This window comes from Schistocerca americana, chromosome 1, assembly GCF_021461395.2.
Source record: "Schistocerca americana isolate TAMUIC-IGC-003095 chromosome 1, iqSchAmer2.1, whole genome shotgun sequence".
NCBI lineage: Eukaryota > Metazoa > Arthropoda > Insecta > Orthoptera > Acrididae > Schistocerca > Schistocerca americana.
Window position 1 is genome coordinate 325,090,456 of NC_060119.1, and position 72,089 is coordinate 325,162,544.

Consider the following 72,089-nt stretch of genomic DNA (forward strand, 5'->3'; position numbering starts at 1 on the left):
TATAGGCACGCGTATTTAAATACAGAGATATGTAAACAGGCAGAATACGGCGCGGCGATCTGCAAAGCCTATATAAGACAACAAGTGTCTGTCGCAGTTTTTAGATCGGTTACTGCTGCTACAATGGCAGGTTATCTAGTTTTAAGTGAGTTTGAATGTGCTGTTATAGTCGACGCACGAGCGATAGGACACAGCGTCTCCGAGGTAGTGATGAAGTGGGTATTTCAAGAGTATACCGTGAATATCATGAATCCGGTAAAACATCAAATCTCCGAAATCGCTGAGGCCAGAGAAATATCCTGCAAAAACGGGACCAGCGATGATTGGAGAGAATCGTTCAAGGTAACAGAAGTGCAACCCTTCCGCAAATTATTGCAGATTTCAGTGCTGGGCCATCAACAGGTGTTAGTGGGAGGACCATTCAACGAAACATCATCAATGTGGGCTTTCGGAGCCGAAGGTCAACTCGTGTGCCCTTGATGACTGCACGACACAAAGCTTTCAGCCTCGCCTGAGCTCGTCAACACCTACATTGGACTGTTGGTGACAAAACATGTTGCGTGGTCGTAAGAGTGTCGTTTAAAACTGTATTGAGGGGATGGACGTGTACCGGTATCGAGACAATTTCATTAATCCATGTCAGCAGGGGACTGCTCAAGCTGTTAGAGGCTCTGTACTTGTGTGGGGCGTGTGCAGTTGGAGAGATATGGGACCCCTGTTACGTGTAGATACGACTCTGATAGTTGACACGTACGCAAGCACTCTTCTGAGTTTAAACACTTCCGCTGGCCACCAAAATCTACAGACATTAATATTATTGAACATATCAGACAACCCTGCAGGATTCATGGTGTCAGTTCCTTCCAGCACAACTTCAGACATTGGTCGAGTTCATGCCACGTCGTGTTGGACACTTCCACATGCTCGCGGGGGCCCTACACGATATTAGGCAGCTGTGGCAGTTGTTTTGGCTCTTCAGTTTATAATAGGCTGGCGCTTAAGAGAACAAATCAGGGAAAATACTATTTCTCGAAAATTGGTTTGCGACATGAAGTCCACCATAATCAACTCTAAAGGATGTATATGAGAATATCACTGCAAAAATGGTTCAAATGGCTCTGAGCACTATGGGACTTAACATCTGCGGTCATCAGTCCCCTAGAACTTAGAACTACTTAAACCTAACTAACCTAAGGACATCACACACATCCATGCCCGAGGCAGGATTCGAACCTGCGACCGTAGTAGTCGCGCGGTTCCGGACTGAGCGCCTGAACCGCTAGACCATCGCGGCCGGCAATATCACTGCAACTGACCTTTTTCTATACGAAAGAAGCTGCTTCAATTTTGGCAAGTTAGGGAGATAGGAGAGAAGTCTACGTTCAACTCTTTCAGCCTGCACAAAAATTACATCCAAACGAGTTGCATTACCTACTTCATAACAGTTTTAAATGCCAGGAGGATTAAAGAGATTATGCGGTATATTGTGACGCATTACATTTCCCTTTGGTACTAACATATACAGCGCGGGTGTTAGGAAATGAATATTCATATTCAAATGAAGGAAAGTAGAGTCCCAAAATCGTTTTCTTTTCTCATTTTAGTATTAGTGCGGAAGGTAGTTCTGCAAGGACGCATCCATTTTCTCTCCCAGTCCTGTATAGCCTACCTCATTCACCCTCTATAACGGTATGCATGTAGACAGTGCGTTCATCTGGTACCAAGGCCTCCCAGAAAATGTGCTCTGGATTTGTTATCACTGAAATGTCAATTGTGGATACGTGTCTTACTTACGTGGAAATGTTTTTGAAATATATGATAAATGCTCTTGACTTTATCACAGAAAATTTCCGCCCTTTCCGTCATCATTCGAAGCAGAATCCCTGAACTAACTATCACTTTCGACTTCTTTCTAGTACTGATCCACACGATATATTACAGGAATTGTGCGTATGTGTAAGTGCACTAAATTCTGTACAATAAATGATGAAGAAGTCTCTGAGACGTTTCCGGAAGGAGGAGAAGGCAAGCTGAACCATTTTTGTTGTATAAATTATGAAGACGACTCTGGAAAGTTTTAAGGAGCTGAAACCAAATTCACTGATTGGGGGTTAACTTTAAAAATTGGGTAAAACTTTTATTCTCCATTGGAGACTAAAAAATCAACGAACAAATCAGATTAAAAATATGCTTTATTGCTTTCATGAGCTAATCGTGAATATATACTGATCATAATTTAAGCAGGTCTTAAGTACCTTACTGTGTCTCCAAACCTTTAAACAAATGCATTGCCACAGGAGGCCCAATAAACTGTATTGCCATTCTCCCGGCCTCTTTGATCATAAGTAACACATTACAGGTTACTACACTAATATAGATATATGCATTTATATATAAATGAGTACACCACTGGGTTACTTGAAGCCATACTTTGGTTTTACAACATGTTTGTAACATAATTATGTACACTTTTTGCTATTACATCACGTCATCAGATATCTCTCAACATTGCTCTGGAGCCGTCAAATTAACAATCTCTGAAGTAGTTAATATATACAATTAATAATTGGAATTCATAGATGATAATGTCGTTATTTATATAATAAGAATAATTTGTATGAAATTGTTTCTGACGATATTACAATTTTTATTTAACTTTATTTTATTGCTATTGTTCGAGCTATACCAGCTGGCAGCTCGTATATGGTTCGTTTTATGTCAAAAATATTACAGACGCTAATATAAATCTCTTAAGTAAAAGGAATCTCCTACATACGATTCTTCCTATAGGTGCGGAATGGATGTTTGCACATAAACTGAAGATCTTTATACATCAATCGCTTTTGTGAGGAGAAACTCACGTGGTTAATGGTATTGCTTAAACAATACTTGGAATAATGTTTTAGGTACTACGTGAATAAATTTATGGTGAAATGTTTCGTGGAACTCTTTAATTATCATCCTTAATAAATTCTGTCAGAAATTAGTTTTGCATGTCTCATTTTAATAACAACGAATCAAACTTCCCATAGTTAAAGTATCAAAACATCATTCACACATACAATTCATCACAAGGCAACAGAACAGACAGAAAATTTTATCACGAGAAGGAATTCACGTATCAAATTTTATTTATAAATATTGGTGTATTTATAAGGCTGACTTATAGTAAGTGAAATTTCTTCCCTTTTGAGTCATTACAATTTACAACTTGTGTCTGCTTAATAGAATTCATATTTAGGTTTTAATCAAATACTTTATTTCTCTTCTTGCCACAAAAACAATTCCTTTCACCAACAGTCGCAGCTTGTTACTTACATCAGTCAGTGCTGGTAGAAAGCTGGTTCTAGAAACCATTTGCTCCAACTGACTGCAGATACTACTGATATGCATACTGATGAGGCCACTGACGATGTCAGCATGCGTGTTCTTCTTATTTGCTCTTAGGCTAAGCGTATTTCTTCAACGTGTCGTACTGACGAATACCAAAAAGGAACGCAGCCCTTTCTGCTGGAGTCAGCTCTAATTTCACAAAGTGAATATTACAGTAAGGGAGCCAGAAGTTAAAAATAATTTATTCTGCTAAATGAGTTGGGTAGTGGTTTTAACGAACGCCTGTTAGAATACTTCATCTAGTTTGTGTATTGGGGAGATTTTCGGTACCGTTTGTAATTTAACCACTTTTTACGAGATGTGGAATTATTTTGAAGCAACACCGTGCGGCAGAAGATAAGGAAGGTTATTCATAATTCGATTGAAACTAAACCAGCGTCACTTCTTCAGGTGTTCACCTGAAGGAAACAAGTTACGCATGTTCCGGCCTCAATTAATGCCTACGTCTACCATTAACAGTGAAGGACCAGGGAAAACAAAAAAAATATTCCTTTAAATTCTCTTGGTTTTCATACCAGGTTACGCTTACGTGCTTCGGACTTTCTCCATTATTGTCATCAGGAAATGACAGTCGTACCTGATTCTGTGGCAGCAAGAAAGCCAAGATACTTTTAGTCGCTGGGGAAATGTTAACGTTACTAAGTCCATAAAAATGTCATACTAAATACTGAAATGAAGAGCACGAAAGCGATTGAAGCGATTGTGGAATGAGTTCCGGCTTTATGATGCCTACAGATTTATGAGTACTTTTAAGGAAAATTTCACAAGGTGAAAATATGCGAAATGTAACGGAGTTTTATACATATTTTTTGTCAGTTTCTTCATTAATAACTGAATATATGCGTACGACAGAATTAAAACAACAGCAAACTAACCTCAGTACAGATCAGAGTGACATTAATTTATTTGTTAATCTGAAAAGCATGTTGGTTTTATTACTTAGTGTGAACCATTTGCTTTGTCTAAAAATTCTTGTTCATTAAGATGCAGTTCGTTAGGGTTGTTACTCTGTTAGTACCCAGACATAAATTAATCGTTGCTTTCTAAAAAGAATAGTTGAATCTAATACGGTAACTGAAGCAAATGGAGAATATTTTACCTTGCACAACTGCCTATATTCTTGTCAAAATAGCCACAAATAACGACAAACACTCGTTTATACTGTCATCAGTTATTACACAGTGAAAATGTGGTCATTATTCATCCATCGACTGTGTTTGAAATTAGATACATCTGCAAGATTAGTATTGACGTTTCAAATACCATGGATAAGTAATTTTCGCCACGTGCCACCGTGTGATGATACAAAAGACAAAGACGTGTAAGACGAATAATTTCATTCTTGTTTTTATACCCAGCTCTGCAATTTCAAAGTATTCTATACAAAAAGGTCTGAATTGCTTAAAGTAATGAAATGAATGAGTGTAAAATTGGACATCGTATTTAGTAAGTTGCTTGAAAGTAGTGCAAATTATGATGGAAATAATATTCCCCGTATCTTCCATCAGATGGCTTATTGTACGCTATCCCCACAAGTACGCAAAAATCTGAAAGAATGACAATGAACCAATATTTCTGAGGTAACATAGGGGGTAGGAATGAAACATCATATTAAAATAGTGATTTAATCATCGAACTACACGAAACTAAGTTGCACGCTGCTGACCCACAAAATTTCTCTAACTTCTTTAAGTTCCTATTGATCAGTTCTTCCATTATGTCTTGATTCTCAGGATATTTAGACGAAACGTCAAACTTGAGAAATTAGTAAGTGTTAATGTAAAACCATTTAAGTAACTGGACCTGTATAAAGTTTAAAAGTTGACGAAATGGTAATGTTTACGTAATGCTCAATGTCATCGTAGGAACAGGTAAAAAGTTTCTGCAAAAAGGCACAAGACTACCTCGTCCGTGTTTCGCGTTAAATGATATATGTACATCAGGAGTCTATGCTCCCTAAAATGCTTTTTGATCAAAGACTGGAAAAAAAAGCATTTTACAGTATTGGATCACTGTTTGTACACGCGAGTATGTCGCAGTTGGTGAGACTCCCTAAAATGTCAAAGAATTTTACGGGAAATGAAATTTCTGTTATCGTTTCAAGTAATTTTCGGAAGAGTGGCTATGCTGACATAGACATTCCATTAAATTTTAAACAAGGAAATGTAATTCTGTTCATCATCGATATTATGCTGTAACGTAACCACAAATACATAACTACTTTCGAGTAGCCATTTTCTTAGGTGGTATCTTTGCATAATAAAAAGTGAGGGTACGAGTACCTGAGTTGGTAATTGTTTTTAATAATGCTACATAACGTACTTCTCATTTTGTTAGTAGTATTGATTCATGACCATGAGTGCACCTCTTAACTTGCATCTCGATGGAGTGAACGTTGAATTACATGTCACCATCATCGATCACAAAGAAATTTCATACATTGATCATAGACACTGTCAGAAGGATATCACACCTTTTCTGGGATCACACCTAGTATTGATGAAAGGCCAGTTATATGGAAAGACAATAACCAAATGTATCGCTCTCCTACTATTACAAAAGCTGTATATACGAATCCTAGGAATTATCGTAGGGGCGCGACGGTATATGGGGTACAACTAGCATAAAGTGAGCATGAACACTTCGAACACATAAAGGTAAAGGTCATTATAAATTGATAGGCGTCCCCGATATCATACATCGCTTCAATTTACTTATCTTTTACAACTTTAAGTGAGTAGAGACCCGACAATGCCATTGTATCTGATAATGTGTTATTTTTCCGTCGTAAATTCCAGCTGTTGAAGGCGCAGAACCGTTACAGTGTGAGTACTTCTCAATAATGCCGGCAGAAGGCCGAGGAATCGAAAGGTATGGTAACAGCACACAGACTTTCTTTAATTATGTCTTCGAGCACTTCCTCATCACTTGTTTTGTTAAAATTAAATACATTTCATCTTAGAGCTGCCTATTACGCAGGACTGTCTATGAACATAATCGATCTTCTTGTTTGAACACTATGAATGTCTGCATGTGCCTACAAGTAAACACCTGAAAAATGTAGCAACCTAGGGTCGAACTGCTTAACTAATTTTTAAATAAATTTGAACAGAAAGAAATATGAAGACAATGATACCTTCAGTCAAAGATATTAAGGAGCTTTTATCTGTCAGCATTTCTCAAATAGCAACCGTCATTAAAATGAGTGTACGATTAAACATTTCTTTATCATTGATCGAAATTTTTGGTTTGTTATTACCGTGAATAATACAGTAATGTAGCAGGTTTCGATTCCCGATACCTCCTCAGATTTTGTCTGAAGTAGAGAGGTGTAGTGCGGAGTCCACTCAGCACTTGAGAGGCAAGACGAGGGCTGCTTGAATAAAGAAGCAGCGGTATCATCAGGATTCATCCGGTAGCAGTAACTGCACGATCATAGACAACACTCGGAAAATCGGAACAGGCGTAAGGTCTAATCCGTGAATGGTGTTACGTTAACAATAGGTCAAAACTGAACCGTTATGGAGTTACAAGAGTAAAACGACAACCAACCTGCGGCGAGGACATTGACGTACGTCGTGCAAACGCACGCGTCTCGTTGTGTCCAGTGGTTGCGGTACATTAAACATCCCAACAACCACCACCACTACATTTCATTGAAAATGTCAACTTTGTAGCAATGCTGGGAGGAGGAATATGCTGTAAAAGGTGTGATTTGAAAGAAAAAGGGTATTTTAAATAAGTTGCTCTTTCCTTTTCCGCCTTTGGCTTAGTTCACACTTACCGATCTACTCTACTTGAGCCAACAGAAGTTCATTCGTGCGCTCTATACATCCGCAAAAATTAAAATATGGAGCCTCACAATGCCACAGGTCGACCGTGACAGCGCTCAGTGATTTTGCACTAAGACTTATGGTCTTAACAAATTAAAGGCGTTGCGGTACTTGTAACATTCTTTATTTAGTAGTCTAGCTTTAACCAGTGAACGCCACAGAAAATGCGAGCCTAACGTAATAAGCCATGGATAGGATTTAAAGTTTGTCAGCTTAGACTGTTCATGTGAGGACATTATCATCGGCAAAATTAATAATAACTGCGCTCTTTAGCAGGAAAGGGGAGTTAGTTTAACTGCTCATACTTGAGCGCGCTCATAGCTTATTGGCTGTCGTTTTATGGCCGCAGCTCCACGACGGTGCAAATCCGACAGGATTACCTGGGGAATTTTACTCGTTTCCATGTCTCTCAGCCTTCTCTGATCTTATTATCAAATTGCTTCTCTCTAGCCTGTATACTGCAGCTATTCAGAAATTTGGTGAACAGACGTTCCATTGTTTCTCAGGTGTATATTTCTAGATTAACGACTGTAACAGAACGCGGCCGAACCGGCACCAAATACTGTGCGAAATCTGCGCGGGTCTAAAGCAGGGTGACACGCGTGTGCATCAGAACAGCTAGCCATTTGTGTTGCTGGTGGGACAGAGCGCTCAGCCGCGAATCAGTGGCAGGCAGTGTCATGGCATGCCGGAGCAGGCTGATGTATCACCACGCGCCTTGCCCAATCCATTATCATCCGCACAGCAGGACAACAAGCTGACACGCGTAGCGCAGTGTAACAACAGCAGCTCCGGCCACCACTACCTCTGGAAACAACGAACGCGGCTGCGCCCACGTCATTCGGGTAGGTTACAACAGGCGTTCGTGTTTGGAGTACGAACACTAGCGCCATTTGATGTTTATCGGCACTACGTGGAGCTGATAAATAATTTCTACGAACGGTGCTGCCACCTCGGTAGTTACAAGCTTAACTGCATTATAAGTCACTCTCATTCGATAAAGAAAGCGGAAGCAACAGCATTTTGTACTAGCTCATGTACACGGGTATTGAGTAATTTTGTTCGAGTTGGGGAAAATTTAACTCAAGAAAAGGGCAGTCGTTAAGCACAAAACGACCACTGCGATTATTTAAGTTGTCGTTTTGGTATCTCAGGCACAGCAAACGGCAATGTGCATCACACAACTGTCATTCTTATTTGCGTTGAGTGAGCATTTAAAGTGGTAAGACACATTCTCCTAAAGGAATAACACTATGTAGGACATTACAGATTTCTCTTCATCAATGATTTTTTACACCTGCGTTGTGAATTTCAATCAAAGTACTTCAACGTGGCTATAAGACACTCACAGAGTATGAAGATAAGAAATAAATATCGTCGGATGAATATTTTATCGGATGTAGTTAAATTGATGTACAACATACACTTGCGGAACATTATTTTTCAGTGTGAAGTACTTTCATTTCTTCAGCATGCATTGCACTTTAACTTCTCTATTTACACGTACTGCTAGTCACCAAGCGAATAAGAAGTGATAGGTCTTCTCTCAGAAGGGAATACCAAAAGGAGAAGAGATAGACTAAACACTGTTAGGTGCATAAAATACAATAGCCAGTTCTCGTAAGGACTTAATGTACAAGATACTTATGCCCAATACGACTTATCAAAAGTTGGAACCACCAACACATGGTCCAATAGATATTTGTGGAGTAATAGGTTTGGCTCTCGTTTCCTCACTGTTTCCACTATATTTTACAGACAGCAAGAGAAACCTGTTAAACTGAAGCAGTCTGCGATTACGCAGTCGTCTCAGAAGTCTGAACCAAGAGATTTCATTCAGCCAAACAGTAACGCACTATACGTGAGGAGAAACGTTGCATCACGTATTCCTAAGGTACTTTATGTTTCATGTATCCCCAAGAAGATGTAACTAATGTACATAGCGCGATCAGTGCAAAGTAATAACGTACACAATTATGTTTATTGGTGCGCCAGCAGTGAGTTATTAAGTAAGGAAGAAAATGACTGGAAGAGTATCTTATTATTACTCCAACTGAAATATGCGCGTCACACATCACTCTTATCACGAATAAGTTACACAACATAGGTTGACACCGCTAACGAGCAGTTGCTGAAACCCCAACACGCGCTGCAGACAGCGAGAAAGTAAAGCCTAGAATACGAAAGTCTTGCATCATCTTTCTAAAGCAAAGATCAAAAACAAACCATAAATCCAAATAATTTTGGCGCTGTTTGTCGGTATAAAATTCTACGCGGAAGAATTGATGAATGTATTCAGGGGAGATTCAGTAAGACTCGGGACACATTAAAACTCTCTTCCGACTACTTTGGGGATAACATGCAGTAGAATAATAAAAAGGCATAAATCGAAGTCTGATTGTCCAAATTCGGTTTCAGAATTAACATAGTTTCAGGTGAACAACCAAAAGGAAATTTAAAAGAAAGCACACCTTATAGCTATTAGGTATAAAATAGAAGAAAAAGTGAACTTGGCGCCATATTTTATGCGGAATTCGATAGAAACCCACCCTAGATGAGACATAGATGTCGAAACATGTTTTAATTTGCCACGAATTTTTCATGATCTTCCTGCTGAAACTAACTTGTGTCGGTTAAACGAATAATCTACGAATGAGAGGAGAATAACGTGAATGATGAAGAGAAATACCTCAAGCAAGTAAAAAAAAATCTTATTTTTATGTGTTTACAATAAGCGAAAAAAGAACCGAATGACGTGGAAAGCGAAATGTAACATGGTAATTATCAATACACGAGCATCAAATTTCTGAATGTGTGCCGATATGACAGTGAAGAAAAAGGGACACTACGAAGAGAAAATGGTTATGCAAAGCATTACGGGCGGAAATGTCACAGTTAATAAAATACTGAGGGCCACTATGCCGTGATCAGAGGGATTTCTCTTTAAAACCAAACGTGTCGTCCACATCTGTGGAGGAGATTTTCAGGGTCATCGTAGCTTCTTATAGTGTCCGATTCACACTCTAGCTTGCTACTGACTGCAGCAAAATTATAACGAGAATTTTGCAAGACTGATGAAGAACGGCTAGAAGAGCTCGAGAGCAACTTTAGAAGAGGAGAGGTTAACAGATCACCTTTTGCGGAATACGCATTGGAATCAGGAGACATTGACATTCGCACCTGTAGAACTCAAGTACTAGCAACTCTCAAACGATTTTAGTAGCAATGGGAGGACGTGAAATTGTATGACATCTAAATCCTGGCGCTGGAGAAAATACGTAACGGTTTTCCACCACAGGGTGACAGCAACAATGGACGACGGCGACCGACAACGGCCAACTGCGCTCGGATATTCAAAGCATGTGACGTCAGTCACTGCACGGGAGCACGCATAAACGGGTTTTTGATGCACTTACTTGCGAGCCAGGATATGAACCGCACACTCAAATAAGCTACAATCAACCATGAAAATTTCCTCCGTAGATGGGGACCGAACTTACGGTTTTTCTGTGGAGAACCACCCGGCCACGGCCAAATAGAGCGGAATATTTTATTAATTATAATTATCATTACACCCTCTAGGAATCATTAGTCGTTATTCAAGAGGAAATTTTATGAAAAACTCTTTCCCAATTTAATTTCGTCTCTTGCTCCAAATATTCGCTACAGCTAAGTTATAAGATCACTTCTCTTTTATATAACGTTAGTTGCTGCGGAGAAACAACGATAATTATGCAATAAGACATAAAATTCTGTCGCGAAAGCAGAGCAAACAATAACCGAAACCCTAAAATAGTAAATAATTCTCTCACATTACCAGTTACCGGTGAAAAAGACAGTAATCGCTTTGTTTTCAATGCATTTACACGTACTTCCATCCATAGTCCGTGTTGAAAAGACTATAATAGCTGTAATATATTATAATTTTATGGCACTCTGAAGCCAATTGCCTGCTACGGTTGTGGTTCGATGCATCGATGTTTAGGGTGATTAGGTGTACGAACTAATTGGATTAAATTTTCTTGCAGGTTAATTAAACGCATTAGCAATATTTAACGATTAACGGTCAATAGTGGAAATTTTAAATTTGGTCGCAAATAAATGTACTCTACGTGTATTCACTTCGAGTTAATGGTCGTAGTACTTTTAGATTCTGGTACGTAAACATTAAGTACTACGTGCAACTTCGGCACATATGAACAGATAAACTTCACCTACTTGATCAGCATGCGCCGGGGCAGCACAAGGCGATTTCCTCCTGTATCACGGAAGAAGGTAAATTATCTATCAATGTTAGTTGATACGGCCTCAAAATTGGTTGACAATCTTACCAAATATTTTATACTTTGTAGTTTTCACGAACAGCATACCACTCAGATATGACATCACACTGTTGTGTTAAAACTATAGCAAGCCACCGATTTTTAACTCAATAAAGGATACACCAAGACAGAATGTTTCATAATAATTTGTTTCAGAAAAATTATCTCAGATACCTAAGAACGTCAGTCTACGATGTAAATTGTCGAAGAGATTCATACTTCATATTTTTCAGATTCCTAATATGCTTAATGATGGATGTCAGAACGTCATTTCGTGATATTGCGTCATAATTTATTGATGTCATTTTCATAAAATATATTTTTTCCATTAAAAGTTTCATTAATTTTCATAAATCGAGACATTACAGCAGTGAGTCTGTTTACTGTGGGACAAAACTCCATGTAACGAAAGAAGTACGCTCCGAAAAAGCATTGAAATAATCTCACTATTTCAGCATAAAAATAGCTTCGGGTTGTCTTATATTAATGCAATTTTTGTCTTTTTCTTCCAATAATATAATTATCTCGGAATTGCAGTATTTTTTGTATTGTACCCTGCGCAAGTTAGAAGATACAGTAATCACTTGCACGTGTTCATTGCCCAGTGAAGTTAATTGTTGTAACTATTGTAAATGAAACAGTAATACAAAAGAAATAATAATAAAATTCAATCCGAAAGAAATGAGGATAAATGCCACATGCATTTTTTCGAGAGAACATTGCAGTTTGGCTGGAAAGCCTGCGTAAAAGTTTAAACGGTAAATAACAGTCGACTTCGTCAACAAATTCTTAATCCCTACGATAAATCAAACACCGACGCACGTTTTATCTGCAACACCATAAACAGGAAATGAGTAGCCATGTTTTGATATAGCTGAAGATGTTACCAAGGAGACAGAGATCGATAAGAAGTTGTAGTGTAAAATTATCTCAAAACAAATAATTAAATTTATTACATTTCAGATGTTTGCGATTGTCTGCTGTAGCATATTATGATTACGTCAGTGTCATTATTACTTTTTCGGTCTCTCCCCTCACTGTTTTCAATTTTATCAACATATACTGAATGAAGGCGCTAAGTAGAAGGCGTTAAGTAGAAGGCAAAGTCACCATTCGTATAATGTATTATGATTGGCTGGTACGTGTATGTAAAGGCATCCTGTTGGATGACTTCGATGCAGCGGGATAAGTTTCGTACTCCAATCTTCCCTTTCCGTAACATTTGGTGGCGTAATTGCTTGAAGGTCGCTTGGCGATTCACGGAGAGGAAGCAGATGAATGGCAGCGAACTCTTTGTAATTTATAGATGGCCCTCTTGCGGCCCATTCGCTCTTACTCTCGAAGGCGCCGGCGATTCTGCCGGTCCTCCTCCTCCTCTCTGTCCTGGCCCTAGTTCCACTCTTTCCATCTTTTTGGTTTCTTTTCTTTTTACTCGCGCGCGGCGTTACTGCAGGCAACTTTATGGCAGCGCCAGCAGCGCAGTGGCACCGCGCCAGCTGGCGCCCCTGCGTGCCAGGCAACCCGCGGGGCTGGCGGCCCACCCTTCCGTTTCCTAACGGCGGATAGCTGCTCAAGGCGTCTCCGTATTTCCCACTGATTTCCACCACAATATTAGGTACGGGCACTTACTTATGACGGGTTCTTCAGATGTGAGAGGTCGTAAACAATTTTATTTGACCGCGTTCACGGTTCGTACCTCATGTAACTGACTCGTTGAATATATTGAATGGAGGATGTAGTGTTGACATTTCATGATATCTATCTCATGGTACTGTCTACTGCAGATAGTTGACCTTTCTACGTACAGAATTGTCTGTGTTGTTCTTGCATCTGGATAAAGATTGGAATGCAAGAAGGTCAAGTTAAATATTAAATAAGCAAAGACGATATCGATGTAAAGCATAATCAGTCTGAGCATATGCCTTATAAGCCAAAGCCAACAGTGCGTGATACTTCCGCTTCATGCTTCATGGAGAATGTAGTGTTATTGTGTTATCTGCTAAGTATAAACTAACTCAAAGATTATCATGTAGTTTGCCTAAGATCATTGATGAGATTAATAACTGAATCTATTAGAGTGTCAGTTTTGTAGACAAATTCCTAATTCAATTACAGTTTAAGGTGCTTGGTCACTAGCGAACTGCGTAATTCATAGCAAAAGACTAACAAAATTTGTATAGGCGATTAGAAAAAATAGTAAATCAAGTGACGTAGCAGCTAAAATGGGAGTATTTGAAGTATCTGTTATGTTGTAGCATGGTGATTCGGAAAGACAATGTTCTGTACATGAACTCCTTATCTTTATTCGGAATACCGTATGGAGTTACACTGGAGAAAATTAATAAAACATAGCGAAGTAAAGTAGACGGATGCAAATCAAATTCGGAACAATTTAACTGCAAATGATTAGACAGTTGGGATAAGCCATGAATAATGTTGCTGCTCTCAGTTGACAGGAACAATGTATAGCATATGTCCTGTGTTTTTAAAGAAGAATCTCATTTCGTATCAGTCTTTAATTGAAATCAAGAAGAACCTACTTTTTCTATAAAGAAATCTTGATGTAGAAGACGCGTATTTCAGTAAAAGGGCAAAAGAAAAAAAAAATAATAAAATATACAGAAAAATTGAATGCAGTGAAGAGACAGGTCTGACGAAATGTAATTCGAGAGACGTTAGTAGCACGCTCTTAATAAAAAGTGCTGTGGAAGTCATGTATAACATTATAATATAACGTTGGTTGATAGGGAGTAACTGAAAAATTGATACACGGAGAGCCAAAACTGAAGAATAAATATCAGTACAACTGCATACGGAGAAAATGTGCCAGAGTTCACCCAAAACAGCTAGGCTTCGATAAATGTATCTTTATGATACGTTCTGAAATTAAAGAACTACTAGTGAGTAGGAATCATATTTTTTACATCACAATTACTCAGCTACCCAGAAACATAAAATATTAATTTTGACACTGATTACTAAACAATATTCTTGAAAGCATATTAGGACTATTAAAAATCATTTCTCTGGAAATTTTGATACCCACCAAGGAAATATTAATAATGTACCTTCACTAAAAAAAGTGAATAAACGATATGCAAACCTATTACGGCACTGCGAAGTCTCCAGGTGTTCTGATCAGGGGAGCTAGAAACAATTCTCTGACGGAAATGTCTTCCTTAGCAACGATTATATAGGTATAAAACTTATTTTCTAAATTCTAACAAAGTATTAAGTTGACTTGTATGATACAGTAACAAACAGCGGTGAATACATCTCCCCAACCACTCATTTTAACAGTTTGCGGACCATCGGCAGCGTGCAGTCTGTCTCCCTTGAGAGTTAACGATTTTACATTTATCCACATTCCGTACTTCTCGCTCAGTATCTAGGAGCTTAAAAGAAGTGACAAGCACAATAACAACATTTCCGCCATTACATAAGTACTCTTTTATTTAACTCATGTCTATTCAACGGTGGAGAACAGTAGTCTGCAGAGACGTAATTAAATATTCAGTTACTATCCATGTTCCTTCAGTATTCAGCCTTCTACCAGCACCCCACATCATGTCCAGCAAATAATGTGACCAACTACTCGTACACTGCAGTAAAGATACAATTTCTTTAAGTACACAACATAAATAACACAGAAATATTTAAAAAACCACATTCATGTTAACGATAGTAGGTGACTAGATACTACACAAAAATTACCACGACATAAATTATCACAGCACAAACAATAATAACATTAATGTTTAGCACAATGACTAGAGGAGGATCTACGAGTATTATGGCAATAATAATATCAGATAATACCAGATCTTAGCTAACAAAGCACATCACATAAAATAATATCCTAAAAGCTAAGTTCCATAATATTGGAGACGAATTACCAGCAAACATATAACATTTTCATATATGGTACACAGACATGCAGACATACTATTAAGTGATATTGATACACTCTTTTTTTCAACGTACACCAAAAATAGTTTCATTTCACCATCATATTTCCACTTTATATCCACAAATTGACTCTCCCGTTTTTGTCTATCTCTTTGTTGCTCTGTTTATCTGATTATTATTGCTAGTGTTAGGGCAGATGTGATATTTTACGGGTCTTCATTAACAATACCCGATATTTGGTATAACTAATAAAGCATCTCATTGAAATACTGCAGAATAAATGAAATAGGCCTAATGTTTCCAAACATGCTCCCTATCATCACAATAAAGAAAGAACTACCCTGAGACTTTTCAAATTTCAGATTAACTCGTTATTCAATTTCTTAAACTGGCATCAGTGAAAGCAACGTTTTACGTCATACAAAATTCTAATTTCAGCGTCATAATTCTCTTCATATGTAGATTTAAATGTTAAAAAACTATGATAATATATTTTTAAAAAAGTTATATACCTTAGTGCAATACTATGTAGGTACAGTGAATTATTTCAAAGCTTCAGTTTCACATGAAACAATCTCAAACATATGCTGCTAGTTTGCAGCAAAATTTGACCAAATAATCTGGTCACAAACTAATTAAATATGACTAAGAAATAGTTCGTTGCTCATTAATTGTTTTGGTAATGATAAATTATACATGCTAATAAGATAGCGTCCCTGTAACTACAATATACTCAATATCTTTGGGAATGGTGGCGGTACAGTGTAGGCCGATTCTACGCTACTTCCAGTCGTGGAACAATTACCGTTTGCACGTATTCAAAGATGTCGTTGCCAGTAAATCATATTTTCAACTTATGTTGTTGTAGTAAGCCAAATAAAACTTTTCGAAATAAAGCTATAGCACATCTTAGTGACAGTCTCTTAGAAAACTGCATTTGCACTCCAACTGCGTACTCTGTGGTCTGATATTAGAGAAGTGTGCTGTAAACAACAGTTCTGCCATTTGTAATTAATCTTCAGCGACAGCTTGTATGTTGGCATACTGCTTGTGGTCATGGAGTTACAGTGTGTGGCCCGACTTAAGACGCTTATTCCTCTTGTTCCACAACTGGCCCACGCTCTCCCTTACTATCCTCCTTCTACGCCTATTCTCATCAGTTTGCCCATAGGTGCAGCCGTTGTCGTGTGTTCATGTGCGAGTGCCGAGGAGTCAAACGGTACCAGAAAAATCTGTACTTCGTTTGTTGCTTCTTGCTCTTAAAAGCGGAAGTATTTTCTAAACTCCAACAATTACAATTACGCCGCCAAAGTAAATATGAAATCAGTCTTTCGTTACATATGCGAATAGTACATTGAACTTACATCTTACGTAGGCCTAAGATAACTGGTCTTCTGCTGGAATGAGCCCATTAGACAGAAAAATCGTTGTGTCACGTGTTAGCGTCGGTGGGTTGAAGGTATGGAGACACGTCACAGATGCACAAGTATTTGTTAGTTTCCCTGTAAGATACGTGATTCAATCTCAGTTAAATCTCTTAAACATTAACGTGGAAGATCGATGCTTCAAATAATTTCTGTAAATAACAAATATACGTGCTGAATAACATTTCAGAATTAAAAATTACACTATTACTGGGACAGTAATAAAGTTTTAATTACCACTTCGAGTAAACGAAAGTACTATATATTAAAGTACGTAATTATTTTTTTATCGTTTACAGGTACGTGTCTGCAGTCCAGTACACTGGTACACATTGAACTCCGTGTGCCATAGTACCTTGTGTTCCGGAAGAGAAGACAAAACGAAGTGGAAAAGCCCGTTGATAAACTGTAGGATCGTGTGGTAGTTTGTTTTCGGCAGCAGTGGAAATATTGTAGCTACATGAGGCCAAACCAAATCGTTAAAGAAATCACCTAGGTTTGCGTGACGTAGATACAATATTTCCGCTCCTATCAAAACCGAATTACCGCACGATACCCCAATTCGTCGGCGGTATGAGCCATTCTGTTTCGGCTCCTCTAGTGACATTCTAGGGTCCCGTAGCGTTGGAATTTCATTCTGTATCAGAATTGCGGACATGCACCTGCAAACGAATAAAAGGAAATAGTTACGTAACTTCATTTTTTAGGTGACAGTTACATCTTTATCACTAGCCCTCGTATGAAGGAGAAGATTGTGAAGAAATTCAACCTAAATTTGTGCCTAATTTCATCAAAGCCGCAAGTGTGTTTCCTTGTAATCATAACACACAGAAGGGGTAAATACTAGAGCTTTCTTCTCATAACGAAACGTAATCTTCTCATCTGAAGGAACAGTTACGCGCATTCTCATTTGCGATACTGAAACTGTGTAACGAATCAACGTCCTGAAGTGCTGACAGTAAAGAAGACAATGAGTTCCCATTTCAGGCAACGGCTGCACCTTAAGCGCAACTTTGCATCATTAATACTGCCCTCATATGAGCTATTCTATACAAGCTGACTACCAGTCTTATACCGGTAACTTCCTATTTGCAAAAAAGGAAAATAGTGAAGAAATTATTCAGTACCCTATTTTGACAAAAATATTTCTGTGGTACAAAATTTCGCCTTCGCTGCTTACTTTATGAACTACAAATTCATTAGTTTCTACACTAGAATAATCGTTCTTGAAAACTCATATCTTTGGTTTAAAATATCGGTAGCGCTTAGTGTATCGTGCTTAGCTCAAGCAACAAAGAGAGAGATAGGCCTAGATATAGAGAAAAAGGATTTTCCAACATGTTTCCAATGCTCAGCCAAGTTTCTATCATTCTCTTGTACCACGACAGGTAACTAAATGAAAAAGTGAACAGCGAATAACGCAACTTGAGACACGTCTCGACAGTTGCGCTGTAGAAATTTCTCTTTAAAAATAATGCTGATGAGAAGATATGCTTATTGAGAACTTTTCTTTATAAATATAAGCTTCCCATGCAGCATTCTGTAAATAGTAATATACGAAACAATATTATTAAGAATAATTTCATTATATACCATTAAACAATTGTATGGTAGATTAACAGGGATACAGTAACTGACTTCATTGCCAGGCAGAATGAATATTAGGGGAACACGCTACCAACAGCCGTGCAACCGGAAACAATAATAGTGGACGCCTTGCTATTGGCAAAAACCAATTAGAGTCAACCGCGATTACCAAGCTTTCTCCGTCTCTCCGCACGGCAAATATTTTTGTTTGACTCTCAGAAACGCAGAAGTCAAATTTCATTTCCCTGTTAATTACTTTATTGCTACATTTATACCAATATTAACATGGTAGTCACTTCCATACACAACTCAGTCCACATTAAAGACGACATAGACACGACACAGCTGCTTACCTTGAAAGATCATGTTTCGAAATTGAAAGTGCATTGTGTTGTTCTTTGTCTACTCCCTAACATCGAACCTTGGTGGATGGGTAGTTTACTCTTACGCACTATTGCACATTCTGCTGGTGCTGTGATCTCTGTCCTTAGTTCTGATTGGTCCCTGGCTCCTGCCTGTGAGAGGCCGCACAGGGACTTCGTTGTACCGTATTAGTAGCCGAGGTCATTAGCTCGTGGGGAGGGTGCGGATCAGGGGAAAGGAATGAAACGAAGACTCGCAGAGAGCACTTCGCGAACCGGCTCTGCTCTCTTATATATTGCCACTGAAGTCGTGGGATGAATGCAGTCCTTTCCTAAAACTGCACATATTGTGTCGGTGTTCTGTAACAAGATTTTTGCGCGGCGCAGCTTTTTTTCTATTAGACAAAAAGAAAACTTCTATGGAGTGAGATTAAATTCCACAATTATCGAAGTTCACACTAATAAGAAGCCGGAAACCTTAAACCTTGAGAATGGTGATGATGGAGTATCACGAAAAAAGTCGTCTGAATATAGCTATCAGCAATGAAACAGGGCACAGACTTGACAGTGTATCAAAGAACATTACATTAGATAATGAAACGGCGCAGTGAGTAAACGGATGTTATTGTCCAACGCTCCAAGTATGGAAAGGTAAGAAGTAAATTTTACCGACTACGCTGAAGTTGGGAGGATCGTATTCAAGACTATTCGAAACTCGGTACAGCAAATACTCATGCATCATAAGCAGGGGGCTAACAATGTACCAACCGTTGGGAATCAAAACGGAGGCAACTTTCACGAGGTGCTATCCGCCAGCCTTCAGGGAGTTGGGATCTGGTGGGTATCATGAGGTGCGTCCTCTACTATTAGACGAGCTCTATCTCGACCTCGACCTCGACATCGTTCCCGTCCTGCAAGTGAGTGGACGTGAGAACCGTCGTCGTGTTGGAGGAGGCAGTCGGCATCGGCGGCGGTTGGTTCTCGTCGTCCTTGAAGCAAGCCGACTCGAGGTGCTTGTTGAGGTAGGACTTGAGCGCGAACGTCTTGTGGCAGCGCGAGCAGGCGAAGTTCTTGTCCTGCGAGTGCGTCTGCATGTGGGCGCGCAGGTTGGAGCGGTCGGCGAACGCCTTGCCGCAGTGCGCGCAGCCGAAGGGCTTCTCTCCGGTGTGCGAGCGCAGGTGCCCCTGCAGCAGCCACGGCCGCGAGAAGAGCTTCCCGCAGACGCCGCACGCGTGCGACAGCTTGTGCGTGAGCAGGTGCATGGCGAGCGCCGGCATGCTCACGTACGCCTTGCCGCACGTCACGCACTTGCGCGCCGCCTGCGAGTCGAGCGAGCGGTGCGTCTGCTTGTGCCGCGACAGGTTGGACGACGTGGCGTACTGCTTGCCGCACTCGCTGCAGACGTACTTGCCGCCGCCCGCCTTGCCGCCGGCGCCAGCGGGGGCGGTGCCTGCGGCGCCGTCTTGCGGCTGCCCCTGGGTGCCCTCCGCCAGCACGACGACGGCGCCGCCGCCGATGCCCGGCGGCGCCGCCTCCTGTTCGCCGGGAGACGCGACCGCCGCAGCCTCGCACGACGCCGCCGCCGCTGCCGCCGCCGCCGCCTGTACGGCTGCCGTGCTCACGATCACAGGAGTCGCCGCCGACGTCACCGTCTGTGTCTGCGTCTGCGGCTGCGTCTGCGTCGTGGTCGTCGCGGTGTGCGCGGGCACCGTTTCCGTCACAGCCACCACCGCCGCCGTCACCACCGGTTTGCTGACCTTTCTGTTCTTCGTGCGCCCGTCGGCCGCCATCAAAGCGTCGTAGGTATATATCACAGATGTCTTCTGCGCCGGTGGAGGAATCACAGTCGCCACCTGCAAAAAAATTGTATATGGAGTCCAGGTGCCATCTTTCCTTAAATAACAACAGACATCTACTTTCTTATTCATGGTCACCTTGATCGTATGGGATGGATTAAATGTTTTGCAGCAGCATCATAATCAGTATCTACACTACTGGCCATTAAAATTGTTACACCAAGAAGAAATGCAGATGATAATCGGGTATTCATTGGACAAATATATTATAATGGAACTGACATGTGATTACATTTTCACGCAATTTGGGTGCTTAGATCCGTAAAAATCAGTTCCCAGAACAACCACCTCTGGCCGTAATACGCCTGGGCATTGAGTCAAACAGAGCTTGGATGGCGTGTGCAGGTACAGCTGCCCATGCATCTTCAAGACGATACCACAGTTCATCAAGAGTAGTGACTGGCGTATTGTGACGAGCCAGTAGCTGGGCCACCATTGACCAGACGTTTTCAATTGGTCAGAGATCTGGAGAATGTGCTGGCCAGGGCAGCAGTCGAACATTTTCTGTATCCAGAAAGGCCCGTACAGGACCTGCAACATGCGGTCGTGCATTATCCTGCAGAAATGTAGGATTTCGCGGGGATCGAATGAAGGGTAGAGCCGCGGGTCGTAACACATCTGAAATGTAACGTCCACCGTTCAAAGTGCCGTCAATGCGAACAAGAGTCGACCGAGACGTGTAACCGATGGCACCCCATACCATCACGCCGGCTGATAAGCCAGTATGGCGATGACGAATACACATTTCCAGTGTGCGTTCACCGCGATGTCGCCAAACACTGATGCGACCATCATGACAGTGTAAACAGAACCTGGAATCATCCGAAAAACTGACGTTTTACCATTCGTGCACCCAGGTTCGTCGTTGAGTACACCATCGCAGGCGTCAAGGGTAACCGCAGCCATGGTCTCCGAGCTGATAGTCCATGCTGCTGCAAACGTCGGCAAACTGTTCGTGCAGATGGTTGTTGTCTTGCAAACGTCCCCAACTGTTGACTCAGGGATCGAGACGTGGCTGCACGATCCGTTACAGCCATGCGGATAAGATGCCTGTCATCTCGACTGCTAATGATAGGAGGCCATTGGGATCCAGCAAGGCGTTCCGTATTACCCTCCTGAACCCACCGATTCCATATTCTGCTAACAGTCGTTGGATCTCGACCAACGCGAGCAGCAATGTCGCGATACGATAAACCACAATCGCGATAGTCTACAATCCGACCCTTATCAAAGTCGGAAACGTGATGCTACGCATTTCTCCTCCTTACACAAGGCATCACAACAATGTTTCACGAGGCAACGCCGGTCAACTGCTGTTTGTTAATGAGAAATCGGTTGCAAACATTCCTCATATAAGCACGTTGCAGGTGTCGCCACCGGCGCTAACCTTGTGTGAATGCTCTGAAAAGCTAATCTTCTGCATATCACAGCTTCTTCTTCCTGTCGGTTAAATTTCGAGTCTGTAGCACGTCATCTTCGTGGTGTTGCGATTTTAATGGCCAGTAGTGCAGATATACAAAAAAGTCACACCACGAAAAATTATCCTTATCGGTAGAAGCGATATACATATACAGATTAACAAATGATTACATTTTCTGGAAAGTTGGATGATTTGTTCAAGAAAAGATATTCAAAAATTGAGCTAGTTCTATAAGGGTGCCGTTTTGGGAGTGAGATACAGAAACCTACAAGTGTGACAAAGCTACAGAATAACAGTATAATATAACGTTCATCTGAAACGTTCGGCGAATTTATCACTTACCAGACATATTAACAATTTGCTCATTCACGTACTCATGGAGCGACACAAACAATAGCTGGCATTTATTTGTAGCAGTGCTAAGCGTAGAGCTTCGGGTTAAAGTGTAGTGAAGCGAAGCTTTAACACTAATTGTAGAATGTGGACACTAAGAAGTATATTTCGTTTTTAAGAGTATAAATAACAGAACCCACTAACCGAGCGAGGTGGCGCAGTGGTTAGCACACTGGACTCGCATTCGGGAGGACGACGGTTCAATCCCGTCTCCGGCCATCCTGATTTAGGTTTTCCGTGATTTCCCTAAATCGTTTCAGGCAAATGCCGGGATGGTTCCTTTGAAAGGGCACGGCCGATTTCCTTCCCAATCCTTCCCTAACCCGAGCTTGCGCTCCGTCTCTAATGACCTCGTTGTCGACGGGACGTTAAACACTAACCACCACCAACAGAACCCACTAACAGAAAATGAGTTTAAGAATGGCTAAAATTCTTTTAGGTAGGAAAGAAATCTGATGGAACTTGAGAATCATTGTCAACAAGCATAACCAAAAACTGGTAATGCAACAGGTGATGGCAAGTTTCTGCAAAAGGTTGAGCATTAATGACGACTAATAGCGGCACAGTTAGTAACTCTCTATTCTGCATGACATCACAGCTTGCCTTTTAGTTCGATTTAAGGCTTCGCTGATTTTATACAATATTTATTTTTTAATCTTTCACTGAAACGCTGTTAAAATTTTCCTTCTTAATTACGTTATGAGGCCGTCGAGGAAAGTTTTACTTTCATTTTAGCTTCACCGATCTTTGTTGAAACACTTGTGGAAGCTTGATTGACTTGTGGTACAAATCGTTACTACAACTGGTAGGAACAGCTGCCACGAGTTTGACTTTCACTCTAATTTGAAATAAACATGGGTACGTAGCGTAGCTGTTTGAGTCACATTTCGAAAGCCGTCCAAATTGACGTGGCGTCATACTTCGATCGAGTTTAGGAGATACTTTCAATGCCGATTTCGGGCAACTTCATAAATAGCTACTCTATCCTGAGCAAGCTTCTTCGTCTCCCAGTACTTACTGCAACCTACATCCTTCTGAATCTGCTTAGTGTGTTCATCTCTTGGTCTCCCCCTACGATTTCTACCCTCCACGCTGCCCTCCAACACTAAATTTGTGATCCCTTGATGCCTCAGAACATGTCCTACCAACCGGTCCCTTCTTCTTGTCAAGTTGTGCCACAAACATCTCTTCTCCCAAATTCTATTCAATACCTCCTCATTAGTTATGTGATCTACCCATGTAATCTTCAGCATTCTTCTGTAGCACCACATTTCGAAATCTTCTATTCTCATCTTGTCCAAACTATTTATCGTCCATGTCTCACTTCCATACATGGCTACACTTCATACAAATACTTTCAGAAATGACTTCCTGACACTTAAATCTATACTCGATGTTAACAAATTTTTCTTCTTCAGAAACGCTTCCCATGCCATTGCCAGTCTACATTTTATATCTTCTCTACTTCGACCATCTGATAAATGTTACTAAAACTCTATTGTGAGCAGTGAAGTTTAAGTTGTGTACATGCACATTTCAACAAATTTTTTAACAACAGTTGAAGAAACGAAATGGTAGTGACGACTGTCAGCCCAGGGATAAAGATCAAGCGGGTTCAGCTAAAGCGGAGCAGAGGAGAGGGGTGTGGCGCTCACCTGCTGGTGGTGGTGCTCGTGGTGGTGCTGGTGATGGGTGGGCGGCGGCTGCTGCGGCTGCGGGGGCGGCGGCTCGGTGTGCACCACCTGGACAGGGCCGGGGGACGGCACCTGCGGGGGCGGGTTGTTCTCGGCGTCGGACGAGTACTCGGACGTGGGCGGCGTGAGCGAGGGCGGCGGCGGCGGTGGCGGCTGCGGCACCGGCTCGTAGTAGCAGTCCGGCGGAGGCGCGCCCTCCTCCACGTGCTCCACGTGCACGACCTCGTGGACCACCTCGTGCACCTGCATCTGCATCTGCATCTGCATCTGCATCTGCAGCGGCACCGGCACCGGCTGTGGCTCGTGGATCAGCAGCTCGTGCGGATGCTGCTGCTCGTCCGTCACCTGGTACAGAATCTGTCGGCAACCGCGAAAACTGCGTTATCACAATCATCGATTTAACGCAAAATGATGACAGTTTATGCTAAGAGCTCTTAATTGTTTTCTTCCCATTGTTGTGAACGTTAGCTCACCGGAACTTTCGCGGGTCAATGGTTCAAATGGCTCTGAGCACTATGGGACTTAACTTCTCAGGTCATCAGTCTCCTAGAACTTCGAACTCCTTAAACCTAACTAACCGAAGGACAGCACACACATCCATGCCCGAGGCAGGATTCGAACCTGCGACCGTAGCGGTTGCGCGGTTCCAGACTGTGGTGCCTAGAACCGCTCGGCCACTCCGGTCGGCTTTCGCGGGTCAACCGAAATGTTTGATCCCGTATAAATTGTCACTAGACTTGGGTTAATTTTCTTATTTAAACTTTATATTCCGTATCTGTAAATATTTCTGAACGTAACTGACTACCAAGAAACTGTTTTTACGTTAATATGTCTTTATTATTCATATCGATCCATTTCGTAATACCGATCTTGAACATGAAAATTAGTAAGCACAGCCGACCGGATGACCGAGCAGTTCTAGGCGCTACAGTCTGGAACCGCGCGACCGCTACGGTCGCAGGTTCGAATCCTGCCTCGGGCATGGATGTGTGTCATGTCCTTAGGTTAGTTAGGTTTATTTAGTTCTAAGTTAAAGGCGACTGATGACCTGAGAAGTTAAGTCGCATAGTGCTCAGAGCCATTTGAACCATTTAAATCGTCAAAAAACAAATTTACAGTAAATTTAATATTCTTATGTTTCAGTTTTCATGTGGACTAAATTTCTGTCTCCACTTGTAATTCTTCTAATTCTATTATCTATATTGAAATCCATTTCATCAAATAATAGGAAGCGTTTATTTTTCATTTTGTCAAAATCTGCAACCTTTGTTATTAACAATTAGGCTTATAAATATTTATGTAATTATTTATTTCCCAAAAACACATTATAAAGTAATCTTGAAGTAGTTTCAACTAAGACAGTCAGATTGTTACTAACTTGGACTACACCATGTTGTACAAGACACTCGAAGCTGGACTCGTAATATATAATGTATTTTTGGCGCCAAGTTGGTGAGAGTTGCGTCGGACAGCGTAGGATAGCGTTAAGATGCTGTCAGAAGGTTCTTCGTAGCCATTGAGTTTGATACATGAGGTTCTCTGCTCAACTATCTTCTTTGTGTAACCCAATAAAGTTGCATAACGAGTATGTGAAAAGTTTAGCTTTAAAACGAGTCATAAGTATATAAATAAATGAACAAAGTAGTTAAAACCAATTTGATGTTCCAGCGCTTTGTCATTTCAACAAGGACAAAATCTTTCAATAGGTTATATGGGAATAAAGGTGCCAGTTAAGATGCTGAGACCGAATTTGCAATAGAAGTACCATCTAGCTGCAAATACTATGATTCTGCTCTTACTAAATTATTTAAATGTTGCTTATACTTTTAAATAGCAAGTACAACGCAGTAATTTTTTCTTCGTTATATATGGACAATAAATAAGGAAACTCTTTGTACTACACGCCCATAAATGTCATTTTCTTCATGACTGCAGAAGACTGATAAGTGGAAGGAACATACGGATGGTTTACGTAAAGTACATATATTTGAAGACAATGTTATGCATAGAAAGGCCGTAATGGATAACTATGAGATGGGAGATGTAAGACTCAATCACTCAATCAACAAGCCGTTGGAAGTCCCGTCCAGTAATACTGAGCAACGCTACCTCTATATCCGTCCATAATCACGAACGTGTTGCCGGTGCAAACTTTTGGACTCGAAGAGAACTCTCGATTTGATAAATGTTCGATGAGATTCGTGTAGGGCAATTTGGATAGAAAAATCATTCGCCCAAATTGTCCACAATGCTCTTCAAGCTAATCGCGAACAATTGTGGCCTGGTGACATGGCACATTGTCATCCATAAAAATTCCAACGTTGTTTGGGAACAAATGGTCTCAAAGGAGCCGAATATAACCATTACCAGTCAATGATCGGTCGAATCTGACCATAGGACCCAGTCCATTCCGAGTAAACACCGCCCACACGATTATGGAGCCACCTCCACTTCACAAAGTGCCTTGTTGAGAGCTTGTGTCCATGGCTTCGTGTGTCTACGCCACACTGGAACCCTATCATAAGGTCTTACCTACTGTAAATGGCCGTTTAATGTCCAACCGATGTCGTCACGAGTCCAGGAGATGTGCTGCAGGTGATGTCGTGCTCTTGCCAAAGGCACTCGCATCGGTCATCTGCTGCCATAGCTCATCAACACCAAATTTTGCCGCACTGCTCTAACGGATAAGTTCGCGTCCGTCTGACATTGATTTCTGCGGTTTCTTCACTCCGTGTTGCTTGTCTGTTAGCACCGTCAATTCTACGCAAACGCCCCTGCTCTCTGTCGTTAAGTGAGGCCATATTCTACAGCACAGGCCATAATGAGAGGTAATGCCTGAAACGTGGTGTTACCGGCACACTCTTGACTAGGCTGTTCCAGCTCGTCGGCTCCGTTGTGAGCCGCAGAGCGCTCCCTGCTCCAAGGAGCCGTGTCGCTCGCTGTGACCATTCAAGTGGACCGGCACGTGGCACGGCTGGCTGAGGCAGGCGGCAAGGCAAGCCTTTTGATGTGTCAGCTGCGTCTTACAAGATCGACAACTTCATGCTCATAGCTGCTAAGACGTAGTGACATGCTACACCAGGAAATACGATGTTCAGGAAATAAATAAGCAACAACTCTTTTACAAGAAATTGCCTACTAAATTTATTGGGCCTCTGTAGCTTGACGTTTTCTTTTCATTACAAGATCGGAAACATCAGGCGTCAAAGTGTTCGCAGGGTTAATGCGGAGAATGGCCTTCATTGTTGCATCCTGAAGAAACGATCGTTCCTTACTTTTTACTTACTGATCAGGACAATACGTAGAACCAAACATGCACATGATCTGAGCGGCATTGTTGTGAAGCTTGGGAAATGTTTTTTGCTGTAATGAACGATGCCGTCGTGACAAATCCCACGTGTTGTAGTACCTCTCTTTCAACAAAGTTGAAATTTGCAAATCAATAATCTCCAATGAAGTGACGGTGACAAGTCATCGGGGGAAACTGCAAAAGGAGTGCCGAAAACCTTAAGTTCCTTTTCCAAACTAATGAGGTCTCGGAATCGTGTTTCAAACGACATGATGAGCTGTTTTAAGTTTGCTTGGTAATCGCTAAAAGTAGTTCAAATGGCTCTGAGCACTATGGGACTCAACTTCTGAGGTCATTAGTCCCCTAGAACTTAGAACTAGTTAAACCTAACTAACCTAAGGACACCACACACATCCATGCCCGAGGCAGGATTCGAACCTGTGACCGTAGCGGTCTCGCAGTTCCAGACTGCAGCGTCTAGAACCGCACGGCCACTTCGGCCGGCGCCAAAAGTAGTACCTTCAGGTAGTTTTAAAGACGCAAGGCGACTGAAGAACGTTAAACGTCCATTATCGACTCAGCCAACGAACTGTACTGCGGTAAGGTACATCCCCATACTCCGCTTCCATATATTTCAGGAATCCTTTGAATTGGCCATGATTCATACCGTGACGCCACGCAAAATTCACACACTTCACGACATCTTTCATTACGCCACCTAGCTCTACTGTTTCAGCACACAGTGCCTCTTGGTGAATAAAACAATGAAGAGTAAAAATGTCTTTCACGAATTCATCCCTGAGTTTATTTTTCAAACGAGAAGCAAAACCTTGGTGACACCCGATCATTTGTGGTGCACCGTCAGTCGCTACAGAATGGAGCTTATCCCACGGCAAATTCGTGTTTTCCACTGATTCACAAACACCTTCAAAAATGTCACGTCCTGTTGCGGTGTAATCGCGTGGTACCACATCCAAGAGTTCTTCAGTTACTTGCAGCTCTACGTCGACACCACGCACAAAGACTGCAAGCTGAGCACAGCCCGATATGTCGGTGGTTTCGTCAAGAGCTAGCGAAAATGCTACAAAGCTCTCCGCCTTTTTGCTAGCTGTGTCTCTAAATCCGCTGCCATGTCCAGGATTCGACGAGACATTGTTTGCTTCGACAGGCAAACCCCTTCAATTGCCTGCACCTCCCTTGGAAACAAACATTCTGCAACTGCTACCGCGCACGATTTTAGGAGTGGTCCCACCGAAAACTGCTTGCCACTCGTCGCAATGATGTGAGCGAACCTGTAGCTTGCTCGAATTGCAGGTTCAGTAATATTTTCTCCTCTCTCATTCACCTGAAAATTATAAACGCATTACTGAACACGAACTATGTTGCGTGTTTTGATACCCTCCGTATTACGAAACCGTTTTTAACCTTACGTCTCCTGGTATGTCGTTCTTAAGCCCGGCTACCAGTTCTCTGCGTGCAACGCCTTCTACCTGATCGTAGTGTGCTGCGTGAAGAGGTGTATAAAGTCGTTGTATATTGTACCTCTTCACAGAATTAAATACTTTATGACATACAAGACACTGCGGACGACCATCCCTCTCAATGAATAGAAAGGTATCCTCCAATAGAGGTACAGGGCTCCCGCGGCTAGTCATAGCTGTCACTGAACACGGATTATTGCGTCATTTGCGGCTGTATGCGGCCAGGGGGCAGTGAGTTCGCTTTCCCCCTCCACGCGGGCTCCGACCTGCCGCAGTGAGCGTTTCGGAGCGCTCCGGCTGCCTGGAGCTCGGTTGGAACAGCCTGCTGTTGACAGTGTGCACCTCAGAATATTAAATTCCCAAACGATCTGCGAAATGAAATGTCCCATGGGTCTAGCTCCAATTACCATTCCAAGTTCAGTGACCGTTAATTCACGATGTGCGTCCATAATCACATACGAAACGATTCCACATGAATCACCTGAGCGAAAATGACATCTCCACCAATTCACCGCCCTTTTATACTTCATGCAAACATTACTGCCGCCATTTTTATACGTGCATATCGCTATCACACGATATTTGTCGCCTCAGTGTGTAGTTTTAAGAGGGGTAGGAAGTCAAACTGGCCGACTTGGAGCAGGAGAGGCATCACAGGAGATTTTAATTTCCAGTGTCTATACTTTTACAAACAAATTCATCAAACTTTGTCAGCATCATCAGGAAGGATTCAGGATTCACAGCAATTGCAGTGGAAGTTCGAAAACATAACAAAATAATAATTTTTTTTTTACGTTCGAAATTTAATCATTTTTTTCACTTACTAATCGCTGCATTTGTTGCTATAGATACACTTTTCTTCATAAGTTAGAGAGATTCTTCGAAGAATTTTTCACAGCATGCATACCATACACACAGATCTATGAAACTCTAGAATTTATTTAATTTATGGAAAACCGAATGAACTGTTGTATTTTAAACTTCATATTTAGAAAAACCACAAATTTTATATTTAATTACCTCAATTTTTACCACAGTTTTTAGTTGATTTGGAAAATTCTAGAGTTCCATTCACCATTAAGTATGATTTGCAGGCTGTGCAAAATTCATCGAACAATCTCTCTTACTTATGAAGAAAAGTGTACCTACAGCAACAAATGCTGCCATTAGTAAGTGAAAAAAATGAATAAATTTCAAATGTAAAAAAAGTTTTTTTGTATGTTTTCGAACTTCCACTGCTAAGAGTGTGAATTCTGAATCCTTCCTGGTCATGCTAATAAAATTTTATGAATTTATTTGTAAAAGTATAGACAGTGGAAATGAAAATGTTCTGTGGTGCCTCACCTGCTCCAAGTCGGCCCGTTTGACGTCCTACCCCCTTAATACAAGGTAAGTTATGGCTGTATTTAAATTAGAAATGCTTGGGAACAGTGTGAGGGCGAAGGGGGCAGGGGCTCCACTGCGCCTTTCCAAGGCAGTAAAGGGGCGCCGAGTTAAAAACTGTCGCGGCTCGACAGACATGCGACCAGGGCGCGCGCCGTGGTCACCTGTGTGGGCGGCGAGTCCGGGCGGTACCAGACGGTGGTGTAGGCGGCGGGCGAGGGCTCGGGCGTGGGCTGGTCGACGATGTAGCAGGTGGTGGCGCCGGGCGCTGGCAGCGGCGGCAGCGAGCGCGACAGCTCCAGCAGGTCGTGCGCCGCCGCCGTCTCCTCGGCGCTGCGCATCCTGAAGATGGGGATCCCCCCATCGTGCGTCAGCACCTCCTGGTGGCGGAGCGGCGGCCCGGACTCGCAGCCGCCCGCGTTCTCCTCGGGGCTGCCCGGCATGAACTCGTGCAGGTAGCCTGCGCAAACCGCACACGGCCATTAGTAAACGCTACTGTCCTGCAAGCGTCCGCTTACCTTACAAGAGAACCAAAATGTCGACATTAGTCATTTTAAATATTAAAATTATTAAAGTATTTCACGATATTATATTTTCAGTAATACTAACCATTTCTAAGAGATAATTTTCATTTTCCAATTACGACATCTGAAGAAATAAAATTAGCAGTGATGAAAGTGCAAGACGCCACTGGACCGCGGCTAATTATAAGCAGTGCGTCTCTGATTCAAACTTGATCAACTCTTTTGACGTGTAAGTTGCTCGCTCCCTCACCCTGACTCAGATTTGAAGGGAAACACCGTGCACCATGGAAACGACTTTGAAATAAACAGTCCTAACAAATGAGTCGAGATTGTGATCAATGCGGAAATCAGTGGTAATAAAGGAGATTATGAGATTATAGGATTAATCTGCCTACTGAATTTAAAGACAGGTTTGTTTTGACCGTAATTTATTGTTATAAAAATTCAACAACAAGAAAATGGTACAGTATCTTCCCCAATACGATAGAAATAAAAGAAAATTGGAACACAAAATCCTTTCAACAAATTCAAATAAGTACAACAGCTGAAGGGCAAAATCTGCAGGTAGGGTAGAGAAAAGGGATCTGGTAATTAATCCGCGATCCAACGACATAAATCTAATATGCGATTCTGCATTGGACATCAAAACTGCATACACCTGCCTTGGGACAAAGGAAATCACTTGCAGAAACTCAGACTGCCTGAATCAAGTGTGAGCTACCGAACACACAGAGTTCAAAAATGTGTGTGAAATATTACGGGACTTAGCTGCTAAGGTCATCAGTCCGTAAGCTTACACGCTACTTAACCTAAATTATCCTAAGGACAAACACACACACCCATGCTCGAGGGAGGACTCGAACATCCGCCGAGACCAGCCGCACAGTCCGTGGCTGCAGCGCCCGAGACCGCTCGGCTAATCCCGCGCGGCAACACACAGAGTAATTTCAAAACAACGTCCCGTAAATTTTAAAAAGAAACCCGCCTACAACCTTCACGCCACTCTCATTGCCATTCGTCTTGGCAGCGTTATCTTACCACAGTTATTTGTCACTAGAAAGTGGACAGCGTTAACCGACCGGAGAAACAAATGCCACAGACGAAATCTCTAAAGCAAAGACCGCCTTCCAGATCTCTTAACCGCGGGCACTTAAGTCGAAATCTAAATTTCTGAAGTCGAAATCAATGTCTCCCACGCCGAATCCGAAACCTATCTTTCTCCAAAACCACTCACCTCGGAGTTCCTCATAGAGAAGTCTCCAAAATCACTTGTCTCTCAATCACATGTTTGTATTTTGTACTTCCAGTGGGATACCACGTAACAGAACTTGTCCTGTCTCCTTCGAAAAGTTTATGTCACTACTAGCCAATCTCTTACTTTTTCAAGTTAATCAAAGTTCCAACAATTCGGTGGAAAATCCCTGCTGTCGAGAAAGGTACAGCCTAGTCCAGTGTGAGCAAAATATGTGTCTGCTTTTCTCGGAAAATGGCGCCCAATCTCCCACCGTGTCTACTTTCTTTAAGCGCCATCCAGTCGCCATGTGTAGCACTCTATTCTTCAGTAATTATACCAACAAACTCCAGGGCCCAACGACAGAAAGTCGCGCGCTGGATTTTTCCGAAGCGTGTCCAACGTTCCACAAGTTCTGCTCTCACACAGACCCGGCGAGAAGTTACCTACCATTGCAACCGCACTCTACTCTTCTACAACCAGCGTCCGGTTTGCGGGCAGCAAGCACCGTGGAAGGCAACTTTGGTTGGATGGGACACTGTGTGAAGAAACACAAAGGTCTCACGCACCTCCAGCCACTCTACGTTGCTATAGGCTGTTTTGTGCAGCCCGTTCGCCAGATAGTCGCCAGTTTCTCCGGGAAAGCCACCATACTGCTTAGAGACAACAGACCTAGATGATTGGGATCTCCAGGCGGCAGGAAAACAGCCTGACAGCCAAGTATTTGGCGACCCTAAGATAAACAAGTGTGCATGTGTCGCTAAACAATCTTTCTAAGACACAGGGCTCGTCTATATGACTAGTCACCATGATGTGGTAAAGGTGTGTGGTTCCATTTCTATTTAAGTAATGTTAAGTTTGTCTGAGAGAGGGCGCTGTGTATATATTGCATTGTCTCAACACATGTAAGCATTAAGTTAACAATGAGAGACAGATAATTCCCCGGGTTCCCGGGTTCGATTCCCGGCGGGGTCAGGGATTTTCTCTGCCTCGTGATGGCTGGGTGTTGTGTGCTGTCCTTAGGTTAGTTAGGTTTAAGTAGTTCTAAGTTCTAGGGGACTGATGACCATAGATGTTAAGTCCCATAGTGCTCAGAGCCATTTGAACCATTTGAACAGATAATTCCTTAAATCATTACCACCCAAGGGCGAGGTCAAATCTTGAGCTGCAGTGTTACAAATCTTCTGGCTCGTTTATCTTGAGAACAGTGAGTAAATGATGTGTACATATTATTGCGTTATGATGAGTGAAGAAAGATCTGCCAAAGGTGTGGTGAACCTAGTTTGTTTGTGAAAAGTGACTGATAAAATCCCTCAATGCCTGAGACATTACTTCTTCATTTAGTTACTGATTTGTGTAACCTAATCAGATTAGGGTGTTCAGATCCTCTCTTACTTGTGACTAGGAACTGTACACATCAAAAACTGTTTCAAAACTTTCTCATTTCCTGTGCCTCCGTGTGACAAAATTATGAGTATCCGCAACATTTTAGTAAGGACAGCTAAAACTGCCAACACAATTATAATAGTAATAAATAGTAACACCAACTAACATGAAGAATAGCAGTAATACTGATCACTTTTATCACTTTCAAGCCGTAATTAAATCATCGCAGACAGAGGAGATTATGTCAGAGGATAACATTCGGATATCACTGATAGTCGCTGTTAAGAAAGAGAAAGCAAACTGTCTCAGGAGAGCACTCTAGACTCTGTAACAACGGGCAGGGTGGAGAGGGTAGTGACTAGAGCGAATTGAAATAAAGAGTTCTTTTGATAGGAAATGGACCGTTAAGTATCCTTTTAAGTTGTAATGGCGTGTAATTTTTCGGAGATTCTGAGGAAGATAGTTCTACGATCACATTGTCGATACGAAAAATTATTTTGAGGAAATGATTGTGTTGTTAGCTGATAGTGAGAGCATTTCGTTATTCTGCTATGCAGTGCGTGTTGAAAATAAATGACTTCTACAAATTATCCGATTAACGGAAAGGAAATTGCCCGCTGCGCAGCCCGCATATCTTAAAGCAAATCGATGAAAAAACCTAGATATTCAACTTATTAACAACAAATGGAAAAATCCTTACCTTTTTAAGTAAAATCGGAAGCTGCTGGTTTCAAATTTTTATTAATAATGCTGTCTAGCTGGAAACCTGTTTTTGGAGACTTGGCAGTGTTACCAAGAGACCATACAAGCTGGCCCCTTAGAGAGAGAGTAAGATAATTCGTAACGACCCTCCTTCAACCTGAATCCGAAGGCAGCACAAACAGAGTGGACGGATCTGTCGTTATGGACATGCACGTGTAAACACTTCAAGCGCAACTGAAGACAAAGTGTAAGAAAGTTAGGACGGATCATCGGAAATCAAGACGAAGAGCCACTCAGCTCTTGTATTTATCAGCAACTGCGGGGGACATTCTACAAAAACTAATGCAGTAAGTCTACTACAAACTGCAAATTGAACGCTGGCAGCAATATAATGATACCCTGAGTGCGATCATGAGCATGTCAGCCATTTACAGTCATTATCTTGCGTTTACTATCGATGGAACACCCAAGTAAAAACGTAAAGGATTTACCATTTCCATTAGTTGTTCATTATTACAGTTTTCAGCCATTGAAAAAAACATCGGAAGGAAGGAGAAAATTGTTGAACAGCTCCTGCAAAACCGATTGTAAAAGATGACCTGCCTTATTACCGTGGCCTGTATTATTAATTTTTACTTGTTGATCATATCTGAATGAAACACAATTTTCGTGCCATAAATGTTTCGCCTTTATTCTTTGCAAGGCATCTTCCGTGTCCTGGAATATGTACATATTTTTAGTACTTACTTTACATTTTGGAACAATGTATATATAGGTTATAAGCAGTTCTGGTGGTTGTTGTAGTTAGGCGGTCGACAAATAAAAATTAACAATCTACCGTAATATTTCACGCAGCTGAGGAAGACAGGATCACAAAAGTTGAAGATGATCTGTCTTCCTCATCTGTCTGAACGAACTGTCTTATTTTCCAAAATTGATCACCATACCTAAGCTTTAATGGGTAAATGAATGGCCAAATTCATCTCACTTTTAAATGTACCTGCTCGCGAAATCTTTCAGCTGTACGTATTAACAGCACAAGTGATTGGCAAAACTTTATCGACAGCCCTAATGTAATGAACGCGCATCTAAATCTTCCTCGCAGATCTGTATAAGGGGTTGTCAGAAATAGCCTGAGGAGCTTGTAATCATATTGACAGGCAGGTTGTGATGAGAAATAATTGTTAAGGAAAAAATTCGGTATGTTCCACCATTTACGAATAAATTAGCACTAAAGTTAGTAAATCAGCGCGTTTCAAATTAAAGCATCCCACCAGAGACAGTGTCACCAAAAGTTCTCTTCGTTTGGTTTCCTAAAACTGAACAGGAGAACGATACAAAAACTAACATGGGGCTGTAGAAACCGAGCCAAAGGCTGCGCAATTTCGTGTGATATCATCTACGCTATGAGAACAACTGATTGACACTAATTGTATCTGGCTGAACCGCTTGGATTTATACGTAAAATGTCCTCAGTTGCTAATTTCAATGACCATTTACTCGGAAACGGCGCAACGAACCGATTTTTTTCTTATCAGTTACTACTGAGCACAGCCTACATTGCAACACCTTCACAAGCTTTGCAGAATGTTTCTGACTAATACTTTTGTAAGTGTTCTGAGCCGTCAGTAGTGGTAGTGGCTTTGTGTTGTTACATAGTGGTATTAAATTTTAAAAACTTCCAGTGACGACACATTGTACATGTCCGCTTACTTCACCCATCGTGGAAGTCGTACACCTACTGGAGGTATACAAAGCTGTGGTTCATTGTGTCACTATATAATAAATATTTAACAGCAAAATGTGTTCTCCTAAGTTCCCCAGAAGAAATAAATTAGTAAATCAGAACGGAAATCAGGGCAGAAATATACTGATATTTCTCGCTGCAAGATGCTGTCAGGAATATGAACCTTTAGCTTAACATCCATTAGTTAATATAGTGGACAGTGAACCCATGATTGTGACATTCGTGAGAGATCAGTTATTGGCAGACGTCTTGTAAACAAGGTGAACGTGAACTTCTTGTGTTTTACGGTGTGGCGTATGCTTGCATTTAACGGTAACAGTAACAGGTAGGATCTATACTACGATTTAAGATGGCCATGTTCATACAATGGTGATGACACTGTCCCAAAAGTGCAATGATTTAAGTTTCTGTTCACTGTATTAAAAGGGCATAAGTTTTATTTTTTTCAAAGACTACATTTGGACTAAGTTCATAAAAAAATCTCCTTCATGGAGTAACATCAAACAGTGTCTACTTCCAATGACAGAAAATTTGTTCAAAAAGTCATACTCGATATGATTTGCGTCATGACATTCGATATTTGGAGCGCAAAATCCTGGCGTTTCATGGAAGTATAGTGTCTGGACAAGTATTCCATTACAAATAGCACTCTCCTGCCATTCGCGTTCCCGTTTGCGAACAGCGGCCGCAGAACAATGAAGTTTCCTTTTAATACCCACTCCACTGAGAGAGCCTGTCAACAAGCGAGAACTTATCGCACGGAGCGCCCTCTGCACCGGACTCGCTAGCCGCCCGGCCGCCAGCTGGCCGCTTTAGCGAGATCGACAGCTCGGAGTGCACAGTAAATCCGGGTGGAGCGAGGCAGCGCTCCGCTATTTGGTTCGGCTGCCGGCCGTCCTCTGTAGCGGCTCTTAAATCACCGTTTTCACATTTATCTCCCCACCGGAGTGCTAGGCTATAAATCAGCCGGTCCAAACTTCATCTCGGATCTGATTTATAAATTAACTGTGCAGAGCGAAATACATTATCGATACACGAAACGCACCGGTGGCAGGACGTTGTATAGAGATGTACCAGCATAAAGTGAAAATATAAAGCAGATACAGTCGATCCATTGCTATCGATTAAAGTGGCAAAGCCGACTACGGACAATTTGATTCGGTACTCTGCACAACAGTATTAACGCAGTTCCTATTCAATATGGTATGCTTAAGTTGACTCAGTTATTTTATAGTAGTCTGTCCCGCTAGCTGAGTGGTCAGCGCGACGGAATTTCAAGCCAAGGAGCCCGGGTTCAATTCTAGTCTGGGTTGGGGATTTCCTCCGCTTAGGGACCGGGTGTTGTTCTAATGATCATCATCTCATCCTCATTGCCACGCAAGTCGCCGAAGTGGCGTCAACACAAAAGACTCGCATCAAGCGAACGGTCTACCTGACGGGAGGCCCTAGCCACACGACATTCCTTAGTGTCTGTCCCCTTAATGGAATCTGATGACGATATTTTCCAAACGCCTCATTAGAAAGAGTGGTCATAAAAAACCTGTGGTTATTTTACTACAATCACAGCGTGCACAATAGCTATTCCCATACTCCTATCTGGTATTAAAGCAGTTCGCCGCCGTCGAGAACCACTCCTTGCCATATTCAGACGGGCTGTTTGTGTTCTCTAGCTTTTGATGCTCGTTGACGACTTTATCTTTCGAATACTTCGCAGTATGCTGCGTCAATTGAAACAGTGAAGTACAAAAATGTCCCAAAACACCTGCGGATCACTTCATATAACACCATGTTTTTCTCCTGACATACACAGAACTGCTATGAAAATGCAGTGAGATGCAAAATACATTAAGAATTTTAGAGTATTCACTACCAAGTGGTGAGACGAATAGATATATTGGACAGGTTTTTATACCTGCACGCAGCCGAGAGGAACATCAGAGAGATCAGCTCCAGTCTGTTGGCTTTCCGTGGTCAAGTAGACCAGCATGACAGGAAACCATACGTTGGGTGTTAATGTTCAGAAAGCTGCGAGTGAAAATCTGATTTTTCAAACGATCGTATCTCTGGTTCTAATGATTACAGAGGTAACGTGTCTAGTCTTACGGATAGCTCTTATGGGATGGCCATATTGTAGCTGTCTTACAGTACAGGGTCAAAATTGAAACATTAATCACTTCCCACAACCCAGACAAATTAAGCAAATGCGCTGGTACTTTTTCATTAGGTGTGATCTAGAATGGGCTTTAGACGGCTTTTAATAGTACCACATTTCATGGGCGGTTTCTGAGAGACCCACAAGACCCATGATTTTGGGTACCAAAATTACCAGATGTGGAGATGGCAATTCCATAATTTCACTTCGTGACAAATTCTCGAAATTTTCAGGATGTTTTCTTAAGATTCTTTTCTCGAGAAAGAGACCTTTTTCAATACCATTATCCGTTACATGCCTCCAGACGTTCAAAGTTACAGTACTTATGCACAACATCGAAAAAATACACTATGTGTTCAAAAGTATCCGGACACACCGTAAACACACGGTTTTCCTATTAGGTCTATTGTGCTACCACCTATTGCCAGGTACTCCATATCAGCGAGCACAATAGTCATTAAACATAGTGAGGGAGCAGAATGGGGCGCTCCACGGAACTCACGGACCACGAACGTTGTCAGGTGATTGGGTGCGCTTGTGTCTGTACGCGAGATTTCCACACTCCTAAACATCAATATGTCTACTGTTTCCGATGTGATAGTGAATTGGAAACGTGAAGGAACACGTACAGCACAAAAGCGTACAGGCCGACCTTCTGTTGGTTGACAGAGACCGCCGACAGTTGAAGAGAGTCGTAATGTGTAATAGGCAGACATCTATCCAGACCATCACACAAGAATTCCAAAGTGCATCACGATAAACTGCAAGTACTATGACAGCATTCGGACAGTCCGAGGGCAAACGGCAAAGCCAAACAGTGGGAAAGACCCGTATTTCCTCCGCCCAAGGATTCCAGATCTATTCACGCAAGTTCAGATGAGATCATGATGACTTCTCCTTCGACTGCAGGGGCCCTCTGCTTGTCGAGTTCCTCCAGCGTGAAACCTAATCACTGTGCAGTCCTATGAAGCCACTCTGTGTAAACTGCGACGGGCCATAACGTCAAAATGCCCAGGAATCCTATTGAACGGAATCATTCTGCAGCACGATGACTCACGCTTCCACACTGTCAATCAGACGAAGATTACACTTCAACTGTTTGGGTGGGAAATACTGCCAACATCCTCTGTACAGGGAGGATCTTCCACCGGGTGATTTTTCACATCTTTGGCGACCTGATGAAAGACATACTTGGACGTCGGACTAGGGAGTACGAAAGTGGATGCGGTTGTGGGTCCGTCATCTCCGACAGCTATCTACGAAGTAGGAAAAGATCGTCTCGTCTCCCAATGGGATAAATGTCTTAACGCGTATGGTGTTTACTTTTAAGTGGAACCATTCCACTGTCGCATTGTGGCGAGAGTTCGGTTTTCATTTGATTGCCCCTTGTAACATTTTAGTGATTGTTATGGTGATCACAGCGTCAAAAAACCTCGTCTGCCCATTTTGAAGTAACGCGAAAACTTCTGTTGCAGCTTCAATAATTGTAGGACGCATATTGCAATCAGTCAAGCGTCTTTCTGACGGGCATGTCGGCTTTCCGTAGTATGTAATAGGCTTTCAGGGACACAGGAGGATAGCTTGATGATTCATGAAGTATCTTTCACCAGCTTTCGTATGAGAACGATATACTTGCTCCGTTGACAAGGGAGAAGTGGACAAAGGCTGAAGGATGACGAAGCGCGGACAGGGAGCGAGACGGCGAGATATCCTCGCACGCGGAGAGACGTGACAGGGCAATCCGCGGGGGCGGCAGCGGCAGCGGCAGCGGGGGCGTGAGGCATGCCTCCCCTGCGGGCCGTAACCTCGCATTAAACTCGCGAGCGCCGCCAACTCGCCCGCATATTTCGGGCGCCCCAAGGCCGCCCTCGCCTCATTCCTCATCCGCGGCGCGTCCGTTCGGAGATGGCGCCATCTCGCATCCCTGTGGTACAAGGAACGCGTGGAGAGAGCGATTCAGCATTTGCCTATCTCGCTCGAGCAGGAGCTTTCCTGTTCCGCTGGTTTCTGGCTACACAGTGCACTTCATATGTTAAATGTCTATTAAGGCCTGGACATTAAATGAGAAATATAGGTGCATTTGAACCCTTAATACCTTCAAAGTTTCTTACTGCAACGGCACTTCATATCAACATTATCGTATTTCGTCTCCTTGTGTACTGTACTCAGCGACAAAAGCTAGTATTCGACTTATCATTTATTTCGAATTAAAAACCTACATATTGTAAGAAATGTAAGTCTTTGAGAGCTCTGTATGGTCTATTTTCAAGTGTAATTTTCTTAGTTACATGGCTATCAATTTTCTTAAGAATCCAAGCTTATGGTGAACGGTAAGTACCGCTTCCTTAAAATATGTAACAAACAGAAAACGCAGAAAGTAAAACGGGAAAAGATCTGTCTGCTGAGTGTTCAAAAATGCAAAGAACAAATATGAAAATAAGTAAGACAAGAGTAGCAATAGCAGAAAATCTTTCAGAAGACAATACTACTTCCATGTGAAATAAGAAATTTATGTAAGAGAAAACTTCCACGACCGTTATCACTTAGTTAAAGTCATTCAAGTCACGTGATCACATTCTCAATGCGTATAATTCTCGTAAATTTCGGACACTGATGTCGGGCATTGTGCTCACTGCGGAATGAGAAAAGCGTCACTCCTTACACAATGTGATCAAAAGTACCCGGACGACTCTAACAATATACGTTTCTCATATTACGTGCATTGTGTTTCCACCTACGGCTAGGTACTCCATATCATCGACCGCAGTAGTCATTAGACATAGTGAGAGAGCAGTATGGGGCACTCCGCAGAACTCACGGACTTCGAACGTGAAGTGGAAACGTGAAGGAATACGTACAGTACAAAAGCGTACAGGCTGACCTTCTGTGGACTGACAGAGACTACCGACAATTGAAGAGGGTCGTAACGTGTAATAGGCAGTCATCTATCCAGACCATCACACAAGAATTCCAAACTCCATCAGGATCCATTGCAAGTACTATGACAGTTAGGCGGGAGGCGAGAAAACTTGGATTTCATGGTCGAGCGGCTGCTCACAAGCCACACATAACACCAGTAAATACCAAACGACTTTTCACTTGGTGTAAGGAGTGTAAATATTGGACGACTGAACGGTTGAGAAACGTTGTGTGGAGTGACGAATCACGGTACACAGTGTAGATTTCCGACGGCAGGGTGTGAGTATAGCGAATGCCCCTTGAACGTCATCCGCCAGCGTGTGTAGTGCCAACAGAAAAACTCGGAGGCGATGGTGTTATGGTATGGTCGTGTATTTCGTGGAAGGGACCCCTCCTTGTTTTGCGTGTCACTATCAAAGCACAGGCCTACAGTGATGTTTTAAGCACTTTATTGCTTCCCACTGTTGTAAAGCAATTCGGGGACGGCGATTGCATATATCAACACGATCGAGCAGCTGTTCATAATGCACGGCCTGTGGCAGAGTGGTTACACGAAATAACATTTCTGTAATGGACTGGCCTGCACAGAGTCCTGACCTGAATCCTATAGAGCACATTTGGGATGTTTTGGAAGGCCGATTTCGTGCTAGTCTTCATCTACCGACATCGATACCACTCCTCACTGCAACACTCCGTGAAGAATGGGCTGCCACTCCCCAAGAAACCTTCCAGCACCTTACTGAACGTATGCCTGCGAGAGTGGAAGCTGTCATCAAGGCTAAGGGTGGGCCAATACCATATTAAGTTACCGCGTTACCGATGGAGCGCTCCACGAACTAAGTCATTTTCAGGCAGGTGCCCGGATACTTTTGGTCACGTGGTACATTCACTGGGCCCAGGAAATGACCTGGGGGGGTCTCTGCAGACATCATGAGATTCTGGCATAAAATGGGGGTGATACGCGATTACAAGAACTCAGCAAGAGAGTTCTCACAGCCTCTATCATCTCAATTATCCAACTTCCTACCTACACGTGGTGCCCTTGTTAAGCCGAGCAACTCAGCGGAAGGTTGGGTAACCAACCCCAGAGGGAAACTGAGTCGGTGAGCAGATAGGAGTTGGAGGACAGTGCAAGGCAACGGGAAACCACCACTGAACTATCCCAAGAAAACCCCATGGCTTCGCTCAGCTCAAAATGTTCCGGAGTTTCAAGTTCCCCGATCGGATCTCCGGGGGGAACCAGGTTGAGAGGAGCTTCACGAAGAGTAAGACGGTGCAAAGAGAAGCACTGCATAGGAACATGGAATGTAAGATCCATGTATCAAGGAAAACTAGACATAGTGAAAAGAGAAATGGAGAAAATTAACATCGACATATTGGGAATAAGTGAAATGAAGTGGACTGGCATGGGAGAATTTGCTTCGGATGGCCATATGGTGTATTATTCTGGCACGATAACAACAGAAGTAATGGCGTAGTCTTCATAGTTAGTGATAAAGTGAGAAAAGCTGTAATGGGATGCAAATATAAAAATTATAGAATGATGTCCATCAGACTTCAAGGTCAGCCCCTCAACATCACAGTAATTCAAGTTTATGCACCAACAACCGATGCTGAAAAGTAAATTATTGACCAGTTATATGGAGATTTACAAGAATTACTACTGTCAACACCAAAAAAGGATATCGTCTTCATAGTTGGAGACTGGAATGCAAAAGTGGGAAATCAAGCTGTAGAAGGTGTAACAGGGAAATATGGTCTTGGTACAACAAATGAAGCTGGACAGAGACTCCTAGAATTCTGCCAAGAAAATTCATTGATAATTACTAATACACTGTTTCAACTACCAAAACGACACCTATATACCTGGACTTCGCCAGATGGCCAACACCGGAACCAAATTGATTACATACTTTGTAATCAGAGGTGGAAGAGCGCGGTTCAGTCAGCTACAACAAGACCTGGGGCTGACTGTGGATCAGATCATGAGCTCCTTATTGCAAAATTTCGGCTGAAACTTCAGAATATAGCAAAAAGTATCCCAACTTGCAGATATGACCTTAACTCTATACCCTCCGACTATGCTGTAGAGGTACAAAACAGATTTAATGTATTACAGCTGGAGGGCAAAAGCTCGCAAGAGATGTGGACAGAAATAGCTAATACTGTCAAGGAGGCCGCAGAGAAACATATTCCCAAGAAAAGGAACAGTAAGAAGGCTAGATGGCTATCAGTTGAGGCACTGCAAGTTGCAGAAGAACGAAGGATAGCAAAAATCAAGGGAGATAGATCAGCTATGTTTGTATTAAACAAAGATTTTCAGAAATTAGCTAGAAGAGACAAAAATATATTCTTTAATGAACAGTGCAAGGAAGTTGAAGATAGTAACGGAATGGGGAGGACAAGAGATCTTTATAAGAAAATTAGAGAAATTAAAGAAAAATTCCAGGAAAAAATTGGAATGATAAAAGATAGAAATGGGAAAGATCTGAGTGAAGCAGAGGATGTTAAGGAAAGATGGGCAGAATATGTAGAAGACCTATACAAGAAAGAACTGCATAATGACAGGGCTCCTACTGCTGATGTTAATGTTAATTTAGAACTAAAGTCAGATATTTTAGAGAGCGAAATCCAGTGGGCCCTTGAAAATATGGCTGATAACAAAACTAGTGGACATGATGAAATACCAGCAGAATTGTTTAAAGTCACTGGAAAGGATGCAGTGAAAGTGCTGCACTCAATATGTCAAAAAATATGGATCACGCAGCAGTGGCCAGAAGACGAAAAGATCAGTATTCATCCCCATTCCAAAGAAGAGAAGTTCTAAAGAATGCTCAGATTACCGAACAATCGCACTTATTTCACATGCTAGCAAAGCTATGTTGAAAATATTACAAAATAGACTTCGCCAATATCTAGATCGAGAGCAGAAGAACATGCTGGATTTAGGAAAGGAAGAGGAACTAGAGATCAAATTGCTAACATTCGGTGGATTATGGAAAAAGCGAGAGAATTCCAGAAAGATGTGTACCTCTGCTTTATTGACTACGCCAAAGCCTTTGACTGCGTCGATCACAACAAATTATGGAACGTACTGAAAAACATGGGTGTACCAGATCACCTCAGTATCTGATACGGTGTTTATACCTTGACCAAGAAGCCACGGTGAGAACTATGTAGGGAACAACGAAATGGATAAAGATTCAGAAAGGGGTCCGGCAAGGCTCTATACTATCACCGTACTTATTCAATCTGCATGCATAACATGTAATGAGGAATGCGAGGATAGATGAAGGAGAAACAGGAATTAAAATAGCTGGAATAAATGTAAACAACCTCAGGTACGCGGATAATACGATCCTGTTGGCAGAAAGTGAAGAAGAATTGAGATCACTCTTACTGAAGGTGAAAGACGAAAGTGAAAAGGCCGGTCTTATGCTGAATGTGAAGAAAACGAAAATTATGGCAACTACACCTACCAATTCGTGGGATATAGCAGGAGAAACCATGGAGGTAGTGACCACATTCAGTTACCTCGGTTCCCAGATCTCTGCTGATGGCGACTGCAGCCATGAAATCCGGAGACGCCTGTTGCTCGGTAGACAGGCGATGTCAAACCTTGACAAGGTTATAAGGTCCAGAGATATGACACTAGCAACAAAGATCCGTATTGTGAGGGCTATGGTCTTTCCAGTTGTGATGTACGGATGTGAGACCTGGACCATTAGAAAGGCTGAACGGGGAAGAATTGACTCCTTCGAATTGTGGTGTTGGAGGAAACTTCTTAGAGTTCCATGGACTGCAAAGAGAACCAACAGATCAATATTGGAGCAAATAAAACCAGATTTCTCCCTGGAAGGTCTAAGTTAAAACAAAAGCTGACCTACTTTGGACACACAATGCGAAGGCATGCCTCGCTGGAAAAAAACATTAATGCTGCGGAAGATTGAAGGAACTAGAAGAAGAGGGCGTCAGAGGATGAGATGGATCGATGGCATCACAGAAGCAATGTGTTCCAACCTGGAAGGTCTACGGGAGAAAGTGCAAGACAGGAAAAAGTGGCGTGATTTGGTTCATGGGGTCACGAAGAGTCGGAACCGACTAAACGAAAAGAGAGAGAGAGAGAGAGAGAGAGAGAGAGAGAGAGAGAGAGAGAGAGAGAGTATATACCCTAGTTCTTGTACACTAACAAGCCTCCTTCTCTTCCTCAATACCCGATGAGATTACGAAAACAGGTGTTTTCACTTCTATATATGAACTTAACTTTACCCAATTTAGCAGTAAAATACCCAGAGGAAGGTCATTTGCAACAATGGCCGAAACGTTGGACAAATGCACATATTGCCAATGCGGATACATACTCTGAAGAATTTTACTAACAAGGAACCCCTTGAGTGCGAGGCCAGTGAAATTTACACACTCAACGTTCCACATATTGTCTACCATGCAACCACAATACTGGTGGATAATGCCAACAAGGAGCGGGATTGGATGTATCCAGTGGTGAGAACAGCATGAAGCTACGGAGCGTCGTTGAACTGTTTCGACGACGAGTAATTCACAACAGTGCCACAGCGCCAGGGGTCATGATACACAGCAGAGCAATGGCAACGATAAATAAAGAAAACATTGCTTTATATCTACAAGAAACTTACTGACGTTGACACTACGTCAGAAAGGAACCCATGGAATGTCGCAGAGTGAGAAAGAAGTGGCAGATAAAATATTATTGTTTCTACAACGTGAGTCAGTAAAAAGTGTGGTGTCGTTTACTCTCTACCGTGCGCGCAATACAGATGAGGAAAACAATCATGATACGTGCTTAAAAACTGAAAGTACATTGGAACATTGTTATATGACCAAGTAGTGCATAATAAAACTACGGATGTTCAAAGAAGGACAAGGCGCACTTCTAAAATAACTCGTGTTTACGCTCGATACAATAAACGGGATGTGCATGGTACTGACTTACTACGTTGTGCACATAAAATTGCGCGTGACATAATTACAGTGATTTCAACGGAAGCAATGGATGGTTGCATAACTTCAAAAAGAGCTACGGAACTGGAAGACGTAATTTCAAACAAAATGTCAACTTGACGATGGACAGCAAAATGTATAATCGGTCGGAAAAATTTTAGATGAGATAAACAAACTTATCCAATCGTTCTGTAACGAATTTGTTTTGGTGTCCGACCAATCGGGATTTGGAGAGAAAATGCATATGAAAGGAACCGTGAAAATTAAAGGTACCAACAGAGTTGTATCAAGATCAAATAACATCAATGTCTGAACACATTCGTACACAATTATGCCGACTATTAATCTGGATGTTAAATTGACCGTAAAGTTATTTCTTGTGCTACTAGAAGCTGGAGGTGCTCCGTCCCCTACGATTCTTTGTCATGTGCGTGATCTTGCATGGGCGGAGAGAATATTTTTATCACAGCAAGCAAGAGTGGGCAAATTGGCGTATGGGAACAACAGTGGTATGAGCATTGCCTTTGGCCAATAGCTGCTCGAAATAACTTGCTTTCGCTTTATTTCTGGTGTGCGTATAAAACTCATACACCTTCAGAGCAAAGTATTCATCCTGAATAGTGTGTGATATTGCAGTTCGTGTTATCTGGAACCACTGGAAAAAATTCGGCTTCTGACGACTGTTTTTATCGGTGCCTGTAAGGCATATTGTCGCACTATCTGCAACTACACCTTTAAGGATAGCCAGTTTCACGATAAGCTCCGCGACAGACTGTTTCATACTCGGTTGAGTGCCATCTCATTCCATCGCAGTTCTCGTCACCCCGTTACAACAGTATGATTCTATATGCATTCATTAACAGTGGATTCCTAGCTGAACGTCCTGCATGATTTGTAACCCACACGGGGTTCCCCTTCGGTTATGATAGTGCGAAAATTTGTGATCACCGTGATACACCATTTTTCATTCTGCGTTCTGCGAGTTAATGGTTTATTCTAAACATTTCTTGAATGTCGACGATGTCCATTTTGTGAAGCGTAATACATACATCCTACAGAATTTCGATCTCTGCACACCTCCTGAGCACACATTTTATGTCACGCTCCTGATGCACGTGATTAGTCGTTAGTAACTAATATTTTCCTGTCATAATTGTCAACGCCACACATTCAAGTGTGCCTTACTATTGATTGAACTTCTGACATCCCAATCAAGGGGTCCCTTGTAAGATATATTTCTTGTCATTAGTCGTTTGTATCAAATCTATAATTTATTTTGAATGTACATACAAAAGTATCCTGTCTGAACCGCCTGAAGCGCCATGAAGTGTCACTGAAGCCTTTGAAGGACGATATAAAACACTTACACACTTACACTTCACTTACAGGAAAAATTTCTCTAGCTAATTCCTGTGTAAAGACTACTCATATCACTTATATTGTCCTTGTGTTTCCGTGTCCTTCGCATTATATATAAACCCATGAATCATGATGTAGAAACGGAAATGATGTATCGTGTATTCCAAATTCTTGTATCTGGCAATTTCTAAAAGTGGAATATTAACTGTCGAGCTGTAGCCAAATTTTAATTAACTGGCGTGTAATCTCTGTTCCTCTATAAATCAACTTTTCGATGTTAAAACACGGTGACGTATTAACAAAACCGTTACTCACTGTGTGGTAGTGAGCATTACTCACATACCAAGAGCCCACTGTCGGGTTTTGCGGATATTTCAGACTGAAGAGTGACTTTTATGGAATGTGATGGTCATGTTTGGCCCATGTTTGGCGTACACGGAATTCGCATTTATGACTGTAACTGTTTACTATTCTGAATGAAATTGGGGCTCGTGTGAACCATACGAAGCTAACATTAAATACACCATCAACTTCGTATCGAGAAATTTGGCCAAACACACTACTACTTGTTGGACTGCTCAAGCGGTTGTGCCCTGCCGTAGTTGTGGACGCTCTTGTTAGTAAATGTGTGTAGCTTCTTTTACGGAATATCATACGTGCTGAATGCCGTTAAACGAGGCACTGCGGCAAGATGTTGGATGTACCTCCTCGAATCAAGAAAAAAAAAACATAGTAATTGTTGCGGTGGTGACATTTGCCAGTAATTGTAAAACTTCCACAAAGTCCAAAATAGCCTACAAACAGATAAATATAAAACCGATTGTTTACTTACTGAGATTATGTTTTGCAAAAGTGCACTGGAGTAGGTGAAGCTATCCAAAAAAAGGTGAACAACCTTTTCAAAGATTTCTCGAAGCAGTGTATCAGTTGAAGTTATTATTGCAACTGTTATCTCTTTTATGGTTATCATTTTTGGTGTTCTCAGGAGTGAGAGATCGTGTCGATGTTGATGCGCAACAAGTCGCCTAATTAATTACCTTTGAGGGTGGTATTGCGTTACACATCAACTAAGCTCTGGTTGTACATTATTTCAGTATGATATAGGAACCTACCGTGGGTAGATCCATCGTGCCAGAGAAGGGGATACCTATATACCACATGAAGAAGGGAGTTAAGAACAGAAAAATGTTATACTTTGAAATGCGTTTTTAAATAATAAATTAAAAATGACTTGCGATTAACCGTTAAAATAGGCGTAATTACAGGCAGAAAGGGAAAGTTAATAGGGCTTCTTAACACTAAGTATGTCTTTATGGTTGTACCCTTTGACGGTTTCAACAGTGATACACATCTTGAAAACGAATGGAAAGCGGAAACAGTGCGCGTGAAGCAAGGTTACGCTAATCATTCAGAAGCAGCGAAATGCAAAATGTATAGCAAAAAAGAGCAGCCTCGCAGGAGGCATTAATCCTCACATTTATTTTGGTTAGAAGCCAAACATATGGTTTCCTGCGAGTTAAACAGACCCGGCGTCTCAGAAGACAACTGGGTGAAAAGTACAATACGTACGGATAGGTGAGACGTATCAGTGGACGGAGTATCTCTACACAATTCTATTCGTAAAACGCACTGTCGCCTAGTTGCATGAAGGAGCGTGTGTGTGTGTGTGTGTGTGTGTGTGTGTGTGTGTGTGTGTGTGTGCGTGTGTGTGTGCGTCAGAACATGTAGAAAATTCAGCTATTCCGTATTTACAGCATCGAATTTGTTTATGACTCCAGATAGGCAAGACAATGAAAGATTTACAAAGGTGGCTGGTATCGTACACCCTCAGGCAGTTCGAGCCTGCAACTTCAATGAATTGCACTCATGTATTCACATTTGCTGCACCTATACTGAACACCTGTAATGTTAATTAAAAACTTGAAGAGATGCTCTACGCAGTGATGTGTGTCTGTTTTCTGCATATCTAGTGGTTTTCATGCAATTGTCTTCCGAAGTCTTGGAGTTACTTACGAATAACCCAATAAATACAATGACGTAACATGGTACTATATGGTGTGTACTTTATTCATAGGAGTTTCACAGACACGACAAAATTGAGGAGTGAGAGAATTATAAAATTTGTTCATGTGCCAAGAAACTGATCTGCTAATGTGTGTCCGTCACTTATATTTTTAGGCAGAAAGTGAAAAGTTGTGTTTTTTTGTAATGGTACGTACCGTAATGGCGAGAATATAAGCCTCACTTTTCACCAAAACTCGGTCACAAAAAAGTATTGCGCAGCTCATCTGCAGGCCCTACATATACCGGTATACTTTCACGGGATATAAATTAACTATTTGGCAAGTTGTGGTAAGCCCTATGGACCAAACTGCTGATGTCATCGGTCCCTAAGCTTACACACTACTGAAAGCAACACACACACACACACACACACACACACACACACATACACACACACACACACACACATGCCCGAGGGAGCACTCTAACCTCCGACGGGAGCAGCCACGCGAACCGTGACGAGGCGTATCAGACCGCACTAGAAATTATTAACCTTTAGCGCTAGATCCTTACTTCTAAATGACCCATCGGTATAGCTAGTATAAGGGAAATTAATTACTGTATGTGAGGTAACAACATAACTTATTGAATTGTTGAAGCTTCATTGCAGACAGTAAGTATTATTGTGCTCACAGATCTGCTAGTGCAGCGAAACCCACAGCGCATTAGCTTTCCAGACGAGAAAGTTAGCCTGACCGGGATAGGAACCACGCAGTGGATTAACGACCGTGGGTTCATACACTGACCAGCCTCACTTTGGTTTTTAGGCAGTTTCCCACTCTCCTTTGGACGAATTTCGTCTCAGAAAATACGATATGCAGGCAGTTTACGTACGATATCCGATAGAATATTGTCTACAAAATCCAAAGACAGATAGCCCACTCGGATTTCCTGTCTTAGGTTATTTTGACTACTGTGATATTAGGAAGGACATTCGATCACAAACTTGAAATAACAGAACGAAATCATCCCATTTTTTTTTTTTTAAAAAAGTGAACCCGGTAACAAAGGCGAAGGAATAGAAAGAAATGCTGTTATTGTGATCACAGCTCCGTCATTTTACACTATAGGACCCGCACACTTCTTTCTCTCACTGAAGACTAAGATATACTCTTCACGAATGAGTTGTAACGTTGAAAGAAAATCATCAACAAACTTCGGAATTCGGTACATTTATAACTCAAATTTCTAACTTACATTATTCATTATGCAGTGGACACTTTATCAAAGATGCTTCAAAACGTGTAACATAGATGAAACCAATCTTTGGATCTGGTTCCCATTGGAGAATAATCTGTAAATTATTGTTTCACCAAGTTAATGATTTACATGGGCAGAAGCTAGTTTTTGTCGTTTTTACACAACATCATCAAAGAGTTCAGAATGTACTACGTATGTAAGTAATACTGTGCATGGTAGCGAGAAGGAGGAGAGAGGAGATTATAATATAAAAACATCTAGTCGAGTGACCATATTGTGAGCAGTTTTTGTTAACTGCAAATGCAATATTAATTATTACCCAGTGAATTTAAGTCTTCACAAGACTCCGCAGCCGAGGTCGCTAGCGCACGCCTGTGCGTAAGTGGCTCGGGTGCAGCATTAGGCGGGGAAGAGGAGGAGAATTGGTGGTGTAAGGTTTCTGAAAACTGGTCTTTGCGCCAATGTCACTGTATAAATACCAAACCCATCCACAGTGTCTCCTGAAGCGAGAGCATGTGACACTGTTGATGATGGTCTGTCCGTCGCATGGGGGGCGTTAAGCTCGCCGGCCCCTTTGGTGCTACGAGAGGAACTGGCTATGTACCAGCACCGGGTTCCACTCTCTCCCTTCGTTTCATCCGTAACGACACAAATCCAACGTTACACTGTACAAGCAGTCCTTACATTCATCCACACAATACAGGTAAACAACTGACACTTCATAACATGTCGGAAGAAGGCGACGGTAAACCACCTCCACCAGGATCTGGCCATGAGCGATGGTGCAGGATTCCTGCATTTCCTCCTCCTCTCTACTCGCTCCATCACCCCTCCTCAGGCCAGCACGTTATGTGTGGTTTATCCATGGAAGAGTCACGTACTGATCAAAACTGAGGATTAAGGAGATCATACAATTGGGCGTTTTGCCATGAAACTGACTTCCGAAGTAATGTCCGCCGTACAGAAGCAATAGAAAAGCTGTTCGAAATGAATTTGGGTGGGTAATAAACGCGAACTCAAGTCTCGCTTTATCTTTTTCGGTTTGTCTGCCACCGGTAGGTGAGTGGTCAGCACGACAGAACGTCAAACCTAACCAAACCCGGGTTCAATTCCCAGCTGGGTCGGAGATTTTCTCCGTTCAGGGACTGGGTGTTGTGTTGTCCTAATCATCATCATTTCATCCCCATCGCCGCACAAGTCGCCGAAGTGGCGTCAAATCGAAAGACTTGCACCAAGCAAACGGTCTACCCGTCGGGAGGCCCTAGTCACACGACATTTTTTTTTATTTTTTCGGTTTTATTCTCTTCCCGTTCTTTTCAGCTTTATACTCACCCCCACCTCGAACCTTTCTCGGTCTCTCATTCTCTCTCCAGTTTCTGGATTTTTGTGTTCTCAGAGAAGGACATATCAACGAATTATAACTAAAACTATTCTGAGTAAAATCAGTAACTTCGTCGAGGACCGTGTTTACAGAAGGCTTACGCAACACTAAGTATTCGTCCCTTCCGAGTCACATTTGTATCCAGTTGCAGAAGCCAAGAGTAATGTAGCGGGAAAATGATTTACTGTTTGTTTGCATGTCGCCGTAGCCAAAGCTATCCAGATTCTGGACAAAAATCGCCTTTTATGAAATACGGCCAAGCCCGGAGTTGACCTGCTTTCGCCCGTACGCCCGGGAGGCAAGGCCGCTGAAGTCCGCATCCACGTGCCCGGCTCGTGGGCTGTGCTGCGCAGCGCGTCGCGGCGTTTCTGCAGATCGTTCATGAGAGTAAAATATTTTTGGTAACGGGGCGGCAGGGAGGCGTGCTCGCAGGAATTATTCAGGAGGCCCGGCCCGGCCTGGTCGGGCGGCGGCGGCAGTCGTCGCTGCCGGGATTTATGGCCGGCGCTCGGGGCCAGATTCATCTCGCGCTGTGCCGTGCCGCGCTGCTCGCTGCCAACGCGGGCGGCCCTTCCGCTGTCGCGCCGCTCCACTCGCCTCCATGCGTGCATTTTTTTCCCTTCTTCCTCTCTCCTTCCTTCTTGTTTAGCTCTCAGATTTAGTGCTTCTCCTTGCACGATCCCAGAGATTGCCGGCACTAAATGCCGCAGTGTCTCCTGCTGCCTCCAGCGAGGCTACAGTGAGCTGGGCCAAACCAAGGAGAAAAAGAAAAAGGAAGACGCATCAGTCCGCTGCTTTTAGGACGTCGTGCCTTATCTACAGACAATTGCGCTACCTCCTGCTCACTGAGCAAAGAACATGGAAATACTCTGTTGTGGAGCGTAGTATTTACTTCAGGATCGCAATTAAAACTAAAATGTGGGAACAAACATTTGTAACGTCTTCCGTTCACTTATCTTGTAAAGGATATCATACTACAGCGTTGATAATGGTCAGGATTAGAGAGGTGAAGAAATTTCTATACATATACTAAGATGGTATCTGTTCTTTCGGACATATTCTTCTTCTGTGCGAATGCACAAACAGTGCCCGAACTCTTCCGGGAATCGGCAAAGCGCCGCGAGTAATGAGTATAATGGGCGGGGGCACTACGAATGTAGTGCGGGACAATACGTTGAGAATGTGGGTGTCGCGGGAGGCGTGCCAGAGATAAATCCCTGCAGTCGCGCTGACCTCTGTGTCCTCGGTGGCTCAGCTGGATAGAGCGTCTGCCATGTAAGCAGGAGATCCCGGGTTCGAGTCCCGGACGGGGCACAAATTTTCATCTGTCCCCGTTGACGTATGTCAACGCCTGTAAGCAGCTAAGGGTGTTCATTTCATGGCAATTTAGGAAATTTGTATTAAATGGATCTGTGTTACATACGAATGTCAGTCTTGTCACATCGTTATTAACACTTATAGCAAATCACTCTCTGCCTCTCGTGTTCTTGCGCTAGATGGCATATTACAAGAGATTTCGTGATGATGTTACAAACTTTCAAGAATAACGGAGAAGTGTAAATGTATCAATTTTAGGTAAGGATCCCTGCTACTCAAACGACCGATTCGAAACTGATAAGAGAAAATAGATCTGATACCTCTGGCAGTGGTATACATCTATCATTATTGTTCTTGCTAAGATTTTAAGGTCGCCAATCTAGATGAGCACTTTGAGAAGAGAGTCATGAAAACAGTGACAAATATCAGTAAAGAAGTCAACAGTCACGTCAGGAAAGACTGTTATCACAATGACAATATTTCTTTGTAATTTGGCTACATTGTAATACAAAAACATCTGATGCAGTGGGTACTTTGAGAACAGTTTTTGTAAATCGGTAATCTAACATTAAATTTTCCCACTGACGAGCCGAACACGGCAAGTGCAATTTCTGTTCTACAGCTCCTTTCAGCTACAGGAGAGTCGAAAAGGGGACTGCGATCTTTCCTAGAGTTTCTCAGACATTTTCTGTAACATTCTGACTGAGAAACTGTTATGGCCATAACATTTAGCGCACTGTTGCTGCAAAGGATATCAGTATCCTATATGGCCTCAGTGAGATCAACAACGCCGTCTTGCAGGATGAAACAAACACTTACTGAATGCACAAAATGAAGTACCTATGGATCAAGAGCTATAGACCCTTGCAATCAGAATTAAATGTTCCTGGAAGTCCTCGCGTCGAAGTACGAACATTTAGTTGATAATTAATTTGTTTCTGCTGCACAAAAAGAATAACTAACCAGTGTTTGGGGGCCAGCCAGCATGGCGATGGGCAAATTCTGAAGTAACAAAAACCAGCTTCGTACACAGCACCTTTTGCCACGTGGACCTGACTATTATTGAGTCCACATTAACTCTAATTCCTCAAGCTTGCATGTTACTGCTATCACACGTGTGTGCTACTGAACGTACCAAGCAGCCAACTTGCATCGGACAACTCGTGAGGTACATGTAGTTTGACCTCTTATGGATCTTCCTCGGGGCTCAGAAATGCTCTTGGTTGTTTGCAACTTCCACAACGCAAGTAGCCGAACATCTCAACGAAGCGCTACACCATGCACGGATCCTTGGTGGGTGGATTGCGGAAGACCTCTCTCTCTTTCGTTCAAAGTAGATTTGACTGAAACTATTTACGTTTTTGATTATATCATACCGGACGGAGTGACTGAGCGGTTCTAGGCGCTTCAGTCTGGAATCGCGCGACGCTACGGTCGCAGGTCCGTATCGTACCTCGGGCATGGATGTGTGTGATGTCTTTAGGTTAGCTAGGTTTAAGTAGATCTAAGTTCTAGGGGACTGATGACCTCAGCAGTTAAGTCCCAGAGTGCTCAGAGCAATTTGAACCATAAGATTATATCATTTCCCATATTTCTCAGCCAATATGTGGAGTTTCAAGTGGCATGAAAAATAAGACTCGAAAATGGCGAGAAATACCAAAAAATTAAAAGGTGTCCTTAACTCAAACCTCTTGCCTGAGGACCAGTCCACGTAGATGCACTTTCTCACTGACTGGTTGCAGTGAATTCCAGACAGGTAAACTCGCCGGTTTTGATGCTGACCACATCTGCTGACAGCAAAAAATCCGATACGGTTCGTGAGTTCACGTGCAGAATCGGCAAACCATAAGAAGTTGCTTAAGTCAAGACTAAGAAATTAAAAACAGAAAAATTGGCTTTGTCAACACAGGCGGAAACGACTGGAGGTAACAACATACCCTCCATTAACACGCCCCTGTAGCTGTAGTCTGCTTACTAATGTGCATACTTACATCGTGTAAAGACATGACTCTGCCAATACAGCTAGCCAGTTGCTAACACGGGTTGTACATAAGTAGCATGACACATACAAACGGTTCCCAAGACGAGGAACAAATCCGTAGAGGTACATAGGGAGCTGAAGAAGCGAATTCCGCCCACCTACTCCCAGTACATAGACTGCCGAGGGGTGTGGGGCAGTGAGGAGCGAACAAACCGCGTTTACGTCACGCAGTGATAGATCGAGTCCCACGGGAAAGACGGGTCGGTGCGCGTACGTAACAGCAAGTGCCACTGCAGGTCTTACGACTAACTGCAGCCATCTCTGGAGGGGTGCGAGTAACTATTTCTGACGAACAAATTTGTTTGGGCGTGCATCATCCACAGCAAGCACAGAAATCCATACATATACACACTCTTTGGGTCTCTCTTACACACACACACACACACACACACACACACAAACACATACACACACAGAGGGGTACAGAGAGAGAGAGAGAGAGAGAGAGAGAGAGAGAGAGAGAGAGAACAGACTCAAAAATACGTTATTTTTGGGCAGGTAGCTCGTTAGGTCGGATACATGTACGTAAAGAAAAGAGACAAGAAGAGACATGAAGTGAAGACACAGCAGTTGCGACTTTAAATCAAAATTTTCAGCAACATGTCTACAACTAGTGACAAAAGACTAATAGTGCTCCACGGCAATTAGAGCAAAGAATGTGAAAATTGTGAAGAAGAAATTTCGTACCATGAAATCGTGCTAATGTTTCACAAGTAAAGTATAGTGAGGAAACGCAGATGCGAACCAAAAACGCCAATAACTGTAAGTAATCACTTATTTACGGAAAAAAACAAGTCGTGAACTGATTTATAATTTACAAATTTCGCATAACAAAACTATATAATCATACATGCATATGAAGATGTCTTAAAGTAAAAGGCGAAAAGCGTCTGGATTTTATTGACAGAACGAATACTTCCGATGAGTTTAATAGGTGTCAACTGCTCTCGATAGCACACGACAAAGTTAACCCCTTTATTGCGTACTTTTTCATTGACATACTGATATCCTGTGGGTCCTGCACGCAGTCGAGCGTTCGCGAACTATAGCGGACAAGGTGACTAGTGTCACGTCGCAACACGCACTCACTTGTCAATTTCTGCTCCGCGTTGACAATGTCATCTATAGGCCATTGTACCAGCCGTCAACTGCGAAGAGTTGCTCTTGTACGAAAGAAAAGAGTGAGACACGTGCTTAAAAAAAGTTTACAGGATTCGTGAGATCGAAACTGTTAATTTCGTTTTTAACCAATGATGCCTGGTGCTACAATTCGAAATTAAAAATAGACAGTAGTAAAACTCAACTTGTGGCAATGATCGCTGTTGTCGTTAGTAGTTTACTCGTTCAGTGAATGACAGGAATTTTTTTTTTTTTTTTTTTTTTTTTTTTTTTTTTTTTTTTTTTGTGTAAACGAAAGCCCCGCGATATAACACTGGGACACTAGCCTATACAACCGCATATGCGGTTTAAAAAAGGCTCCTTCTAAGTATGCCTACTGTCAATAGCGCCCATTTTACACAAACACATTCAAAATTATCACTTTAAAGTAATTTAGACATAGTAAAAGAATGACTCAAAGCACTCTCGAACCGAAGAAATAGAATTGAAATTTACCTCTTTTTGCCGGGTGTTCCTGGTGCGTTGGAGGTTAGAGCCCTTCCTCGGGCATGAGTGTGTTTGTTGATCATAGCATAAGTTAGTTTAAGTAGTGTGGAAGTCTAGGGACCGACGAACTAAGCGGTTTGGTCCCTTAGGAATTCACATACATTTGAACATTAGTTTCTAATGATTTCCCACCATTGTCTTTGCAAAAGTTGCAAGTTCTTCTCACAGAGCTGAAGCTTGCTTTGGTGTACGTCACTGTTCACCCCATCGACTGAAGGAGATTGTGGAGTAACTCTCTATTTTTGCACCCCTTATCGCAACATAGAGTGACATTACAATATTCATTATTTTCTTGCTCTGCTCCTTAAAGGACTTCCACCAACCCTACTCCGAGGAGTGGAAAGTGTATCTGGCCAGGAACAGCTTCGTCACTCATCAAAAAGATGTATTAATGTGCGCCACAACACAACACGGCACAACAATCATTTCAGAATGGATACATACGCAAGTTCTGTATTAGATCACTGAAGTTTGCAGGGGCCAGAAACAAGGCATGAGACACTAGATGTTGCCGAATTGCAGTTTCTACGAGGTTTTCCTAAGGCGATGTATTGAGCACCGACGTGATCCAATTCCTGTTGTATTAAGCATCATATATGCGAGATGTCTGTCCTAAGAGTCGTCAGGCGCGCTTTCTCTGGTGTGTCAATTTAGTTTTTGTATTGTGTAGCTCGAGTCAGTCCAAAGAAATACTGTTCATCACGTTCTTCACGCGATGGCCAGTGTCGAGGGAAACCGTTCGTTTGTTTATGTTATTAACAAAACAATTTTTACAGTGGAATTCTACCGACCATTTCATAGAACGTCCACAGATTAGTCTAGTGCAACATTTATTTTATCGACATGTATTAACAGAAACTGTAAGACCCGAAGAATAACTAGTAGTCCAATAATGACAACACTATCCCCCGTCCCCGATCCCCCCTTCTCCCTTCTACCTCCCCCCTCCCCCCGCCCCCCCCCCCCCCTCCCAGGGATGAGTGCTTTCTCCAACCCCGCAGCGCTACTGAGTAGCTGCTGGACTGCTGTTTGTTCTTCTTGTTTTATTGTCTGTGTTAATTCACGTCGATAAAACGAATATCGGACTGGACTAATCTGTGGCACGTTCTGTCGAACAGGCACGTAAAATTCAGATTTAAAAATAAATAATGGGAAATAAACCGATATTCTGAGCTGACACTTGGCGTCGCATGAAATATATGACAAGTGTTAACTGTATGGAGTGACTCCAGCTACGCAATACAAAAACAAAATAGAAAATATCTTCCGAAACAGGCATGAAGTTGACTATACACGCTTCAACACCTGACCTGCAGCTCGTGCTACATGTCTTGGGATTTACTAACCAACCTAAAACCTACCATTTGTAATGGCTAATTATTAGTATGGAAATGACGTAAATACCGATGTACGCCTTCCTCAGCCATATATGTAAAGGGTGATTCCGCTGTCCCGACAAATGGGTTTTATACAACTCACAATGCATTCAAATACAACGTGCAAGATTTTCATGTTCACTTGCTCTCTACTCGCAATCTATTCCCTCCAGATTAAATGAACATGATCTAATGTAGTAATATTTTGTAGTGGGATACGTTTTCGCTAGAGGCAGTAGTTGCATAAAACCCATCGCAGGGGCAAATGAATCACTCTGCATGTATATAATAGGCATCTGTAGGACGTTAGAAGTGGGAGTGAAGGCAAGTTATATTTGTGGGAGGGTAGAAAACTGATCCCTGAGATATGAAACAAAGACACACGCCTGTGCCCCGCTAGGCACTAAGCAGCCTTAATTAGCATAATATTGCACACAGTTACCGCTCCTCGTCCTCAGGCATATCATTCACTCATCTCTGTTGCATGCTGAAGTGTTCAAGCTGCTCTCCACGTCTGTGGCAACTGACAGAATTTTCCAACAGATGGTGGTCTTCCAGACTGCTGCCTTGCATTTTGAATTACCCAAACTACACTTTCTGCAGGCATGGAATTTGTAAAGTAGGCCCCATTTGTGACCTTTGAGGAGAGATGAACCACCAAATTACTTTTCTCTGAGATCATACTACAGACCAATTTTGCCTATGTCCTGACAAAGACCACAGTCGTCCATACGGCAAAACCAACAATGCAAATACTTCTGTGCATAGCATCATACTATTTTGTAGAAAAATACTATAAATCTATCATATATCTAAAGCGTTGATGACAATGAAGCAGAGCGATTGGAGAAATAAAGTGCTGCATGTGGTCAATTTCTTTTCTGAAGCATTTTATTGTGTTGCGGAACTTCTGTATTACATTCTGGAGTTGCCAGTATATCAAAATAATAATTTATATAATTCACAGAATGCGCATTTGATGACCTGCTCGTATAGCTCAGCAAGCAGTCAGCCAGATCAAATGCGCTTGGCGGGTTAGTGAGCATTAGTATGATACCACGGCCAGCCTGAGTGTGGGTTTTAGGCGATTTTCCACTTCATTTAGGAAAATGCCGAGCTGGTCCGACAATTTCCGCCTCTACGTAGTACGTCATACAAACAGTTAATGTATGGTAACATACAGAACGAAGCTGGCCACATTCCAAAAGATGTCGCGAACGACTTCCCTTCCTTAGGTTGACTGATACTGTGACGCCAGGAGGGGTATCCTGATACCCAAAGTTAAAACAAGAAACAAAAAATTAAAGCAGCTGTCTCCTTACAAGGGGATAAACGCCAGGAAAGTGTGAGAGCAACATGAGCATTTAAAAGCATTCTGCAATCTCTTTTCTTCTTTCTTAAGCGACTTCACAACTTCTGAATATCAGAACGTTCGCCAGGATTTCTTAATGACTGTTATCTAACGAAGGAAAATAAAATGACGGCAATGAAAGTACGCGAAAGGCAAAGTATTTCGTAGTACGTCCATAGTAGATGTGACGGCCTTTGTCAAATATACGAGGGGCGTTCAGAAAGTAAGCTCCGATCGGTCGCGAAATGGAAACGACTATGAAAATCCGATAAAGCTTTGCACAGATGTGTTGGGTAGTGTCTCTAGTATAACCCCAGTTAGCATCACGTCGCTCTTCTCATTTCTGAGCTCGCAGTGAGTGCGTAAAGATGTCTAGAAAATAGTGTCTGCCGCCAAGTACGAGGGCCTGGTGAGAAATTTCGCCTGAAGCTATGCAGCTAACATTACATAACTGTCGTGCTGTTTCTTCTTCAAGACAATTCTCAGCCGCATTCTGCAGGGGCAATGAAGATGCTCCTGCATCGTTTTCAAATGGAAATGTGAGATTACCCACAATACAGTCCGCAATTGTCTCCCCCTGAGTTTCATCTCTGGTCACATGAACCGCTGTCTTTGAAGACAACATTTTGACACAGACAACGAGGTGTAGGCCAGCGTGGAGAATTGGCGGAAAGCACTGGCGGCTGCCTTCTATGATGAGGCTATTGAAAAGTTGGTACAACGCTATGACAAAAGTCTAAGTCAGAACGGCGACTACGTAGAGAAGTAGCTGAAAGGTGTAGCTAATTGTTACAAGTAAAACATTTCTGATGTTCACTGTGGTTTCAATTTGGCAATCAATCGGAGCTTACTTTCTGAACAGGCCTCGTATATAAAATAAGTATCAACGTTTCCTTCCGATCTTGTTTATTTTAAGATATGAATGCAGATTTTATCACGAATTCTTAAGAAGTACATAAAACAAACGACTTATTGTAAAATCGGCGCTTTTGTCAAGTTCAATCGAATTTCAGATCAAACTTATTTAGATCTAACATCGTTTGGTGCTGCTATTCTGAGCGTGTTTTCTTAAGAGAGTCAGATCTATATTAGATCTGTAGAACGAGGACTGCGTACCATTCAAAGCATGCACAACTTGCTTGCCCGATACGCGTTTCACGACAGCGACTGCAGTAACCTGGTTCAAAACCGAGTAACTGTGTTTGCCTCCGAGACCCGAAACGAAGCTCTCTCAGGACGACCGCATGCCTCTCTGTATTACTGGCTGCTGTTCTTTCCTCGCCGGCGTTGCTCTTTTATCTCTTGCAATGTAAGACCCCCAGCACAGTGAGAACAAAAGCGAGATGCAAAAACGAGGAGTAAGCGAGCGGCTAGACTCGTGGATAGTGCGCGACGGAGGAGTGGGCGTGTGCGGGACGAAACCGGAGGTGGAGCGTAGTCGCCTGCGAAGGCCGATGCCGGCGTGAGATAAGGCTCAAAGTGGGGCCGGGGCCTCGTCAGCTGCGAAAGGACGAACAGAGAAATGTGGCAATGCCGGCGAGGAAAACCACACCGCTCCCGGCGCGGCCCCTATTCCTTAAACGGCGCCTCGCCACCTAAGGAACAGCGTAGGTGCCGCTGACGCTAACGCTTCCTTCCACTGCAGCGCAGCAGGCGGCGAGGGCAGAGGCGGACGTCACCATCAGAACAGCTCGCTGTTCGTCGGTCACCGAAAAGAGTGAGACGAATAAAAAAAAGTAAAGAAGAAGATTGTCTCGAAAGAGGTACGACTGCAGAGAGAAAGGAAGAACAAGACACTGGTACAGGACACAGGGAGAAAGAAAGCTAGGACAATAAGGAGTAAGGGACATTAAACGAGCGACTTAGAGCAGAGATCGGTCTTGCGAGGGATCTTATCAGATCCGGGGCAGAGGGCACTATAATATTACCACGTCACTGGAGTATCTCATCTGACCGATTAGGTCAAAGTTCACGTTTCAGATCCAGTTCGCAACGTGATTCAGTGCTAAGGACCTATAACGCAGAGGATAATTGCAAGAAAAACGTGCAGTAATATATCTTATTCTATAACCTATTATGCAGCGAATTCTGCGTGTGGTACAAGTGACATGAAATGGAATTCTCAAAGGCGGCACTTATTATAATACTAGTATGTAGATCTTGTGTCCGCCCAAGATACGCGAGACTTCGTACATTTTCGGCTTTAGAATTGAATATTAATCTTCTAAATAACTTTCTTTCTTTTATTTTAGGATCACTGATTTCGTTTCTTTCCATTTCTGTTATGGCTATTCTGACTCAAACCGAAACATTGGTCTTCGCTTTGCCTTCGCCTTTAATATTTTTGCGCAGTTTAGAACAAATTTACGTTATATCTCATTTTTACAGACTTTCTTGATTGTGTCGTGATCATTAGGTCATTATTTTTTGTTTATAACTCTTCTTAGAATCACTTCTAATCTACATGTAGCTAATATTGAAGCTCTCCCATTTACGTAGAACGGTTTACCATTATTGATAGATTAGTGATAGATTACCTTTTATTCTCACATTGTTGTCGATACTTTTATTAGTACGTATGTTCCTACAATTTTATTGATACTTAAACTCAAGGCAGATCTTTCTAATTCGGTTTGTGATGTGCTGCCACCAACATATTTAAAAATTACTATCATTATAAACCTTTTTGTATATTACTTATTTTTATAAACCAAAAGGCATCGGAATGTGTGAAAATGCTTATCACTGACATAGTTCACTTCCTTCTATAGCACTTAATGAATCCTCATATTCCTTTTACTAACAGTGTACTCAGTGTAAGTATTTTTGTGAATACAGTATTTTTGTGAATACAGTACACTGACGTCGTCAACACTACTTTCAACGATAATGCTAGTCCTACAAATCCTTAGGCCAATGTCAGAACTGGCACTACAGTAAAAAATTAAATATAGATATACCTTAATGATATAAGTTCGCTTGTTAAACTGATATTGTCAAAAGGATGGCCCCATGTGTAATTTTAAATCTTTGTGAGGATATCACTTCGATGTATTTATAGCCTCTGGAAATTTAATGGCGGAGTTTTGTGTTCAGCTTCCGTACTGCATTTTAAATCAAGCAAGGTGTCATATTTAAGGGTAGTGTGTTTTAATACTATCGTAAACACCCCGACTTTGATTTTTCGAGATTACTCTAATTCATTTTAGCCAATTGCTGCAACATAACATCACATAATCAGTAAAATCACGTCCTTTTCCGACCGCTGGGGTAGTGAATCCTCTGAAATGATTTTATTGTCTATGGGACATATGTCTTCGTTGTCACTATCACGAAAATGTCATACGAGAAACGTGCTATATTAATACTTTGATGGGAATCACTACTGAAGAACTTAAATACTTGGTAAACATCACAGAGAAGTTGACATAACAAGAAGTCTATAATCACGAGATGAGGACTATAAACCGTCGATTCCGATGTAAGGTTACCACCAAGTGGGGCCTAGATGTTACCAGCTACGAATTTCTCTCTCCAAATATGATAAATTACAAAATTCAGTGAGATGTTAACTTGGAGATTTCCTAGAAACCGTAAAGGCTGTGATTCAAAACGTTTGACATGCATTATTTCAAAAGAATACTGATAATTAAGTGGATCGGTAATATAATTAATGAAAATTTTCTTCATAGAATTGGCGATGAAAGGAAACTGTGGGAAACATTATCTAGTAGAACGGATATGATGACAGAACGTATTACTTCATCTGGGAATAACTGCCATACGAATGGATGGAGCTGCAGAGACCAAAGGTATGAACAACAAGTGAATGAGTACAGTGGGCGATACGGTACCGATCCGGATGTCTGGATGCAGAGGAGAACGGCTGAATATCGACACGCAGCCTCTAGTAGCCAAGAGCTTCGCGAAACGGAAAAAAGGAGCAATGTGAAACACGCTGGATACAGCGAACAATTGTGTAACACGCAACAAGTAGCTACGCCAATTGCACGCATCCAAATTCGGTAAAATTGACTAAGCAGTATCGTGTACGACCGTGTGGCGTGCTGAAGAGGTGTAAATGGCAGAGTAATTATTAATAGGTAGGTCGGCAGAGAAGTGGCACACTAGTCGGAAATAGTTTGCACCATGAGGCATTGCCATTCGCGCACGCAGTGACGCTGGCGTGAACAGGAGTAGCGTAGGAGTCTTTAAACCATTCGAATGCAATGAAATCTACAGTTTCTTTTATACGTCTCGTGAATTTCGATTCGGTAAACGTAATTTATAATATATATCACGAGAAGGCGAGGTTTTTACTTTATTTTTGCTTTATTTTTGCTTTCTTGCTGGCAATGCTGTCTTTTTTAAACTATTAAGACAACCTGTTTACATATAATCTCAAATTTTGCTTTCAGGTAATTTTATTGACTATGGCTTTCGTACACTAGATTCCTTGCCGAAGAAAGACATTAACATTAATTACATCGTATTTTAGCTGTTTATTAAGTTGAAGTTAATGTAAATATTCATCAAATGAATAAACACATTGCGAAACTCGCAAACAAACACTACTGATTATAAAATAGTGATAATCAGTATTGATTTACGGCCTGTGAATTCAGTTCACTGCAGGTGATCAGAATTAGTTCTCAGCGAAATATATTATATGCTTGCTGGAGTAACCATCGTCATAACTACCTCCAAAAATTAGATGAAACCGGCAGTTACATTTAACCCCAAACATAACAATAACTTTAAAGACGTATGAGAAGCTTAAAACAATAAGAAATTCGGCAAAATTAATTGGATAATAATCTAATACTATGGACCGAAAGGATGTTATGCACATAACGCTAAACTTGTACTCGAAAGACCAAATTTCAAATCTTCATCCAAAGAAGGTTTTCGGTGACTATCATAAGTCAGATCAAGCGAAAGGAAATAGAATTCTATAAACACGTTTACAACCGACTTCCTTGTCGATATCTGCTAACTGCGCTTTCAGTGAGACGTTACTGCCTGGATTTTCTTGCTTTCGGTAGTCAAAAACCAAATACTACTCCTAGTGCAACGAAAGATGTAGACTTCGAACCAATAACGACAGCTTAGATGTGCCAGAAATAGAAGACTTTATGTGATGCACTTCACAACGATGCAAAATCTTTGTTACCAAAAATGAGCAACAATAACAAGAGCGTATGTAAAAGATACAACACTGTCTGCAAGTGTGAATATTAACAAAAAACAAAGAGATTGAAAAAGTCGTGTGCTGGTGTAAACTGGCGCCAGCACATCATGCAGCTTAGAGGTTCCTAGAGTATCGACAGAGTCTAAATACGAGACTCGCTGGAAACACGCCGCCAACGCCCTCTCAGCCGCCTGTATTTAAGATAGCTGCAGGGACCGGAGGGCCAGTTATCTAGCAGTTTAGCTAGTTAATTCGATCCTTTTACGCCAGTTAGTTCGAGTCTGTACGCCGTGGAGTTCCATCGTGTCACCGAGATGGATCCTCAAACTTAGCATCTAGCACAGAGAGAGGCAAAACATAGCGACTTTATAGTAAATATAGAGGACTTCCGCTTCAGCAGCACTGAGACCAGAAGAGAGCTTGTAACATAGCACATGGAATTTTAAGTAGCTCTTTTTATGAATAAATAACCCATTTATTAATTGAATGCAGTTTGTGTTATAGAACGAGGATTCCGGACACCAGCCAACATCCTCTCCTTGATTCCCATGGTATAGCTCTACAGACACAACGAGACGTTATAAAAGCGGCTAAAGAGAATACAACAAGATCTATAGGGAAATCGGTGATAAGTATATGTATCTAGGTGGTAATTGTTTTATGCCTATAAAGAAACATGTAACAAATATCATTACAGCCTCACAGTGATGAATTTTGGCATAAATATGAATTACATCTATCTTAACGAGGACTTACGACATATCAACGTAAGAAAGACAACTTTTTACTGCTTAAAACACATGTATTATTGTTTTCTTAGTAAGTTAGTTACGTCCGGCGTGAAGTTTGTTCACAATTAAGCTTCATCCTCGGAAAAATATAATTTCTCCCAAGTTACATTAATTGCTGATCACCAAATGTATATTAATCTATGTATGATTTTGACTGAGGCCTGCCGTTGCGCTAGTCGATGCCAAATGTCGGTCGAATGTCCTGAGCGTACATCAGTACGACACGTATCGAAATTCGTCAAATTGTGCCTTACATTCGAGTGACGAATATTGTCACGAGTAATAGCAACAAAAATAAATTACCATAGTTTAACGGCACCGCTGACATAGACATAAATTTATGCCATTATTGTTCAGAATGGGAGCAACAGTTGACCTTCACAACACGAAAGTAAAAGGTTTCGTTCTTAGCTATTATTGCTCACGGGCTGGAGTGGGGCCATTGAGAGGAGTCACAATTATGTAGTTCTCTGTTAGCTGCACTACTCAGGCATTCTGCTACGTGAACTTTTCCCTGCATAACATTTGATGTTTTCCAACCTAACAACGGGTCTAGACGGAAAAAAGTTTCGTCAAGTGAAGAGGTTGTCAGTGCTGTAAAGAAGCAACGCACAGACGGTAGCACAAAAAGGAAGTAGATTTAATTGCAACAGTGTAAAGAATTGGGACTCGATGCACGAAGACGGAATGCTTCCATGATGAATTTGCAAAATTTCAGGGATGATGTAGGAGGGTAAACGTATCAGTGTGACGTAAGGGACCCAGGTCCGGAAATGACCCAGTCGAAAACCATAAACGAAAACCCTTCTGTTCAAAATGTTCAATGGGACTTAACTGCTAAGATCATCAGTCCCTAAGCTTACACACTACTTAACCTAAATTATGCTAAGGACAAACACACACACCCATGCCCGAGGGAGGACTCGAACCTCCGCCGGGACCAGCCGCACAGTCCATGAATGCAGCGCCTGAGACCGCTCGGCTAATCCCATGCGGCAACGCTTCTGTTACCTCTGACAGTGGAATACACGTACCGGTATCGTTGTTGCTAAGATTCTACGGTAGGTATCTTTGAGAGGTAGCAAGAAAAATGTGTCTAGTAAATATGGGCTCTATTATGCATACCTTAAGAGCTATGAGTAATTGTTCAGTAGAAGAAATGTGTTTCACAGTATTGAAGGAAAGCATGTGCTCATAGCTGTTAAAGTATGCATTATGGAGCCCGTATTTTTTGATGCCTTTTTTCTTGTTTTGGTCTATACTACCTGCTCCAAAAATATGGAAACCAAAGAGATAGCAGTAGAAGCGATTTTTGTCAGAGTATCGAAGATAACACGTACTCGTAGATTTTAGGCTATGCATTTTAGAGCCAATGTTTACTAGAGACTTTTTTCTTGTTTTAGCCGATAGTACTACCTCTGAAAGTTACCTTCTCTGCAATCTTTGTGACTACAGTACATGTATTTCACTGTCAGAGGCCACAGAATAATTTTCGCTTATAACTTTCGACTCGGTAGTTTTCGCACCATGGTCCCTTCCTCACATTCATACACTGACTCTTCTCCATCACCACGAAAGTTTTTAACATCTTCACGGAATCAGCTAGTATATTGAGCTCTAAGAGGTTATCACTGACAAATACATTTTTATATACGTAGTTTCTGTTCTTTCCAGTATTTCCTGTAACACTTCGGCCAGATTCAACTCACTAGTGTAAACATGGCGTGAAATTCTCGACCCTCGTTTGGTCGCTCTCACGTCGATCGTACAATTCGCCTGAGTCAAGAGCTGCCCTTGGTCTGCTCACGGCCGCCCCGCTGTGACAGATTTATTCCCGGTGACGCGGACCTCGATCGGCTCGTTAATTCGGCCGCCCCTGGCCGGCAGAAGGGCGAAGTTCTCCACGCTCGGAAGAGTACTGAGCGTGCTTGGCGCGACCCACACCCAGCAGAGGCGAGCCGAATGCTACCGGCGCTGTCGGGCGCTACAATTACGGGAGAGGGCGGCGCGCGATTCCCAATTAAACTGCTGCCAAGTCGACGGCGGAAGAGCGCCGTGCGGGCCTATAATCGATTTCCGATGTAATCAGCGTGCACTACTTTGTTTCGCTTTTATTAGGCCGGCCTGAGCGGGCAGGCCACGCCCTGTCTGCGCCTGACTGACTGCCGGCAGCCCGTCTCCAGACACGCCTGCTCATGTTGTGGCGTTGCCGTACCGAGGACGGACTGCCAACAGTGGATTCAGCACAATGACAATCACACGTGATCTAGCTCAATCGCTATTGGCTACACTTAAGCGAAATTATCTGTGACGTTCTTCAAGTACAAGTCGTGACAGTGGTAGTGTTTGTAACAGATCATGTTATCATGTTACGTATCCTCCCAAGAACGTCAAGTTCTGTGACGAGCGCGTGGTCGGTCGCAAAAGGCCGGCAACAAAGACTGAGTAGAGAAGTAATTAATGAATATGAAATCAGATTGCAATTTCGGACCAAACCACTGGCGCATTCATAATTTGTGTATCAACGTTAAATAACAATTCAACCGAGAATTAAAGTTTCAAAATAATTACTGATCGGAAAGAGGTCTTATGATGATGTTCCTGACACAGGTGATCTGAAATCTGTCAACAGATATCGGCTGTATCATTTGGAGAGGAATTAATAATTTGTTCAACATGGCGCTGTTAAAATACAAGTTTAGATAGAGCGTCTTCTTCCAACGTTACAGGCGCAAAATGGACGCGGTCAGTAGTATGCCCTATCAGGAGCCGGTGGGCTGCTTGACTACCCAGTAAGTTGACGCTAGGACTACTTTTTTCACCGGTAGGAACACTGGTGTGGCGTGCCGGCCTGCTAACAGAAGCCCTGACCGCTGCGGAACATTCTGGAACGTCTTCTTGGAAGGACCACCAGCTACCGTCTCGCGTGCAACCGCGTCATGCTTATAGGCAGGCTCCAACATGCTGATATAAAGTTTAACGATTCGGCACTTCAGGCACAAGCTAGTGTAGGTGCTCGAACTCCATCGCCGTTTCCGTCGTTTGGCGATAGTGAGTAGTTCGCGATTCTACTGAAAAGCTCTGCCCTCGATAAGGTTCACCGAAGCCGCCCACTCCTCTTTTGTTGCCGAACCCTAGTTGTCATGGTTTAGTACTGTCTCTTCGAACTGTTTTCAGGTTAAACTTGCGTAATAATAGGTCAATGCTCTTTCTATACGTAGTTCTGGGATTGTTTCTTGTGTTAGTAAAGGCTGCCCTCGGTTAAGAGTACGTTGCTCTATACTAATTTCAGGATAAATGACCTTGTTTTCAAACTCCTAAATCTTTTATTTATCAGTGTTGTGATTGCTACCACTTTTTCTCAGGATCGATTCAAATTAGTGGCTTCTACAAGTAGGGCCGTAGTCCATGCCTTTGCATGGCCTGATACTAGGGAGAATATTAATATAAGATCACGACCGCGTATCTATATTTATTTCGCCCGCTACAGGGGGCAAGCTCTTGCATCAGGCCGCTTATGAGACAAGAACTGTGAGAGTCGGATTAAGTTTGTCAGTGCACGATGCGACATAATTGTTTGGCCCTTGCTTTCATTCAACCGTGTACGTGGAAACGCTCATGGTCTCTGCCACTAACGATCTAGTAATGATATGTCACTTTTCTCCACGCATACAGGACAACAAATTTGTCACCCCGAGAAGATACGGCGCTACTTCCGTGTAACACCAACCCCAGTCGTCATAATGGCATTAATTCAGCGAGGAAGAGATCACAAGTTTCGTCAGCTGTGTCATATCAGCGACGAGATCCTGTACAACTACCTTACTGCTGGGATATCGGTTGTTAGGTTTCAACTAGCGTTCCAAATAATCCCAGACATTTTCTGTGCCATTAAAATTAGGTGATTTATCAAGCCACTCGAGCTGTGACGGGATAACTGGGTATTTGTAAAATGAGGAATGTAAGCGCGCAGCCATGTGAAGATGGCTAATGCCATCTTGGAAGACGGGAGTTTTGACAACGAACTCATCACGAAGGTGTAAAAGAAAGGGCAACACCTGGTCACCCAGAATTTTGAATAAACATCTTGTTCCATACTTAAGCTGATCTGAATGAGTAGACGGACCTCACGGTATGAAAAGCACACCCCTCCTCCAAAATATCGCAGAATAATCTCCAGCAGAGCTACATCCTCTACGTACCGCGGGTTATTCCTCTGATTGGGTTATCTGTCCATTCGATGCCTGGAATCGTCTGAACAGAGACAATATCCGTGACTTGTCAAACCAGACTACACGTTTCCAGACAGCTATTTTCTCTGTTATTTGGGCCATCGAAAACGTGCAGCAAAGGCATTTCTCGAAGGGTCAGAATCAAATGGTTAATTTTTCATTGCTTGGATTTCCCTTCGCAATGTTAGTTGACATGGCCCGCAGCAATTCCTGTGGAGTCTGAAACCGATACTAATTTTTATAACCACTGTTCTTACGCTGCTTTACATGGCTCGAAGTGAGACACTATTCCGTGGCTTCTAGTTGGAGAATCCACACTGATACAGCAGCAAGTCAGTCAACTGTATTCATGGTGTCGTTATGGGCGGGGCCAAAAATGATCGCTCTCTTGTCACGGCTCTATGCCATCCATCATACTGCGCAGTTTCCTTACCAACCGACTGCCACATACACACCACTTCGCTGTCATTATTTCGGTGAGAGGTGGATGTAGGGTAACATGACGGCCTAGTTCCCGTTCTACGAGATCTGCATCCCTCCAAAGCGACCAGTACTCTCTTAAGAGTGTGGCTAATAGTTGGTCCGACTAGCTTATTTCCGTGCTTCTGTCTAGAAGTGTGGGATGAATCAAGCAAAGTCTCGATTCTGACGACGGCTAGAAAGAAAGTAGTCGCAGTCGTTAACAGAATGAGACTGTCGTGTGATTATTATCCCTACGTTTATGACTTTCTTTCGGGCATAAAACTATAGTTCAAAAATCAGAATTATCGAAAGATTAAAACTGGAAAGCTTAGGAAATAGTGTCGTCAGAAGAAAATAATTTAACACTTCCGATTAATTTATGTTTGGTTCATTGAAGTCGTCATCGTTGTAGCAAAATGTCCTGATACACAAAATTTCGTTTCTTTTCACAGTTCTGGACGCATCTATGTTTTCTTGCTAAATACGCCGTTAATGTCCACTCGTAAAATACGTCTACTTACACATTTACTGAAATATTTCATCTCATATTTGAAATCTATAGAAGAAGTGACTAACTTCATGTTTTGAAGAAAGAAGAAGGCAATGGACATAAACACAGGCTTGAGAATTATTCGCGATTGATATAGACCACGAACTGGAAAAAAGAAAATCAGAGGTGTTAATACATGAAAAGGAATCTACTTTCAAGAAATCCAAAATTAATAATGAATGCAATAAACACCATACCTATCGAAGAAAATATATTTAATATTAAATAGTGCTAACGTAGAAGTGATGTAAAATCATTGAAATATGAAATGTGGCTAGTTAAATGGCCAAAGTGTAAGATATATAACAATAGAGGAAATTAAACACGTTTTCTGGCTAGGGTATTAAATAAAGTCAGAAAAAGTGGTGTATGTCAAGAAGAATTTCTTCAACGAATTATATTTACTGATATTAACTATTTAAGTGGAAGTAAACTTTCTGAAACTGTACTCCTGGAGAAAGACATTCAAGGCGCTTATTCCTGATTTGCGATATCGACCAAAAATATTATCTTTGTCTATTGCAGATGATAGTTGAAGAAAGCACTTCAAAACTTAATTCTAAGAACTCATTCTACGAAGGATCTACGTGAGGGGCGACGAGAGGATGAGGAGGGGGCGAGAGAAGGGTAGGAGGATTACTTCTCGTTAACAATACTGAAACCGTACTTCGTTTAGTGAACAGGTTTTGAATTATGGAAGACAAATGTTTTATTCAATTTAAAAATGAGACATACTGATGGGTGACAAATTCTGCGCAAATATTACGGATTATGTGAACTCAGTGACCTATTATCTTTCCAATTCCGTTATCATATGTCCAGTTTCTTCATAAAGTGTATTGTATTTATTCTTGGAAACAGTTAATTTTCTTTATACAAGGCAGTTCACATTTGTATTTTATTCTTGTAACTGTCTAACGAATCATTATTTAGCAATAATTTGTATGACTCCTTGACAAGCCAACAAGATAATTGTTGAAATGAGAGAAACTAGCAACAAATGCACATGACGTCTTAGAAACTTAAAGAAAAATAGAGCTGAGGTCTGTATCATAAAAAAGAGAATGTAAAGAAAAGCAGGAGGATTTGAAGTTTTGTGATTAATAATGTAATTTTCTTGGT

The 72,089-nt window shown here is 42.1% G+C and overlaps 1 protein-coding gene and 1 non-coding gene across 2 annotated transcripts; one reads left to right on the forward strand and one right to left on the reverse strand.

Annotated features, from left to right (window-relative positions):
* Positions 1 to 19,367: 19,367 nt before the first annotated feature.
* On the reverse strand, positions 19,368 to 52,602 carry LOC124546944 (transcriptional repressor scratch 2-like). Its single transcript, XM_047125078.1, has 7 exons — positions 52,281 to 52,602; positions 39,721 to 39,879; positions 30,539 to 30,806; positions 28,222 to 28,228; positions 24,239 to 24,391; positions 20,552 to 20,653; positions 19,368 to 20,299 (listed from the first exon to the last, which is right to left on the reverse strand). Exons 1-7 carry the CDS (start codon positions 52,600 to 52,602, stop codon positions 19,697 to 19,699), a joined length of 1,614 nt encoding a protein of 537 aa, XP_046981034.1. The 3' UTR covers positions 19,368 to 19,696.
* A 629-nt stretch (positions 52,603 to 53,231) lies between these two features.
* Trnat-ugu lies at positions 53,232 to 53,305 on the forward strand. Its single transcript has one exon. It is a non-coding gene; the product is annotated as a tRNA-Thr (tRNA).
* Positions 53,306 to 72,089: the final 18,784 nt, after the last annotated feature.

What these genes read in the sequence shown, in the direction of transcription:
- LOC124546944 (XM_047125078.1), bottom strand. Translation starts at nt 52,602, where the DNA reads ATGCACGCATGGAGGCGAGTGGAGCGGCGCGACAGCGGAAGGGCCGCC. An exon ending in CCCCCGGCCCTGTCCAGGTG is followed by an intron (nt 20,654 to 24,238) that starts GTGCACACCGAG and finishes CCACCGGCGCAG; the next exon opens with AAGACATCTGTGATATATAC. An exon ending in TGACGGCGGCGGTGGTGGCT is followed by an intron (nt 20,300 to 20,551) that starts GTGACGGAAACG and finishes ACCCAGGGGCAG; the next exon opens with CCGCAAGACGGCGCCGCAGG.